Source organism: Acipenser ruthenus, chromosome 29 (genome assembly GCF_902713425.1).
Source record: "Acipenser ruthenus chromosome 29, fAciRut3.2 maternal haplotype, whole genome shotgun sequence".
Taxonomy (NCBI): domain Eukaryota; kingdom Metazoa; phylum Chordata; class Actinopteri; order Acipenseriformes; family Acipenseridae; genus Acipenser; species Acipenser ruthenus.
The window spans coordinates 5,434,437-5,497,220 of NC_081217.1; the positions used below are offsets into that span (position 1 = coordinate 5,434,437).

At 39.7% G+C, this 62,784-nt stretch overlaps 3 protein-coding genes across 4 annotated transcripts; all 3 read right to left on the minus strand.

Annotated features, from left to right (window-relative positions):
* Window positions 1-26,828: 26,828 nt before the first annotated feature.
* LOC131702116 (protein AAR2 homolog) lies at window positions 26,829-30,072 on the minus strand. The gene is made up of 4 exons (XM_059004088.1): window positions 29,954-30,072; window positions 28,520-29,284; window positions 28,125-28,354; window positions 26,829-27,722 (listed from the first exon to the last, which is right to left on the minus strand). The coding sequence occupies exons 2-4, from the start codon at window positions 29,277-29,279 to the stop codon at window positions 27,555-27,557; spliced, it is 1,158 nt and encodes a 385-aa protein (XP_058860071.1). The 5' UTR covers window positions 29,280-29,284; window positions 29,954-30,072; the 3' UTR covers window positions 26,829-27,554.
* A 1,939-nt stretch (window positions 30,073-32,011) lies between these two features.
* Window positions 32,012-37,231, minus strand: LOC131702117 (uncharacterized protein C20orf204-like). Of its 2 annotated transcripts, none has more exons than XR_009309288.1 (5): window positions 36,887-37,231; window positions 35,394-35,534; window positions 34,998-35,063; window positions 34,467-34,619; window positions 32,012-33,337 (listed from the first exon to the last, which is right to left on the minus strand). XR_009309288.1 is itself a non-coding variant. In XM_059004089.1 (5 exons), exons 1-5 carry the CDS (start codon window positions 36,891-36,893, stop codon window positions 33,188-33,190), a joined length of 513 nt encoding a protein of 170 aa, XP_058860072.1. In that variant the 5' UTR covers window positions 36,894-37,231; the 3' UTR covers window positions 32,012-33,187. The 2 variants fall into 2 exon arrangements, 1 of the variants encoding a protein (XP_058860072.1); XM_059004089.1 differs by having other exon boundaries at window positions 36,891-37,231.
* Window positions 37,232-38,783: 1,552 nt separating this feature from the next.
* On the minus strand, window positions 38,784-56,636 carry LOC117433677 (pre-mRNA-processing factor 6). The gene is made up of 21 exons (XM_059003809.1): window positions 56,287-56,636; window positions 55,158-55,317; window positions 54,588-54,706; window positions 54,291-54,369; window positions 53,768-53,944; window positions 52,888-53,040; window positions 52,612-52,706; window positions 50,781-50,937; window positions 50,245-50,407; window positions 48,374-48,492; window positions 47,568-47,786; window positions 46,436-46,558; window positions 45,951-46,072; window positions 45,327-45,465; window positions 45,008-45,127; window positions 43,618-43,794; window positions 43,286-43,419; window positions 43,059-43,150; window positions 40,222-40,336; window positions 39,762-39,888; window positions 38,784-39,391 (listed from the first exon to the last, which is right to left on the minus strand). The coding sequence occupies exons 1-21, from the start codon at window positions 56,559-56,561 to the stop codon at window positions 39,239-39,241; spliced, it is 3,018 nt and encodes a 1,005-aa protein (XP_058859792.1). The 5' UTR covers window positions 56,562-56,636; the 3' UTR covers window positions 38,784-39,238.
* Between the last annotated feature and the right edge of the window lie 6,148 nt (window positions 56,637-62,784).

Genomic DNA, 62,784 nt, shown 5'->3' on the forward strand with positions numbered 1-62,784 from the left:
AAAAAAACATGCAAATGCTTTCTCATTTTAACTTTCTAAAGGTTGTTGCATTAAGCCCATGTTGAAAATATCTGCTCTTTAGGTGTTTCTTGCAAAATATATATATTTTTAAGGTAGTAAATACACACTACACCATACAACATACCCATTTTATTTTATACTTTGCTATCTGAGTAATAAACAGGGGAGTGAACCACAGCTATATAGTCTGTTACTGAGTGCCTGGAGGCGCTATACTCACTGTTCTTAAATAGCGCTACAGAAATTGAATCATAAGAAATCGCTGAGACATGGGTAACTCTCGTGAAACCATTAAGTAAGTCCCTTTCTAAGCCTCTCGCTAATTCTCAACGCAGTCAAGTCTGGGTAATAGTAAATTAGAAAAGTCAGACTTTCACTCACTGTAGCGTCTGTTCTGAGCAGGAAAGAACTGTATAGGCATTCAGACAGAAAGTAGGCCAGTGTCTAAGCTGCTGCCCGGTGAGGCCTAGATAATATAATACAGCCTGGGGACAGATTTAACAGTTTAAGCCTGCCCCCTGTCCTGAAAGCAGATTAACCTTACAGACGTGTCTCCCCCGGACCCCTACAACTGAAAGGTAACCAGAAAATAAAGATGTTCTGGCTTAACTCCTTGTGTCACTGACTCCATTGTTATTATAATTTGTTATCTGATGCTACACCAAGTTCCTTTCTTGTGTCCTTCAATGACATCAAAGCTTTGGTGCTTTGGATGGTCAATTAGATTATTCTGCTGGCTGCACCCATCACTTTCTACAGGATAACTGTCAAAAATAGTGTCTAACTTGGCTTTGGGGCGTACTTCTCCTGTCTGTAGCAGTTAACAGGGAACTGTTCATTGCATGCACATACCTGTAATGGACATAATAGACATTATTTAAAATAAATATGGTTGTATTTCGGCATGGGACAAGAGGCATCTGTTCGATAACTTCTCAGGTTTGTCGTGATTGAGCAGCATTGTTTTGGCCCCATTAAAATTAGCAGTACCCTTTTCGGGGAGTTTATCTTCTCGTGGAGGTTGCCTTGTCATTTCCCAAGTGGAAGATGAAAGTGGAAGCTTAACATGCATTGCAGTTTCCTTGTGTTAAACCTGCTCTGTGGATAAAAGACCTCATGCCGCCCCCCATGCTCTAAATCCAGCACCAAACAAACAGGACAAAACAGAAATGTGGATGTGTGGTTTTTTTTTGTAGTTTGTGAATAACAATTTCTGATCAGTAGACTTTCAAAGCAGCCCATAATCCATTTGATTAGCTGAACTCAGGAAGCTGACAGAAACAAAAAGCTCATTGAAAAAGCAGCCCTCTGCTTAATGTGCCATGTGATTGCAAGGAATCTTTTAAAGGGCCAGCAGACACCAAAAGTTTTGGAGAAAGTTGCAGAGCTTGTACGTCCCATTGTCTACTAAAGGGATAAACGCGAGGTGAAAACAGCCAGACTGCAATGTCTCATTGAGACAGACAAACAGACCTGTTTGGGGGTAAACCCTCACATATCCGGCTAGCATCATCCAGTCGTACTCTCAGACAATACGTTTTCAAATCAAAAGGTTTGTTTGAGGTAAAACATTCCATGTCAGAAGAATTGCATGGTCACTTACTGCTCTAGAGAGGTGCAGCCCCTTCTCAACTTTCACTCGAACAGCCAACTACAGGATGTGGAGCGCAGCCTTCCATATTAATTAAAATTGCAAAAGTAAGAAATGACAGCCCCTTGAAAGAAAAACAACGTAGGTCCACCCTTTATAAATGCTGACATAGTGAAAACTTAGCAAAGTTTAATAAGGCATAGAGAAGGCATGCTAAAGCACAGGCAAGCATGGTAAACTATGGTAAATGCATAGTATAACTATGGGGAAAAAATTGTAAAACTGCAAAGATACTACGCAACAATACTGTGGTAAACTTTTATAAGGGACCCTATAAAGTACAGTCCAGGGTTTCTTTTCAGTGTGTGGTTCTGGAGGTCCAAAGACCTCCCAGTAAAATTAGGAAACCCCTTGGTTAAATGACACAAAACAATATTATATTTTAATGATTTATTGAACGCTGTTCTTAAAGCTTCGAAAATGCTAGGAAAGTCGCATTCAATTTTACTGGCCTGCTTGCTGATATAATCCATAAACAGGGTTCTCAAGACACTGGAAATGACTGAAATATAAAATAATGTTTTCTCTTTCTTCTTTTCTTGGCTAACTGAAGTTGTGTATACCGGGAGTTTGCCAGGGTCAGAGGCATGTGTGTGTGTTTACTGCCTGCAACAAACAGCACCATCAGCTGTTGTTTACAAGCAGTGGTGCCAAACCCTCATTTCAAAATCTTTTCACTTTTTATCACGTGATATCTTAAAGAGCAAGTAACTTAAATTTGCTTCTTTTTTTAATTTATCTTTTAGGGTATTTGCAATCGTTCTGATTCAATGTACTTGAATGTTTATTTGTTTCTAGACTAGTTGCCATGTTCAGAGTCGTGGAATGTTTGGTGATGAAAGGCACTGTGCTAGTCGATGCTGTATTACACTGTGATGCCACTCTCTCTGTCTCTCACAAGCTCTCAAAGCGCAGTCTTGCAGACTCACTGTATTACACTGTGATGCCACTCTCTCTGTCTCTCACAAACTCACAAACCGCAGTCTTGCAGACTCACAGCGAGCTCTGGGTCAGCTGTGGTTCTGTGGCATGAGCCACAAACATCTGGGATCAATCAGCCTGCAGAGGATAACAACTGAAATGAGTTCATAGTGAGCTGTGCAGATGTGTAGAACACTGATACAACAAATCATGCATATATATATATATATACTGTATATTAATATGCTTCTGTAGACCATCTTCTCACATGACGTGATATGAACAATGACAATGTTATGGGCCTATACAGTACATGCTGATAATCATTACAGTACCATATCAATACCAGTGTGCTTCACTTAAGGGCTCTGAGCATCTATGTCAGATTTAGGTTTTCTGCCCCTGTCAGGTAAATCAGCTGCAGTATTTGGTAGACCAGTTTCTTGGAATGCTGTCATTGCAAGGCTGTGAATTGCTGTGTTTTGTAGATTTGCAAACATTTGATACAGCTCTCAGTTTTAATGACACACAGGGTCATGCAATCAAACTCAGGAAAGGGATTAGTCAGTGAAACAGACACACAGACATGCTGGTTCCATGTACTATATTAAGGTTGACTAAGCTGATGAGTTAGCTGTCGTCTCCTATTAGAGCGGGCTCTCTCACTATGCTGGGTGCTTTGGGTTAGCTCATAGGTTCAAGTCTGTACTGGGCCCTGGAACCCAAGTGAAGGGTGGCGTGCCTAATGAAGAGAGACAGGTGTGCAAGGGGAGATCATACAGAGCCAAAGACTGCTCTAATGAGGGCAGACAAGATGAGGGTTGGGCCTGAGGGTAGGAGAGAGGCTCTAATCCACAGATTCTCACCAGAAGCTTTGTCTGCCTTATCACAGAGGCAAAACTCTCCCTGCAGGGAATAGTTGACAAGCCCAACACCCCCGAAACAAGCCATTGGAATGACCCATGTGTTAAAACAGTATAGTATCTCTCACCAACTCTGACTCAGATTCTAAAAGCCCATTTGAGAAGCGTGTCACCTGGAATCTGCATAGTTTGAGAGAGGAGACCCCAGCAGTTTTATAAAAAGTACAGAATTAGTGCACCTGGCCGTCTGTTGTTGTCTGTAGAGACTGGTCTGCTTATTTTCCCAGGTTTCTGACTGGGCTCCTGTGGTGTGGAATTCACTGAGCTATAATTTGTGTTGCAGGAGCAGTTCACATCTTTGAATTTAGGTTAAAGGCCTTTCCTCTGATGTAAGTCCTGTTGGAGATTTATGTACAATGTATTGTATTGTATTTGAAGTTGTTTGTGTAAGTCTCACTCACAGGAACTGCCTGACTTTACTGCTAAAGCATGGGCAAACAGGTAATTTGAGATATTAATACTGCAGCTAATGCCGTAATTCAAAAATTAAACATACAAATCTGAAATATTTGTGCATATGCCTCTATGTTTAGGTTCAATTTCAGTTTCGACATGGATCAGTCGTAAGCCAAAGGTTGCTGGGCACTACGTGAGATTGAAATTCAAACTGCAATTGATAATTGGTCCCAGATATAACACTGCATGATACCTCTGTTCTGAGGAATGCAAGACTTGTGGGAAGTAGGGCTGAATCTCAAGAGCCAAATAATTTACCCAGAAACTGGTGTCGATTCTTAACAGATAAGGAGCTGTTTTATAAATTGTTTTAGGTCATTACAGTATTTACAATTAAGAACAGCTGCATAATTAGCTAGAAAGTCTTTCAAAAAGTTCAACAGAGGCCCAAATCACAGAAAATCATCAACAGCACTCAAACAATGCACAGCACAGTCTTCTTTAGCTGATCACTCATATGCTTTGGCCAGTCAGCTTAGAAGCGTTAATTAGACACATCTTCATAACCTTTTCCCTCTCCAGTTTCACAGGGCATTAATCATATCACATCCTGGGGAAACACTGTGATCGGATGTACCATACTGATCCATGTTACAGAATGCTAGTCTTCAGGAAATCGCCCATTAGAACACAAACCCTCCCCAAGAGCTATACTGATTCATTTAGTCACTGGGACTATCAATCTTTCCAGTTTTACCTCCAAGGAAAAAGGACTTGCATGCTCTTGTATTGAGTGGTTACCTTAGTGACATTTGAAAATTGATTAATCTGGTTCTTTGGCATCATATCCAAATAATTCAGAGGTGACTGTCCAGGCATCCATTTCCGTTGACTCACCAAGTCTGCTATTTTGATCATTTTCGGTTGTTTAACTTCTCAAGTCTATTTATTTACCTTTTCAAAGAGCCAGATCAGATCTCATTTCACACCTACTAAGACATGAAAGATGTGTAAATGAACAACTGTGTAGGGTTGTTGTAATAGAGCAGAGAGCAGAGAATATGTTTCATTTTGATAACGGCTAGGGCATCGGTTTTCAATGTGTGGTTTAAATTGTCCTTCATTGGGCAAGCAATGTTGAATCACTGAATTTATTATGAACAGATAAGCAACATATGTCGGCAGTCCACATCTGGCTGCATAGGTGTGTTACAGATTCAAGCTGAAATTGGCTAGGCTTGCTCTTTTTTTTGTGTTTCTGAAATCACTGGTGATTGGTGACACACTGCATCAGTACAATTATTTAGTCAATTAAGCCTTGTCTTAGTAGTGGATCCAGCTGTGTGCTGAAAATCTCAGCAGTTTCATGATAGACACCAGGTGAGAATTATTTTCATGTGGTGAGTGCCTGAAATAACTGTAAAGAAATATAACATACATTTTAAAATAGCAACGGTTATAATAGAAAATATGAACATGCTAGCAAAAATGCTAGAAATTATTTTTAGACATTACTAGATCACGTAAAATGTATTCATAATAAATTGATAATTAATTGCAAGTTACAAACTGCAGTAACAATAGAACAATTTACAAAATGATTGCATGAGTATTTTTAAACTGCAATAATACAGTGCAAATGTAATATTATGGTGGGTGAAGGGCCATTCGGACACACTCTCTCTGTCAAACACCATGCTCCATTAATTCATTAACAAACATTTTATTTGGCTAATCAGGAAGCCTGGGTCTCTTTCCTTTTCCTCGCTCCCTGTCTTCCCTCTCTCTGTCCCACTTTATTCTACCTTTCCTTTCTTCAGTACAGCCTACAGCGTATCTCTCTTTCTTTCCCTCTTGGTTTCCTCTCGTCCCTCAGTAAGTCTCTATCGCTGTTGGTCTTGTAAGGAGTTCAGAGGGTCAGTTATTTGGTGCATTTCAAACTTGCGGTAATCAGGCTCAATGTTTGTTCGGAACGTCAATTTAAAAATTCCCATATGGTCTGGATGAATATACATAAACCATGCTGCTCGCTATACTGCATACACTCATTCCTAAATAGGGGTACATTTTCATCTGTGTATGCATAGGAGAGGTACACATATACATTATACACAAAACATTAAAGCATATTACCCTTATTACTTATTATTCTTATTGTTTTAATATGTATAATTATATACACAGTTCAGCCTGGGATATTTGCCAAATATGATAATGGGCGACAGGCAACTAATAGAGACAGATGTTTAAGTTTTCAAAAGTAAAAAAATCTATCAGAAAACTACTACTACTACTACTTGTCATTATTATTACGTTTTCTAAAGGCCTCATCCGCAGGGCTCTAAAGCTTAGTAAATGCATTGCTGATATTTCAGAGATATGGATTATATAGCAATGCATATCTGATATTTCAGAGATATGGATTATATAGCAATGCATATCTGATATTTCAGAGATATAGATTGCAATAATTTTTTGGTATATCTATTGTTTATTTCAGTGCCTTAAAAAGTTCAAAAACAGCTTCCTTTGTAAAACAAGTGTGAGACGACGGTCTCTATGAGTCAGATGCTGTCTCTCTCCTTCCCCTCTCTCTGTCCGACTGGCACGTGTACACAACTTCCTCACTTCACTTACAAATCACACTGACCTCCTGACCCCAACAGCCAGCTTTGAAACCAATAGTATTCTATCATCATGACCATGACAATCAACCTTTCTGTTGACACTTGATTTAGTCAAGTGTTTCCACACAATGGGGCCAGATTCAGTACGCATTGACATCCAGTGCAAGACATACACAGTTATTTGGAAAAGGAAAAACCAAACAAGTCATAAAATAATCGATGGGGCTGTTGATGTTTTGTGATATTAACTTCATGCTTCCCCTTTGACTTGCTGCCTTAAATTTAAGAGGCAAGGCCTATACTGGTCTATACTATTATTACATTACTCGTTTAACAAACTGTCTTCTATAACATATTCAAACAACGTTGAACCATTCCTCTTGTGAGCCAACTTCCTTTCTCAGAGTTATTTATATGTTACAGCTACTAAAATATATTCTGAAATCTTTTTGCATGCAGACACCCTTATCCAGGGCAACTTACAATTGTTACAAGATATCACTTTTTTTTTACATACAATTACATAAATTTTTACATACAATTACCCATTTATACAGTTGAGATTTTACTGGAACAATCTAGGTAAAGTACCTTGCACAAGGGACAAGGGTACAGCAGCAGTGTCGTGTGTGTCCCCCCCCCCCCCCCCCCGAGATTGAACCCACGACCCTCCGGTCGAGAGTCCAGAGCCCAAAACACTACTCCACACTGCTGCCATTTATGAAAGTTGCTTGGAATGAGGCTTAAGAAAAAAGTCTAAATTTCTAACTGGATGAACCATTGAAATCCAGATAATTTTTATATAGTTTTGTTGTATTTTTACTTTAGAATGTATGATATGTCTTTTTCTACTAAATGTAATTTTGTTTGACAACAGACGCAATAAAAATCCTCAGATTAAGGATCTGTTACAAACAAGCAACAATGCATCTATAAATATGTTATATTGGACAGTTATGATGAATAATAGCAAGCTATAGAAATGCAGCCAATAGAAATGTGTAACAATGGCATTTATAAGAAACCTTATACAGTAATTCCTTTATAACAAGAGATGAAACTGGCCATGTAGATAACTTTGGACAGCTAGAAGACTGCTTGTTGTAATCTTGGGTCAGGGTTTGTAGGTCTGTGCAAGCAGCTGTGATAAGACAAGCTGTTTTAAAAATACAGTTTTCAGCTAAGCACTGTTTGTGCACGGCATTACAGTCTTATGTTTCAAGTTTCAAGCGCTTGTCAGATGAGAAGAATTATTGAAAGTGGAACGAGAATGACGCCTGTAATAATAAATGCACACATATGTGCAGTAAATCTTTGCCTGGAATATATACAGTTCACCACAAAAGCATTATGTCAGGTGGCTGTTGTATACAATTCAATAGTGACTATAACTTTTCTTTTTGACGTTATAACTAAACACACATAGAGTCACACACTTTGTGACAGCAGGTATGCTTTACTGAACATTGCACCCACATGCCACCCTCTTTCTCTATCTGTGATATGAGGCATAAAGAGAGGGGCCTCGGGCCTCATCAGAATAACCATTCCGCACTCTGCCATTCCGGGGTTCTAGTTTCATTCCACATTCCACATTCCACACATTCATTCACACACTTCACAGTCTGTATGTCTATCTAGCTATCTACATACAATACAATACAATTTGTTTTTATATAGCACTCTTCATGCAGGGCATCCGAGTGCGCTTTACAATAACAACTAAAAAAAGCCATTGGTCTGTCTATCTCTCTAGTACCTACCCCTGCTCTATTTGCCACTTTTGGTCTGTCAATAAGTCTGTTTTTATGTCTACAGTTGTTTTATCTATCAGTGTTCTTTTTTAACAGATCTATCTATCTATTTATGACATTTGCCGTTCTTCTGACCTGTGTCTATAACAGCTGGCCCCCTTTTCCATCACATTCCCGCCCCAGGGTATCTTAACTTCATTACCCTGAGTCCACACGCCGTTTATTTTCCAGGCCCGATCCCCTACACATCCTCCCCCAAGTGGATTCAGGGGCCAGCTGTGCAAACACTCCGAGCTGAGCGGGCTGACACTCCCCCGGGGGAGAGAGGGGGACAGAAAGGGAGCGCAAGAGAGGGAGCGTGAGGGACGGAAGAGATGGCAGGGGGAATAAGAGAGAGAAAAGGGGGTAAGGTAGGCAGAGAAAGAGAAAGAGGAAATGTGAGGTAGAGAGTGGGAAGAGAGAGATGGAAAGTAAGGGGGGCATAGAGCAAGTGAAGCTCTGAGAGTTAGTGAAGGAACAAGGGAAATATAAAGGAGAGGAGATGGAGGAAAAGAGAAATGCAAGATTTTTCTTTAATCAGTTTTCTCAAAAGGGCAGGTAAAAACGAGGCATCATGACAGAACAGACCAAAGGCATCATAGTAACGACAAGCAATGTGAGGATAGTTGTGCAACGAATTAGCGGTCAGCAAACTGATTTCTTTTAGTGTCTCAATGGGATATACAGTAAGTCTTTTTTTTGTGAACACTTTGGGTGGGCAAGAAAAGAAACCGCAAAATGTTTTCTGGATGCAATGAAACAAAGTCTTAAATAAACTAACCTTGTTTATCCCTAGTGAAAATATTACAAAAGACTTTGAGAAAGTGTCTCTTTTAAGTTGAGTATCTTAGGGCTGGGTGTTTAATGCACTGTAAACAACTTTCTTTCTTTCTTTCTTACTTTCTGTAATGCATGCAGAATGAAGACAATTTGGAGCAGTAGATCAAGCAGTGCCACAGATTAAACGCTGAGAGGATGGAGCTGTGCTGGCATCAGTACAAAGGTGTGCAGAGGCAGCCTGGAGCTCAGTCTGGGTTTTCCATTACCCCTCAGAGACCCCCCTCCCCCTCCCAAGTATGCAGGCACTCATACAGTAGCTCCAGCCCATGGTTCTTCCAGTCCATGCCAGCCTCTGAGCTTTTTCCAGATAGGGTCTTGTTTATTTCATTTAACGCTCCTTGCAAGACCCACTCCTGGACCGGAATAGACTGGAATATACCTTCCAGGTTTGTACAGAAACGGTGTTGATTAACATGCAAGCAACTGATTTCACATTGGATCTGAGAAAGAAGCTGTAAATTAAAACAATATACAGTACAGAGACTGGGTGTGAACCGGCGACCCTGCACACTGAAAGTGAGTGTCTTAACCACTGTGCAACAGCGACTTCATATAACACTGGTCATTACATTTGTTGTACTGAAAACTCTGGCCTAAAAAAATGTGGGCCATATCAGAGACAAAGGCTAATATTGAGAAAGGAACATATTTAGAATCTACACAGATAATAAACTCATCCCAGTCTTCCTTCTGCTGTAAACATGAAACATCGGAAGATGAGAAATCCATGAAATGACATAAATACGTCACTAAGGAGAATGTAATGCGCTCAACAATTAAAGCAAACCTTCCCCTTGGCTCCAGGAGTTCTCCCTTAGCAGATCTGTAATGGCTTGAATAATACATTGTTTTAACTATGACTGACGTCTCTCGTAGTGGTTCGAATAAGAAGCCAAACTGAGTGGAGAGCAAACAAGACAGGATCGAGCATCTCTCTGGAATCCAAAAAAAGACTGTAAAAGGAACCTGACTCCGCTGCAGCTTAACTCTACTGCCTTACCAGATGTGCAAACCCAGTCATTCAGGTCAGTCAGTCGCATCCAAGTCATACAATACATCTCATTTAACATCCCGATATAATATATATGCCATTTATATATATATGGCATTTTTCTGATGACTTGATTTAAACAAAGAAAACCGAATTTAAAAAGGGTTTTCATGATTTGATGTGTTGACATATTCAATTACATTTTACTGGTGTGCATGCAAAACTACTGACTCATTCTATAATGTTGGACTTTGCAAGGCCATTGGCAAGGGTGCCCCCTGCTCTTCATGGTCGTACTCATATGGCAGTGCTGATTTATCTTTCTCTCGTTGCTATATCGCTCTTAGTGTTAAGAGGTCACCCTAAAAGTAACAGTCTCTCACACAGGCCTCCAATGCAGCCTCCCTTCTAGATGGTTCACATGCTAAGGAGGCTGTGTGGTCCAGTGGTTAAACAAAAGAGCTTGTAACCTGGAGGTCCCCGGTTCAAATCCCACCTCAGCCACTGACTCATTGTGTGACCCTGAGCAAGTCACTTAACCTCCTTGTGCTCCGTCTTTCGGGTGAGACGTAATTGTAAGTGATTCTGCAGCTGATGCATAGTTCACACACCCTAGTCTCTGTAAGTCGCCTTGGATAAAGGCGTCTGCTAAATAAACAAAATAATAATAATAATAATAATAATAATAATAATAATGGCAAAGAACAGAGAAGTGTGGTAAAGCATGGAAAACACAGTGGTAATCAACAATAAACCATGTTAATTTGGGAAAAAAAAGCCTAGGAAAAAAAACTGCAAAATTACCATTCAAATTGATCATGTATAAACATGTATATAAGTTGGCATTGTAAAATGAGTTCAATCACCCAAATTGCTATAATCAAAAAGAAATCGTAGAACACTATCAACAATTCATCCTGGTGTCAAGTCACTTGAGAAATACCATGTGCACAGAGAACTATGCACACCTGGCTTTTCTCCACTGATTTTCAGGATTTCTTGACGTGTTTTGAACTAGGGCCAAGAAACACGTTAGCAGTGTATCCACAAAGTAGAGCCTGTCATTGTTTATAGGCTTGTGGGGTTGTATTGGATTTAATTAGTTTTTTTTTTAATTGGCATGCACCAAGAGTCTTTGATCATTCTAAAGGGGCTGTCAGTCATTAGACATGCAAACCGATCCATTCTTCAGACAATAGATACCCCTCCTTGTTAGATAAAAATCATATTAGAATGAAACGTATCCAATAACACCTCAAAGGGGAGGACTGTGTTCTTTTTTTTTGTTGTTGATGTACAACTTCATGATTCTCTTTGCAAACTGCCTTCCATTTGAAGTTTGAGAAATGTCCCTCTTTAATTGTACCATCATGTAACACAATAGCTCCACTGGGAAACATTCAATGTCATTCTGGTTGAGGTTTCAGGCTCATTTTATTTGCCCATTTTATTTGGCGGCTGAATAGGCAGAGACTCGGAGACCTTCAGTTTCAATTACATTACGAGTTTGAGGGCTCGTTTAGATCATTGTATCTTAGTAGTAGCTGCTGAATTACTGAGCTTCAAACAGAATGTTGAGTACATTGAGATTAAACTTTGAAAGTCAGTCTCATGTAACAGGTCAGTAATGCCCCTGTTATCTTTCACGTATTTATTTGTCACTTGTATGTTTTATTTTGATCATTTTACACTTTGATTTCATTAGTGCATGTTTTATATATTATTGACTAACACTTTGGAATTGATGTATCACTTTCTAGTAGCTTCTCCACTCAGTTCACTTGTTATGCCTTATTGGGTACTGACTAATTGAATTATTGATAGTTTTACGCACCTGATTATAAATAGCCCACATATCTTGCATATATGTCTCTCCTGTGTTTGTGCACGAGTGGGAACACAATTTTAGTTTTTGGAACATAGAGTAACAGAGGGAAGTGAAACGAGCCTGTACATGGACTTTCCTGACGATAAGTATTCGGCTGGTGTACAGCATGCCGGTTTGAACAATGAGCGTGAGTGAATTAAGAGTTTTTACCCTGTATAGCTGATCAGATCTCATAGCATGGAAAGTAAAGTAAGAGATTGTTATACAGATTCTTCCTCTCACTGTGATGTTCCCTCCCCTACACAGAACATGTTATATGTTTTGTTTTTACAATGGTCAGTGTTGGTGTTTATTATTATCCTCATTAACACTGGTTAATGAACTATACCTTTACTATATGCACTAAGCACTTTCCAAAGTGAAATATTGCAGTTTGCACTTTGGTCATTATTAGTATTATTCTGTGCTTTATCGCACTGAGCTGGCGTAGTCGGACTACATATTAATAATAACCCCTCTGTTTGTACACCCTCTGAGCTGAGTATTTTACAGTACTGGGGAATTGCTCTGAATCACACAAACCAGCTATTCATGCTTATCCCGGGAATAGATGATGCAATTCAGGGGGATTCCTTGGTGCTGTAAAATTCTCTAATAAAATCAACATATGGGCTGAAGTCAAATGGGAGGTAAAATATAAGTGTAAAATATATATTTAAAACCCAGTCATTTGGAGTTTTTGGTTTAGAGAATTACAGTATGAACAGCTTTTTGGCATCTATAACCACCTCCAGGCAAGATTACTAGCAACCCCTCCCCAGAAATGCCTTAGGGACACCACTGTAGCAATGGATCCAGACCAATGCATATAATTTGCTCCTATTCTGTCTTCTTCTGTAATACTTTCTTCTACGCTCAGTTTCGAATGAATAGGCTGGCACATTAATAATAATTATAGTTGAAGGCATTTCTTTGTAACTTTAAGTAGAGACAAGTAAGACCTACTCGAGGTTTACATTTTCCTTTTCCCATTGTTTTTCTAACAACCAACAGATGGACTTAATCAATGTATGTAATTGGTGTAATGGTAATAATTTTTCTCCAGCCATTCAAACAGCAGTTTATGATGTCTGGTCCCCTAGAGAATAGTCCTGTTCAAAACACCCCATTCATTAGAGCTCAATAAGAACGGACCTCTGCCTAACATGGGGTGTGTCGCTTGTGCCAAGTCTGCTCACGGTGGCTGCACTAGCCCCTCGAATCTTGATGCAAGATTAATAGGTTCACGATGAATGGAACATGGCCAGATGTTTCTGCTCTCCAGCCAATGGCCTGTAAAGCTGCACTCCCCTACAACAGAGCTCACAGGCAGCCGGAAAACAAACAATAGGATGGCATGCTCTTCAAGAATTCTGTTATCCACAAAGAATTAAAAAAACATTGCTGGGAGGACTTGAAGACGAAAGTAGGATTGCATAACATTGTTCTTCCCATTTGATCTTCAAAAAGGAAAAATAATCAGATTATTTCTATTTCCCTTTCATCTTTTGTGACAATGATCTTATTTCTCAATTTTTGTTGTGCTCAGTTTTCTTTGATTTAGCTCTTGTGAATAAGCAGCATGTTCCAATGTGAACACCAAACATGTGTTACTCTTTTACTGAGAGATGTTTCGTGGCTGTACTATAATTTCAATGCTGTTTTGTGTGTTTGAGTGTGGTTTATACATGTATCATGAGTGACTACAACTGACTTGCTGAAAAACTCGTGTCAGGCCTATGCTATCATGTCACATATTGCCAAGCCTCAGGAAACAAACCACAAAGCAACACCAGCAGGAAGTGACTCCTTACGTCTGGTCAAAAAAAAAAAAAAAAAAACCCAATAAGTCTGCACTTATTTGCCACTTAATATTCTGTATTATCCTTAATTTCTTTTTATTTATTTAAACCTTTACATTTTCTTTTCCAAGTTATTTCTTTATTTAGGCTGTAAGGAATGAAAAGTATTTTCTAGCAGTTTTTTTTTTTTTTTCTTGACAGAAGTTGAGGTAGCTTAATTGAAAGACTTGTTTTACTGTTGTTTTTGTATTTTTTGTGTGTATGTATATATCATTAAACCACCATACCCGCTCCCTAGCAAAGTGAATTGGCTGTCATGTGAATGGGTTAGTGTGTTTGTAAAAGTTTGAGGCCTGGTTGGCATGGTGACATATTTGCACAGGTTGGAACACTTGCTCACTCTTTGCTGGTCATTTAAGGCATTCATAGTAGCTATGGTTCTCCATTCCATTTAGAAGTGTCATGATCATAGAATTACTGTGAGTGAAGTGCACTCTTCTGGGATGTGGCCGGTTAGCACCATATACCAATACAGAGAACAATAGGGGTCCTTCAGATACATAACACAGCGGAATAGTTTGGTCTCTTGGTGTTTTTCTGCTACTGTTGACAGCATGCCATTGTAAATGGACCCCTTACAGCTCAGCAGGCGGATCCTGTGTAAACAGTTTTAACACCAAAAACTAACAAGAAATCTCTGTGACTGCAGGCCTGGGTCTACAGGATTCTCTGGCTTGGCCAGGTTTATTAGATTATTAGATTATAAATGAGTTGTTTAGTAAACCTGTAAGGTGGAATAATAATACATGTGGGATAATAAAACAGTATGCGCTTGATGGTTTACTTTGTGCTGTCTTGTTTAATTTCCATCCTCTTACTCCACCTCTCAGCTTTCTCTTCGAAGGGTCACTTTTTCCCTGCTTGTCTCATTGGTGGTCACATGTAGACTCTGAGATATTTAGCAGCATTTGCATTCTGGAGCATTGTTCTCAAGCAGCTTTGGAAACGTTGTATCCCTTTTTATTTCCAGTCTTAAATCCTATATAAAAGGTACATACTGCGTGCCTTTCCAATATATATGGCTGTAATAAAATTTAAAAAAAGCTTCAATAAAACAGTAAAGTATGTGTAAGTGAAAAAGCAGAAAAGAGAGAGAGCAACTGGTAAACAGGTGTGCAAGTGGGTCAGAGAACAGGAATGAACAAATAACTAGAAAACTAAATGTGTTGTGCAATGATAAGCGAAATTCTCAAATGAGGAATAAAAACAACTCCAGCACATGCTATGAGACACAGAGAACAGAGTCGTTTTGGAGTCATTTCAACATTCTGTACAGTCATTTCGAGTCCAGATGCAAGTCCAGATAATTTGCTTGGCAACGCATTGCTGGCTACACTGAGGGTCATGATGCTGACAACAAAATAATTACTGGTTAGTGAGACAAAGAGCATCCTTGTGTGGGAAAGTGTGTTCAGCACAGTGACAGTGCAGTGAATTCTGCCATTAAGTAATTAAAAGAGAGATCAGAAAACAGCCTGTTTTGGATCATACTTTGGAAACTCTTTTCCTCTATCACAAAAAAGTACTTGGAAAGATTATTATACTACGTTTATTTTAGTGAGCCCAAATAAATGCTAAATAAAAAAAAATGTAATCATCAATTTTTTAATTTGTCATTATTTTAACAGCCCTGTCAACATTTCTATGATGTAATCCTTCAAATCACCAGTTAATTGCTATCAAAATGAAGTAAAGACAGAGGATTGGTGAAAAAAACCACAACAGACAATACCACAGCAGCCAACTTTTATTTTCTGTTGAGAAAAAAAAAATCATGTTTAGTTATATAAGCAATGCTTTATTCTGAGTGGAAACATTTCTTTGGTTGGGGAAAAAAATGTTATGATTCACAGCTTAATTGGATAAACTACAGAGATAAATAATTGTATATGATTGAAACAATTATCAAACAGGAATTCAGCCATCTATTTTGAATGCCAAAAGAATGCATTTCAAATCCAAAAGATAACCTTGATTAAATGCTTTTTGAATGTAACGGTTTTTGACTGGAGCAGCTGACCCAGCGTAGAATGAAACCTGCCTCAAGGCTGTCCAGGACCTTTCTGTGGCCACTCCTATGCATACAGTGTCTGGTTCTGTTTAGCTGTTGTGGAGAATGTGTTGATTTTCCAAAGGTTGCCCTGTGTAATCCTACACTGTTTAATTACAGGCAGCGAGGTAAGGTCAGGGTAGCCAGAGGCTGCTGAACTTGAGAGTAATTGTCACACTCCATTTACTGGCTTGCAAAAACAGTGAGGTCCCCTTGAGAGATTGCCTCTACAATTCAATTAAGACTTCAGCTCAGTTTAGGCTGTGAACTGAAAAACCAGCTACAGTATTGCTCTGAAATTGTTTCTCTGTTGACTTGAACCCTAGAACACTCCATTCCCAGCCTTCCAGCACTATGTCTTGAGAGGCTGGTCTCACAGACCCTGATTAGCGCTAATACTGTACAGCTAAGATGTGTGAAACCAGCCAATAGGCCCCTTCTACTTTTAACTGATCTCCTGGGACACAAAATGTATTGAAGAAAATTAAGAAATGAAACCAGTGATCACCATTTATAGCTTCTAATGTGGTGTCTTTCTCTGACCTGCAATATTTCCCACATTAGTATGAAACATTTGACTTATTTAGCTATATAGTTACCTGTGTGCTAAATGTGATTGGATATCACTGTGGAGGGTAGGCACTAACTCACTCTTGAGCTAATATCTGAAGGACAGACTGCTGCAGATTTCCAATCAAAATTGTCTTGAAGGCACACGCAGCATTCTTAAAGAAATAGGCGTATCCCCCTCAGGACAGATTTAACACCTCAGTTGTCCTGGCAGATGATGGTGGCCCTGCACTATATTGACAGCACTACAGTTTGAATTTGTTGGCCCAGCCCTAGATAAATGGGTCAGAATCATGGGTTTTAATGACTGCAATTTGTATGTTATGTAACCTAACTGAAATACATTTAGATAATATATATAAACACAGACAAGCAGCCATGTGCACAGATGTATCTGATTAAATAAATGTAATTGTATCTTCCCCCGGAGCAAGAAAAGTGCTCCCCATGAATCACAGGAGGAAACGCAGAGACCTGCAGTAAAGTTCCTCCACTTGCTTCATAAAACATGAGCCATTCTGAAAGAGCCTCAATTCCAATAGCTTTTCATAGGCAACAGCAAGCCAATACTAGGACTTAACGGGTACCCTTGGGATTCATTCCTTGGAAAAGAGAATTTGTTTTCTCATTATATTTTATATGGCTTTTATAATACTTAATCTTGTCTTACCTTATTACAGAACGCAGCAGTCATGCCTTTAGGAGGTCACAGGACTCATGGGATAAAGAAGGGGATCAAATATAACCTTTTTCGACCATTTAACAATCAAAATATGGTCAAACTGTAACAGTTATTGTACTGTCTGAGATCAATTATATAACAAATAATGAAATGTAACTACTCCAGTACAGTAAAATGCCAGTGCTTTATTATTATTTATTTATCATTTGCTTTATGACGTGCTGAATTTCACAGCAAGGCAAATTGCATTGAATGGGCAACAATTACACATTATCACACAAGGGTTCCAAACATGAACATGAAACCTGCTACAGAATTCCTTTAGGGTGTGCTCACTTGTTAGCATGTAGATGTGTTCCAGTAGCTAGTCAGGAACCAAGTAGCTTGTGTGGAAATAGTCATCCCCTGCTGCACATACTGTATCACTCCAGCCACCTCGTGTTTATGTATAGATTTCTTCACCTCCTTTCAGGGCAGGCCCCCTCTCCCTCTGGATGAGTCAACCCAGCACCATGGCTTATGTGAGGCAGGTCTGCCGGGCTGGAAGCTCCTCAGCCAGCGCAGGGATTTGAGAACGCAGTTGGGCTTGTTGTTGAGTCTGACCCCTGGATCCTGGGTTTTATTGTGTTGATTCAGTTGGCAGGAAAATAAAACCTTCAGGAAATTCTTGAGCTGAATGATTTAAATGTCATACACTCATCCGAGCACAAAACCATACCAACCAGTGGGATGTATCCTGAAAGCAATTGGACAACCGGAAAACAAATGAATCTGTTTATTTTTTAAATACAAAATTGAACCCGCTGCTCTACCATGAAAACTGTGTACAAAATAAGCAAACTCTGATATGCTGCCCCTAGTAGTGAAATGGAGTTATAAGGTACAGGCTCTGTAGCTAGTCATGAATAGGAACTTGATCCTTTTGTTCAATGGTTTAGATGCTCACTTTGGGACGGTGACGGCTCCAGTGTGTGGCTACTCCCTGCCAGATGACTTGGAAGCTCATAAATTGGATCAGCTAGTGGATAGTAAAAATGTAATACACTTTTTGGATCAGCCTGCTGTCTATTTATCTCTGCCCTGTTGATGGGTATGCACAGCACATGCAGCCAGTAGGTGGTGTATTCCTATCTGAGATCATGAATCCTTCCTCTCTCCAGTACAGTGCTAGCTCTCCTGTTGGTTGTGACTTGCCTCTGGCCCCACAACCCTGGGTGTAAACTGTAATTGAAGCTGGGATTTATTGGGCTGATAGGAAACCTGTCACTGAGCAGACACTGTTTGTTGGGCTGATTTATATTTGGCAGGTACGCAGTGCAGTAAATTTGGGAAGGCTGAAAATCAAGTGGGGATGAATCTTCTCATAAACCTTGCTTGGCAGCTATCGAATATCTGTGACTGAAATTATGACAGGCAAAACATTCGAGCAGGTGGACCCCTAGATAAAGGGCTTCAGTCTCCTGTCTTGTAAATCTCTGATCTGTAACAGAGTCTAAACCCTTCTGTGCTACCGTACCTTTTGAGGGCACCAAATCCATCTCTAGGTAAAATGTATAACCCTGATTTCTCACAGACCTCATTTCGCTGTATTGTTATTCTATGTAATAATGCTGTAAGTAGTTCAAGAAGTCGCCTAGGGAGAAAACTTCAGCTAGCTCAATACAGAGTTAAAGAGCAGCAGGATTTGCATCTGTCATTATTTAAATTGTTCAAACAGACCAGAGAATAATGTATGTGAATAGGAAAGTTTAATAAGCTGCCAACATACAAAAAATGTTAAACTGGTGAAATGTGCCGCCTCAATTTTATCCCAGAGTATTGAAGTGATAACCTCAGGGTGTACAGTATACAAGGAAATAGCCTTCTCCTGGGTGGATAAACTACTGAGACACAAGAAGCTGATGGCTAAGCTCTTCATACTAGACAGAGGGAGAGACATCCCGTGAGGTCCTCTGTGCAGTGTGTGTCTTAGGTTTGAATTAAGTCAATGTGTTTTTATTTCTTTTCAACCCTGACATGTATAGAAAAAAAGTTTGCCACCATGTGTTTTCCAAATCTCATATTTATACAGTTCAGTACATTGAATCCTCAATGTTTAAGTCATGGAACAATTCAGAAGCTGTATGAATACATTATACCCCTTTAGGAAAAATAAGTCCTGTAGATTGACTGTGCACAGCAGAAATGTGTGTGTGATTTTATCTTGGCTACCCTTCCCCTGGGCCTGACAGACCTGTTCTTGATCAGCACCAGGAAACACAGACCTCTGTGGCAAGGGCCAGCAGCACATCTGGACCTATACAAGCACAACAGCCAGCCTCCGAGACCTGCAAACTAAATGCCTCTACTGTACTGAATGAGGTCTAATGCTAAAGTGGTGGACTGAATGACTCTCTCCTCGCTCTTGTGGACCAGAGCTCCTTGATGGAATTACAGCCTTTTTATGTACAGTTGGGTTTACATTATTTTTATTTATTTATTTATTTATTTATTTATTATTCAGTGTATGTGTGAACATGTGTGATGGAAAAAATTGAGCAATAACTGGAACAGAAGTATGCAATAATATTGGCCCCAGGCATGTTTTCACTGCCAGAATAGACGTCCTCAAATGAGATCACCATGATTTCACGGATAATCAGAATTATACAGCACACATCAGATAAAACATTTGCAATTCATTTCTCACACTGTCATTGGACCTAAAATCAAAACAAAAACAACAAAGCAGCTGGCGGGAACCCTGGAGAGTTTTCATTAGGACAGCTTTCAGTTGTGGTTGTGTTGGTACAAAAACCTCACTTGGAAAAAACTTGACCCCACAAAATCTATAACCTTTTTTAGAGCGTCTGTGAATGCTCTTACTACCGTGTAATGCTCACTCTACGAGTTATTATTACAAATCTGTTATAACATCCCTTTTTTTAGGGTATAACATGGGTCATCACCATTACTCCCATGAAGCCCCTTTAATGGTTTTGAAAGTTATTGGGAAAAGGTATATCTTTTTGAAAGGACAGGGATCCAGGAATAAATCAATACTGTTTAAAAGAAACCACACCTCTTTAGTTTAAAGTTGGTGGTATGCGTTGAATGGAGCTGAACCATTTGAAGAAGAGAGGAGGTTCTATACATACCATGCTTTACCATCCTTAAACCTGCACTAATATTCCCACGCTTCATATCATGCCCACATGAAGCGTGCCACCAATTCTCAGGTGCTGCTTGGGTGGCTGCTGGTTTTCTAGCAGCACACCGACCTCAATAAATGAGGATGATGACAGTGCGGCTACAGGGAAACCCAGCCAGGAGCATTCCATCTTCTAACCGCTGGGCTACTAGGCAGCCAAGATTACTAGCAGGAGGAGATATAACTCACAGACTGATCAACTCCAGCCCAAACGGGATTTGGACTATGCTTTTAAGAATAATTGACATTTTTAAAAAAATCTATTTATTTAAGTATAATACCGCCTATAAATTTTGTTTTTAGAGCAGATGTTACAGGAGTGGCGTGCAGCAATAGTCTGGTAGAAATGAGCAGCTCTCGCAAACTACATTCGAAAACATTTAAGGCACAATAGACCACTTGTATTCATTGTAAATTACAGCACTAGCCATTTTCTGTACCTTCTAAAAATAATTCTATTTACGCTTTATCTTAACCACCGCAATAAATACCAGTACTGTAAGTTGTCATGTAACTGGAATAATGGGAGTTAGATGATTATCTGGATAAATTACTTCCTGAAAGCAACAATGATGCACTGTAAGAATAAAAAAGTACTGCTAACTTTGATTGCTTTAAAAGTAAAAGCTGCCAGTTTTGAACTTTTGCAGCATGCAAAACCAAATTAAAGACTATCTTAAATAGAAACGGTAGTGGTCCAGTTAATGGACAACCTGGTTAATAGACTTGACAAGCCTGAACTGTAATTACACCTGATATCGGATATAACCAAGTATTCTTTATTTTGATTGCCCCAACCCTTACCTCAACCCTACCCTTCAATCAATCTTAACAGTTATTACTGGGGAACCGAGGAAATGCAAGCCTGAGTGACTACTGAAAACACGAAAAGATTCATCAACACTGGGCTTACTGAAAAAGAATGCAAAAAGAAACTACTCTGAATCTAAAACATTCTGGCAAAAGGATTAGGTTTGAATCTAAAATGAATTCAGACTCAGAATTGAACAGTATTTTTCGTATTTGATGAAGACTGTGCCCTGCTCCCCTGGGCTTGATGGACTTGTAGCTCAGGGGACAGCCTGGCTCCCTCACTGCAGACACTCAGCACGGTCCTGGAGGTCTGCCATCAATAAGTGATTCTGCAATCAGCAGGCACGCAGGACTCACATTCATCAGAGGAAGAAAACAGCCAGACTGCCGTCATGAAAGAATCCACTTCCAGTTGTCATGGAAGCCCCCCCCCATAAAATTACATGCTATCAGTGGGCTGCAGGATGTGCTGAAATTTGCTGTTATATTTAAAGATAAATAATGGAAAACTCCCACTGGCGTGTGGTTATGATAAGTCAGAGCTGTCCTGAACTGGGACACGGGGCACACCTGCCACGGGATCAGCAGCCGGTAAGCATTTCCATGGCAACGCCTCAAGCTCTCTTCACACTTCATGCAGTGTACTCAGTGTTAAGAGGTTTAATGGGTAAGGTCAGTAAACCTACGTGAAACGAGCTGGAAGAAACAAATGAGAACAGTTTTTACAGTTTTACAATTCTAAAATTCTAGGTGATGCAAAACTTTTGGCCATAGCTGTACATGCCTGAAAATTGCTGTTTTTCTTACTTTCCATCCTTCCACTCCCAACAGGCATCACTATGCACTGAGTCAAGGATCTACCAGAGATTATTCACGGCTGGGAAGATTTCATTTAATGTAAATGTAATAAAAAAAAAAGTACCTGGATCCATCTCACACTCACACACGGGATGCGCTTTGTGGTTTTTGAAGAAAGGGGAGTAAATTCCTGCGCTCCATCTCTCAGATCTTTAGCACATGTCAGGGTCTGCCAGAGTTTACTACGCTGTGCCAAGGAAAACAGCAGCAGGCATGGCAAGCACATGGGCCTTACCTATTTGAGAGGGAGAGAAAGAGGGTGAGAGAAGAAAGAGCACGAGGGAGAGAATGAGATGGGAAATGGGTGCCATTGAAGCCTGGTTCTGTAACAACAGTGGAAAGAGAGAAGAAAAAATAAATCTCCTTTTTTAAAAAATAAAAAGATTAGTCTCAGAATTGGTTTCACATTCTCGTCAACTTGCAGAACCACTTTATTTTATTACATTATCTAAAATACTTACCTGAGTTTATTCCGTTCTATACTTAATAACTACATTTAATTAAACATACCTGTACTTATGTACACTTCTGCCTCCAGCTGTGACATGGAATGCATCACCGAAATGAATACAAAATAACAGCAATATACAAAACAAAGGTTTCGCAACAGATTTTTTTGGATGAGTAAACGTTCAGTCAGATCCCATTTCGTTCTGCAACACAGTACTGGCCCCACACAGAACTGCTGTGTTGAAAGAGGCTTAATGTATCTGCCATGATGTAATAAAGTGCTTCAGCCAGCAGTCATATACCATTACCATTTGGTGGTCAGGCAAAATTGTGGGTTAAAGGTTAATCAGAATAGATTCTGCCGATCATTAAATGTGCTTCAAAATTGTCATCTACACAGCAATGAACCTTGTTAATTAGTCAATGAAAGTTGTGGATTCAATAAAGTAGCTGTTTCTCCTCTCTGGAGCCTGCCACGTCTCTACTCCGCCCCGGCTCTCACTCTCATCAGCAAGAAGTGGAAACATTTGCTCATACTGTATCTCTAGCTATTCCAAAAAAAAAAGAAAAAGTGTGTGAGTCCCACGTGGAATTACACCGTGTAACAAATTTTTTATTTTTTTTTGGTTCCTGGGTAGTAAGTGTTATTTCCTAATTGCTTATGCCTCAAAAGTATAGAAAATGGCTATTATTCCCCACAAACTTTGCTTTTGTGACCAGGACAGTGATATTTTGAAATTTACCTATTTCCAATGAGAAAACAGGCGAATTTGTGTCTTTTCGTTCACAGTCAGAAAAAAACAACATATGAATCCAAATTAACATGTATTTATACTAAAGTAATACAAAAATGACTACAAAAGATTTAGAAGCGAGTAGTTTTTCGAGATTTACGATTATACTGTAAATCACTTTCACGAATCAGACCCCAAATGTAGTCTCCCATCATGTTCTCGTTATACTGTCCTTGGTAGCGGCGTTCAAAGTCCAGTATATCCTGGTGGAAGCGCTCGCCTTGCTCCTCCGAGTACGCTCCCATGTTCTCCTTGAATTTATCAAGATGAGCATCAAGGATATGGACTTTGAGGGACATCCTACAGCCCATTGTGCCGTAGTTCTTCACCAGAGTCTCAACCAGCTCCACATAGTTTTCGGCCTTGTGATTGCCCAGGAAGCCCCGAACCACTGCGACAAAGCTGTTCCAAGCCGCTTTCTCCTTACTAGTGAGCTTCTTGGGGAATTCATTGCACTCCAGGATCTTCTTTATCTGTGGTCCGACGAAGACACCGGCTTTGACCTTTGCCTCAGACAGCTTAGGGAAGAAGTCTTGAAGGTACTTGAAGGCTGCCGACTCCTTATCTAGAGCTCTGACAAATTGTTTCATAAGGCCCAATTTCATGTGCAGTGGTGGCATCAGCACCTTCCGGGGGTCCCAGCCGTACTCATCATACTTCAAGGCGTCCAGCAAGGTCTTGATGCTGTTGTAATCCTCTTTGAGGTGCACCGAGTGAGCCAGGGGAAGAGACGGGTACTTGATGAGCTGTCAATGAAGGACAGTATAACGAGAACATGATGGGAGACTACATTTGGGGGCTGATTCGTGAAAGTGATTTACAGTATAATCGTAAATCTCGAAAAACTACTCACTTCTAAATCTTTTGTAGTCATTTTTGTATTACTTTAGTATAAATACATGTTAATTTGGATTCATATGTTGTTTTTTTCTGACTTTATGTGAACGAAAAGACACAAATTCGCCCGTTTTCTCATTGGAAATAGGTAAATTTCAAAATATCACTGTCCTGGTCACAAAAGCAAAGTTTGTGGGGAATAATAGCCATTTTCTATACTTATGAGGCATAAGCAATTAGGAAATAACACTTCCTACCCAGGAACAAAAATTGTGTTACAAAGTGTTATCAAACCCAAACAAACCCCCTGCACTGCCCCCCACTCGCTAAGGCACACAATGCAACTCTCCCGGTTGAGTCCATAGCAAAGAGGACAGTATTTATCTGACTCAACCCTCATTAAAGACAGAGGGGAGTCGGGTTCCGTGCCAAAGGCTTTTAAACCTGCCAGCTGTTTTATAAACTATACTTCCCTTTTCAAGTGCTAATTTATACAAAACCATAGGACTCGTGTTCCTGTTTTTTATTTTCATTCAGATTAAGCAGGTTTCCTGCAAAAGAGAGCTTCTAGAGTTGTAGTGGTCTTTATTACGATAGTAATGACAGTGCTCGTGAGCTGAGAATGGAGTGTCTTATCTGTTATACCTTGAAAGTTTTCACCTTACCATATCTTTTTCCATGCAAAGATCAGCACCTGGTAATGACAGAAACAACAGGGTTGTAGAACCCAACAGAGATCTCAGATATGAACCAGAAGCTTGTGATCTTGTAGCCCAGCAGTGTGTATGCTGCCTTAGCCCAAAGATCTAATCATCCTTCATCTTGAGTCCTGTAATGGGTACTTAGAGACTTGATAATGAGGGAGTCTGTTGTTATCAGATCACAGGGTCAGACCAGATCCTCCAGAGATGAGGCAGAGTTGGGAAAGCGGTCGATGTGCGAAGGGTAGCGCTCGCTGAAACCTGAGCTGACTCAGCAGCTGTGAATGGAAAGACAAAGCTCTGTGTGTTTTGATATATTCTGCACTCCCCTGGGTCTCGTTGCTTCAGTAAACAGGACAGCCTCATACTCACAGCTGTAAGAGGCAGCACACATGCACTCAGGGCCTTTAGCAAACTGATTAAAATATGCACCTCAATATGGACCAGATTTGATGTTCTGTCTTATACTGACCTATGCTTATATTTGTTTAGGTCATATACACCAATGCCACCTACTGGCCATTACAAACAGCAGTCTGTGAAATACATTTTCCCAATCCATATCTCAGAAGCAGACAGGCAAGTGACTGGCAGAAAACTGTGCAAGTGGCTGATATTTGTCCACAACCCAAATTATGGCAGGTTGACACATCAAACACATACCATTATGAGATCTTGCATATAGATGCATATTCAAACCCCTTCCTGATGTGCTTGTTCGCCTAAGTCTGCCTTTCCCAGCCTGACGGGACAGTTGTTTCCCAGACTCTTTATTTGTTTAAATCACCCCTCGATTTGCAATGCTGCTTTGTTGAGATTGAAAAGCTGTTTGTTTTGGCAGGGGAATTGCCCTGTGGCCGCCGATTACATCTAACTGATGAAAACAAGAATGCACGATAACACCGCCATCAAACATGATCGAGTTGCTCAAATTAAACAGAAAAGAAGCAATTAGAGGAAAACATTCAGAACTGGAACCAAAGGCAGATGATGGTATAAAAACACATTCTATAGAGGGACTTGGGAAAGAATACAGTAGGGTGAGTGACTGCAGCAGAACAGTACGAGTGCTGCAATACAACAAGCACGGTATCAAGAGATCTCAGAACGAAACGTTTTAGTGCTCATGATTAAGATGCAGGTTGGCTGTGCTGGAGAGCAGAGAATAGATTGCTTCCATGCTCATTGAGATGAAAGCAGCGGATAGCTGAGAAAACAGTGCTTTACCAGTTCCCATTGCTGGGCAACGACAGAGGCTGTTTTCCTTTCTGGCGATGCATGCCCCACTTGTTTATGAAGAGAAGACCTTTTGTATTTCTTTTTGAAGGACGTGTTTATTAGCTGGCCTGTCACAAGGTCCCAGCAGCAGCTCCTCACTTCAAAGCAGCCAGGGACGGAGCTCTTTACCAGAGGATTACGCTCCACGAGCAGAGAAGACACGAGCCGAGCCTGGGCAGGTCAGCCTCTCAGCTGTGGAGTCACATCCAACCCGACACTGTTGAATGAACGGTCTTACGCAGACGTCTCGAAATACAATGGGGGGTAAGGAGAGCGTCCTATTGGCTGACGGTCTAATTTCAAAGACTAAATGAATGACCCCCCCAGTGATTAAAGCAAGACTTCAATTGCATAGCAGTTTGAGCCATGCCAGGTATTAGCTTAATTGTATAACCACATGCACTTTTCTTCTCTGTGGTTTTCCAAAATAAGCTCACAGTAAACGCTGAAATAGGGGTCTTCTTGCTATCCATCCATATTAGTCTTCTGATCCAAACTTTGGGGGGGGGGCATGCCTCCAGTTTGGATAAAAAGGGTCCCACAGAACCTGACAACTTGGTTCACCTTTACATGTCTTTCCATAGACTCAGTGGATTCTGGCTTACACTAGGCTAAATCACACTTAAGCACGTATTATACACAACAGCAGCAAAATGTCAAATGCAAACTGCTTTGTGGACAGGGGAAACATGGACCTGGGGAACTGACCAAGATGTTGTCATAGTCTTTTAATACAAAAAAAACAAGGTCCCTTTTTATTAAAAATGTTTACTGCAGTGAGTGTTTTCCAAGACTGGAAAATTCAAAGTTAATGTTTACAAAACATGTAAGTCGTTATAGTAACCTGAAGAGTTGTTTCTCACAAGTATGCCTAAAATGGGCAGCTTTATTATTCTTTCACAAATCATAAGCACGACTAAAAAAAAAGGGGGCCTGATTAATTCAAACAAGTAAATCCTGGCTGAAGTCTGCCACCCAGTGGATAATTTTAAAACTGAAAGGACTTCAGCATCATGTACTTACACAAGGGCACAAACAATGCAATGTAGCATTATATTTACTAAATACATGAGCCACAGAGAAAATATTTATGCCATGCATAAAAAGTTACTGTCACCTTGGTGTGGTTTAACCGCATAAGACACTTCATACAGACTTAATTTTAACACTCAAAGCAGAAAAAAAAACATTATTAAAAGGATGTCATACCCCTGATAGCATATTTTATTTACACTGTTTCTGGGCTTGGTACTGCCATTACAAAATATTAGTTTGCCTCTAAAAAGCTCATTTTGTGATAGCTATCAGCTGGTTTGACTGTACTCCACAGACAACGGAATATGGGAAGCTGACCCAATTATAAAATATCAATCCGGTGTTGTTCAGAAGGTCACTCCGTGGTGTGTGTGGGGTGCAAGAGGCTGGTAAGGGGGTGAGGTTCAGTCCAGCGTCACACCCTCCGGCAGCTCCACCACTACAGGGGCACACTCCTCAGGATCTGGCTCGAAATCCCAGCGGAACTTCTTGGTCAGGTGGGACTTGAACTTCTCTGCCCGTTTCCGCAGAGTGGCGTCAACATCGGGGCCAGCAGCAAACGAGAAGAACTCCTGCAATAGTGAGAGAAAGAGACACTTTGAGTGAAGGCAATCATATTCAGGACGTTATTCAAGCAATTTGAGTTTTTCTGCATGCACCAAACAGTCATGGATTGCCTAATTCAAGATTGCAGTCTTCCAATTAAGCACACACTAACAGCTGAAATGACTCAAACCACTGTGCAATGGGAAGGCAATAAGGAAAAAAAAAAAAAAAAAAAAAAAAAAATAGTGATAGTAAGTAGCGCAGTGGATTATTTTACAGATGTCTCATATCATTCGCTTATGGAGGCCTTGGTTCAAATGCAGATCAGACCACAAATAAAATGTTGTGATTGCATCTCGCCTTTCATGAACACTGCCTTGTACAAATGAAAGGCAGAGCCTCAGGCCTGGATGCATGGAGGGTTGTACCTGTAACGTGGAGGTGAGGAAATTGTCCTTAGAGACAATGTCTACGAAGAAGTCCGGTGGGATCTCCCCAAGCTGGTGGTACAGGACAGAGATGAGGTTCAGGTAGAGGCTGAGGTGCCTCTGCATGGCCTCCTCCGAGCGGCACAGCAGGTTCACAAGCTTCTGCCAGTGCTCGAAGCTCTCGTACACGTTCCCAATCAGGAAAGAGACAAAGGCAAACTGCAGCTCCCCTGCACAGACACACAGATAGAAAGGGAGAGGAGATCACTTCAACACAAACAGACATTTCAATTCGACCCAGTTGGAATGAACATTTAAACTTTTGAACAATATACACACACACTGACTAAAAATGTCAATAATTGCTGGGCTATGCCTCCCAGTTCTCCACTCACCCAGTATCTGCTGCGGATCTTGCTTGTAATAGCGGTCAATCACGCTCTGCAGGGCGTAGGTAAGGTCCATGCTGCACCGAGTGATCTGGGCAGGGGTGGCCCCTTCAGGGTAGTTCTGCTTGGGGATCTCAGAGAAGCGCATCTCTGTGCCGGGTCTCTGCTTCATCTTTGGCAGCCGCTCCAGCCCCTCCTGCATGCTGTGGCACTCGCTGTCGTAGGATGGCAGGTTCTGCTCCAGTCGGTCCTGGGTGTGCCTCAGGGCGAGCTCGGGTAGCACCTGGGCGAAGGCGCAGATCTTGCCACTCAGGGGCTGCAGACTGCGCACACCTTCTTCGGTCATGCGGTCAGTCAGCGAGACCCACTTGCGCAGCGTGCCGTAGGGATACGGCCCCAGGAAACGATCCAGGTCTCGCAGCCCGGCTCGGATGCGCTCCACTTCCTCCTCCTGAGAGTTGGAGAAGTCCAAGTCTTCCTCGGCCCCGTCCCACCGAGCCAGGCGGATGTCTCGGGGCTTGAGGTTGAGGAAGACCCCGGTGCGAGGCCCTACCTCCCCACCACAGTCAGGCCTGTTGGAAGCACTGTAGTGCAGAAAGTGGAGCCCCGGTGGGATCATCTTGACGCCACGGAAGCGTGGCCCCACTTGCCAGGTGTTGTAGTCGATGCCCAGCTCTGTGCCCTCAGGCACTCCCAGCAACACCAGCGTGGCCCCCTCCTCAAACAGCCCGAGGGCCAGCTCAGGGTCCATCTCCACCTCAGCCATGCCTCCTGATGCAAGACACACACACAACTGAAACACGGATGGAGGGCATATACTGTGCATCTAGGTTATTTCAGAAATTAAACAAAACTGAGACTTGGATCTGACAACCCAGTCTCTTAATTTAGGTCTCAAAACCTAAGATTTAAAAAAACAGTACTTTCAAAATGTTATAACCGTTAATCACTTAAAATAAAATGTATGAACATTGAGCAGGTTTCTCATCCCCCTCCAAGTTTAGCTGCAATACGTAACTCCATACCACGGTCTCAAATGTTTCCAGGACACACTCAAAATAATAAGCTTGACCTAACTAAGTAAAATCTATGCGGGAGTTCAAGGCATAAGGAAAGATTGGTGAATGCTTAGTGAATCCTGTGTTTAGTACGGTATGTGGGTAATATCTGTATCTATTTATTACACTTCCATTATTATGTGTAATAACTCGTTGTTGTTGTTATTTAATAATAATAATAATAACCTCGTAAACTGTACTCTAAATAAAATGAACAAGATTTAAATCAGATTTCCAAAATGATGCAGACCTAACACCAATAAATTACTCAAGACTCGAGTTTTACGTTTACTTTCACAGCCTTCTTTCATATTTTAAAATATATTCGTCAAACATTTGAAAAATGCTACGGTACTGTTCTGTAAGCCATAACACGCGTTACCTTCACTTCGCGATCTATGCAGACTCTTTCCCGTTCAAACGCTTCCCTGTTGCTTTCCTTTCTCCATGCCGAAGATAACGTCCTGTGCATCATTTCTGCCTGGTCCTTTGTTAGGGAAACAAAACTGCCGTACAAAGGTTCCCATTTACAATATTGCTGTTCTATCATATGAAATGATTTTGGCGCCACCTACTGCCCACAGTTTTTTATGACATTTTTATATAACAAGCAATCTATAATGCAAACATTTTCTCATATATAATTTTAACATTCATACATGTATAACTCTAAATCCCACAACCCACACACCTTCAGTGATCATTAATACATAATACTGTTAACTGTAAATCTGGAGAGAAGGAGGTTTAAGGTACAGTAACCATAACAACATGTTGTTAAATGTACCTGCATTTTGAAGTATATCTGTGTTTGATGTTGTCTTTATTTAAAATGTCTAACCCCCAAAACAATATCCCAATGTAGTCTATGCTATTATCACCCATTCTGTTCCTTAGAATTAATTAAATGAGAACTGATTTAAGTTAATCAATAATTATTGTAATTATTCTGTATTGGCAGGATTACAGAGTCACGTTTAGAAAGTAGGTTTCTAGCATTAGTAGGGTTGCCCAAAGTGAAACACCAGGACATTTTTCATTTCTTCATAACCCCCTCAATACAGTTTTAGTCCCACCTCCGTAAAGAGATAGGTCCCTTTTATTAACCGTCTCATTTCACTACATCTCCCTCCTTTATTTTTCCAAACATTGCAACAAATGCCACAAACATTGCCTAACTGGACCTTGGGGTAGATTGCCCTTGGTCTGGCAGCAACGACACCTCTGCCCCTGCAGTAGTTTGCTGTCTCTACTCTAACACCCTTCTCTGTAGTGCAGAGGTACCCTCACGATTCTTCCACTTGATGTTGTTCTTACTTCCAGCCTTGGTGTTTCAGGTGGTGGTGGTGAAGCTTTGGGAGAAGGTGGTTGGTTGGGGACTGTTATTGCTGGATCCTCAGGTTCAAGTATGTTATGTGGCTGTGAAGTTTCCTTTGGGATAAGTTGAAGGTGTCTCCGGTTTCTGCTGAAAAGTAACACCATCTTGTGTCTCCACTATGTATGACCCTGGTGTTGCATACTCCTTACAACAGCTGTTCTCCATCCCACTTCTCACACTGTGCCATATCATGGAGCCAAGAATTGTTTAACTTCTTTTATTCAAAACACAACATACAGAACACGTTTTCAGGCAGGCAGTGTATCACATGACTTCCGTCGCGATCATTATTACATTCCGGGTCATGACCCCCTCAATACAATTTTAGTCCCGCCTCCACAAAGAGATAGGTTCCTTTTATTAATAGTCTCATTTCACTACAGGGACTGACTTAAAAGACTCAATTGGGTGGTGGCACTTCCAAGATAACATATTTAAAAAAATAGCCATGGTCCAACAAGTTAAGCATAATCACAATTATTAAACACATATGGCTAGTTTCACAGACCCAGATTAGCACTAATCTTGGTTTACCTTACTTAAATTAACATTGGGTAGTCCAAGACTAGTGCTAGTCAGGGTCTGTGAAACCAGCCATTTATCAGAATTATTAAAAAAGTAATCCATAATTTTCTTTATATTATCTTTGTATAATACATTACTGTGCTATCAATCTGCTGAGCACACTGCTACAGTTTTGTACACATTTGTACTGTTTCTGACTGGGACAAAAATGAAGGCAGAAAACTGGCACAATCCCAGTTTTCCCAGGACACCGGGTAACCCTAAGCATCAGCTAGTAGAATTAAATTAATATCTTTTTTTTATTATTATTATTAACTAATATTGGTTTGGATAATTTTAAAATGAACCAATTATGGACTTTCACACTAATCATAACATACCAGTGTTCTGGTGTCAAGGTACATACCCAAGGCATTTGAATACATTTAGTTAATCTTATACAAAATAATAATAATAATAATAATAATAATAATAATAATAATAATAATAATAATACATTTTCACTCAACAGTATAAAAAAGAACCATGACACAAAGATAAGATTGTATTAGCTTATTTACTGTAGTGGCAAGGTGAAATATACAATACATTGGGTATGATCAGGATCATTATTGTACAATGTTGCATATAAATGACCATGGTCAAGTTAAAGCAACACACGAGAGCCCAGGAGAGATACCTGAAGGCTAGCTTAGCCCTAAAAGCTATTACAAACGGTATGTTATTCAACCGGCTATGTCCAGAGGGGTGAAGAACATGTTATTGCACTCCAACAAAGCACCGATGAAAAGAAATATCTTACAAATTTAGCAACATAAAATGTTTTAAAAATGAAAAACAACTCACATCTTACCAAGATCTGTGTGCCAGTTTTTTGTTGTCAGATATGAAACAGGCATGTCACTATATACGTGAACTCTGTTAAAAAAAATACCCTAGTGACAGACTGCCACATCATTGACTCACTGAATACTGAAACTAATAGAAAACAATGTTAAAAAAAGTATAAAACGGTTTCCAGTAGAATACCCTTCATTAGGTGGGTCAGTCTCACACTAAGGTGCAATGTTTATTCATGTTTTATTTGGTCGCACCGTCACAATTATTTACTGTACGATTCCCCCTTCTCTTGAACAGGGCAGGTTCGACAAGTAAATTACACAGTACTCATAAAGAATTAAGTGACCGCTTTATTGGGATCTATTGGAATACTTATCAGGCCCATTAGGAAAGATTTAAAAGTGCAGTCTGACTGAGCATTTGTCAGGCACCTTTAAAGAACGATAACTGTCCCAGTCAGGAACTACTCAACATGCAGTCAAACCCGACCTGTAAGGGAAGAAGAGAGCTGCAGAGGATTTTGACATCTCGAAGGTAAGCATAGCAAAGTACAGTACAGCATACTAAATCACAGATACGCACTGTTAAGCTTGCTATAAACTGTGGATAACCATGATAAACGCGCACAATGAGCAAGGGAAATGCACGAAGAACAACCGGCAATTTTGCAGTGCAATTCATCATGGGATGTCTGCATTTAATAGGCCTAAATCAAGCATGTGCACAGATTACAAACACAGATTATAAAAAGATAAAGACACGCTATTGTACACAGTTTCTAATACCTCCCCTTCTGCTGTTCACTCGGTCTAGCCAGTGCTGACACCTCAGTACCTCAGATATACCAAGTCCAATCCCAGGTCTCGCTTCTTCTTAGCGTTGGGGATGCATAGTGTCTAATTTTGCCCAACAGAGCACCAGAGTCTCAATGGTTTTTGACAAGTCCTTCTTAAATCTCCTTATGCTTCTCTGACTCTTCAAGTTTCTCTGTGTACATCTGGAGTCCTTTTGTTGTCTCTTTTTCTGTTTGTAAAGATAAACAAGGTACTTTTGATTATGTAAAAATAAGACCAGTTTTACAAAGGACCAGTGCACAGTTCTAAAGGGAATAAAAAGCTACTGCAAAAGACTAGGTGTTTAATCAAGGTTGTGTAAACCACAATGCTATTTGTACCATAGTTTGTAAAAACTGTTAATGTTACAAGTAACGTGGACAGCAGGGCTCAAAGGTGTTCCTTACTAGTTTTGTAACATTATGGGCTAGATCTTTACCATTACAATTCTAAAATGAGTAAAAGACAACATAAGACTACTTGCAAAGACCTAAGTTACAAGTCTTGGTGGTTTATATCTGGTTTGGGGAAAAAATATGCTAATGCCGATTTGGAGTAAATAGCTTTGAGACTTGAATCCTACCAGTTATATTAGTTAAAGATCTTGATAACTCTGACCATAGCTGTCTGTGTGAGACAGTGATTGACTTTTCCACCAGATCTACACTATACTAAATACACAATACTATACTATAGTAGGCTTTACAACAGTACACTATACTATAAGGTATTAGGACGGCAAACGACTGTGTGTGTGGGTTACACTGGCACGAGTAGAGGCTGAAAGCTGAGGTCTGTTTACAGAGTGCAGCTATAACCCACACACAGATGCCCGCAGTCCTATATATATCTATTTTGAATTGCTTTATTATTAATATACAAGTTAAATACCCAGCTATGTTTATTTAGTCCATCGTCATTGAAAAAGAGGGAAAAGGTTGATGAAGAGAATACTGTTAAGTAGGCTGAGGTTCTCGGACGATTGTGATGTCACCGTTTTGAATGGACTTTCTAATTCAATGAAATAGGTAGGATTATTTTTTTATTTTTTTATTTTTTTTAGCAGGGCACGTCAACCTTGCGCACACAGAGAACACGGCACTGCTGATGTCATGAATAGGGGGTCTCCGTGGTGTGGCATGGAATACAGAAGGAACAGCGTGCTCTCTGATTGGCTGAAAGCTCCTGAGCAGTCCACGGTGTACAACTTACAGAATATCTCATTTACACCTTGCCTAGTCCGAGTCATTTTTTAACTGAAGCACATACTGTATAACATGACACTGAAATCTGGCATCAAACTGCCTAATGCAACTTACCTTATTCATTTTCTTGCAGTGCTGGTTGATAGCAGATTCAATCTGCATTGTTGTTTTACGCACAGCTTCTTTGATGCCATTCATTTTATTTACTCTGACCTGACACTTGAGTAAAAGGGTCATTTTGTATATTGATTGCAGAATCTTGTATTCCTAAAAAAATATAGGGAACATGACAAAAAGAAAGTTTACAGACATCTAGGACAGATAACTCCATGGCAGACCAAACCAGTTTCGCTATGCCCATTTATTATATTTGTATGACCACCTGTGATATAATCTACCTTAGTGAATGTTCCGGTGCAGTATGGGAGCAACAAACATCACTTAAGTTTGTTGCTAGTGTTCTTGCTTTAAATTGTTCTTCTGAAAATGTGACTCTGCCTCATGTTTTCAAAACAAATATTAAACAACCCAATTGTTTTATTTTTCTTGTTTTCGAAACATTACATTAATCTTTCCACATGGAGGAAAAGTTAAGTGGCACGCTTGAAATAGGCACATATATAAAGGAAACAGAAACATCATTACCTTATCAGACTGGCAAGAATTTCCCAGATTCCTGTTTTTGTTTGAATATTCAAGTCCTGTGAGATTCTGAAAAAAAGGTCACAAATTTAAATAGCAGTATTCTATGAACAAACTGTTCCACACCGCTAACTCTACACATGCTCACTGCACAGAAACAGGAAACAGTCTGTATGTACGGTAGGAGAACAATTGGCATTTTGCCATTAAAATGGATGTCACAACAACCTAGATCTTTTTTTAATTGTAATGACAAATGTAAAAAAAAAAAGGCCACAGAACTTTTGTTTCAGTATATCATCTGGAAACATTCTACCCTCCTGCATGTAACAGTAAAATGCTTTTGTATTTGGACAGTCTGTCAGTAGCTTTGTTTCAATGAGATTGGGTTGTACCTACCAGGCTCTTGATGTCCTGGAAGATGACCACTTTATAATCTTTGAGGATCTCTGAAATGTTGCACTTGCTTTTGCTGTCAGAGCTTTGCGGATACAACGCTGTTACCAATAAGAAGATACAGATCGCAGGCCTGGGGACAAACTAGAAGACGACACTGGGATAACTAACAAGAACGTATCAACAGTACTTATGTCACTGCACAAGACTTATATCACTGACCATCAAGCCTGATTCGCACCAGCCAGCAAAGTGATAGAGGCTGAATCCTCATTAAACTGAGGCAGCAAGACTGTCGCTTTTCACCACAGTAGATTACAATAATTCGGCACTTTGCCATGCTTTTCCTTTGCATTTGTTCTTACCAGTAATACCACGATACCATGACTGTTTCAAACAGGGCAAAGACACTATTAAATGTATTGTACTACCGCAACAGGCGCATTGGCTGGAAACGCATTTATTTTCATTTGATTCTAGGTTCATTCAAACACGCAGCCCTGCAAGTTTGAGACTACATGTATTCGTCCCCTCAAATTTACAGCACTGACTGCACGCGCAATGCACATTCAAGGACTAAAGCCAGATAAGGTTTTAAAAACTGTGAATGTGAACTTTGTGTGTCAAAATTAGTTCATTTTTAAATGTCTTACATATTTGTGCTAGGTGAGATCGACATATCAAGAAAATGTTTTTATTTTTATTTATTTTTTTATTTTAACGAAATGATTTGCGTTAAAGTGTACTGTTAAATTAAAACCTATAAATAATATATTTACACATATAAGTGCTCTGAAATAACATTGAAAACAACTTCCTTTTAAAATCCTGGTATACAGTGACGTAAGGGTTAAATAAAAGTCAGATGCCATCTACAGCGTTCTGTTAATGAATCTGCTAATACGTACTTTGTAGCATTGGGATGGCAAATTCAAATGGTTAATGTAATGTAATGGGGTTTAATGACGCGGTGTACTGTGCAGGCTATATAGGCATATTGGGACTGTAGCACTCAATTACAGGTTAAAGAAACGCCGTGAAAGACGCAACGCCCTACAATAATTAGGTGCAGACTTGAGGTGACTATAAGTTGTTTTTTTTTTATTTATTTTGTTTTATAGTAACTAAGCCACAGGGGCCTCATGCAATTGCATGCGCTAGTGAGTGGACGAGCCTACCACTGTGCTGTCTAACGCCACATCTCGTGAACCCATTCGCAGAAACTCTGAAATCAGCTAAACTAAAACATAACGCTTTTATCATAATACTTTCCATGAGTAGAACAGAAATAAACTCTTCATGACTAAGATAATGCACTTTTAACTTCCCATTTAGAAAACCTACACATGTTGCAAATGCGCACAAACACGCCATGTAAAAGTACAATCTTACTCCACGTAAAGCATTTAGCAAATACGTCATACTATTTAATATATCATTTCCATAAACATTAGCAATTTTAAAAGGAAGGAGCATAGTGACCGAGGCGTTCTTACCTACCATTTATCATTGCCTATCGGATGATCCTCAGATTTGTGAATCCCATTTGTTACGCAGCCACAGCAGCAGTGGTCGCTCATGGTCAAACGTTTCTTTCAGATGCCGACAGTCTGCATCAAACCACTTACACATAGGCTACATATCCCTTCTTTTAAGAAAGCACCGAGTTTTCTCTGGGTAAGGTGTGGAGTATTCCCACAGATTTACCAAAAGCCTGAATGTGTGCAGTAGGATCTCCAATGCGCTGAAACTTGTGCCATACTGCTGGAATTCAAAGCGGGGTCTCAGCTTTCTCACTTCGCCCCTTGGTGGTGGGCTTCTCTTCGCGCAGTTCCAGTCTGATCAAGTTATGCAAACTTCCGCGATCAATCAGCATGCTTTCGGTTTCGTTAAAAAAAAAAAAAAAAGAAGTTCTTTGTTTTTAATAAATATGACATCTGTCAATGCAGCTAGACCTTGGCAAACTGCCTGCCATCTCCACGATTATCAGCTTTCCCGTTTAAGACTTTACATAAACTCTTAAGAGCTCTAGGACTGTCATATACAACATTGCTTTGACAAAAGTATATCAGTAGTATTTTATGGTGCTTTTAGAAGGCATGCATGTGTACACACGAACACTGTGTTTAATATTTGATCTGGTAGAGCACATTTTATTGCAGTGTTTAGCCACTTCAAGTGACCTTCTAAACGGTATAGACAATGTCAACCCAGGGGACTTTAAAAAGACCTGAAAAATGAAACAAGGACCAAGGATCACAAATGGAGATTAGAAAAAGGGGCATTCAGAACAGAAAATAGGAGGCACTTTTTTACACAGAGAATTGTGAGGGTCTGGAACCAACTCCCCAGTAATGTTGTTGAAGCCGACACCCTTGGACCCTTCAAGAAGCTGCTTGATGAGATTCAGGGATCAATAAGCTACTAAAAACCAAACAACCAAGATGGACTGAATGGCCTCCTCTCGTTTGTAAACTTTCTTATATTCTTAAATGAACCACCGAGATATACATGCTCCATAAAGACAGGTTTGGCAAGTTACCCCTGAGAAATATGTATCCTGACCAAACTATTCTTCTTCAACTTGGAAACCAGAACCAAGTAATGTACTGTGGGATCTAATAGACATTTTAACTGCATCGTAAAATTAAGTTGCCTTTTAAATGCTTCCTTTGCATTTGACACAATGCATTCATAACAACTGAATACATGCTTAATTAAAGTCTTGTAACACACTATGACCTTTGGGATGCTGATAGGATTAATGGCAGGTTTCACAAACCCTGATGAGCACAGGGTTTTGAACCATCCTAGCCTAAGGTAATATGGCACACCAACCTCCTTTACATTAAAGGTCCCAATGTCTCGTTTTATTTAACAGGATGTTCTTATCCCTTATCCCCCAACAAACATATTTTGTTTCATATCCATGTAAAACATCAAGGAATTTATATCCTTTGGCATTTGAGATCAATTTGAAGACAAACAACTTTAAGAAACTCTGCCCAGAAAATAATTAAAGGCAGGCGTTTTTATTTATTTGTCATTATTGTTATACCAAAGTGTACCAACTCTCAGACAATAGTTTGATGAACTGCAGTTTGTAAATATTGTATTTATGCACATACGAGGAAAAGCAACCTTCACCTGTACGTTAATGTATTATTTTACACCAGTAAGCAGTTTCTGACCTTAAAGCTGCAGTGTCCAGAAATCATGTCCAATTTTACACTCCACTGAACTTCAGATTACTACTCTTTTTCTATAGCCATATAAAAGCAGAACATGTTGACAGCCCAGTTTGTTAACATTTACCATTAAGTTGGACACAACTGAAACTTACAGGTTAGCAATATCTTAAAAAAAAACAAAAAACAAAAAAACACCATGAGATAAGTAACAAGCTTCTTTATGTAAAAAGATACTCATACGGCACACAATTAAGAATTTAATACATCTTTAGTTCCAAACAGAATACTGTAGCAATGAATTTGTATATTTTAAATTTTACAAGAATCTTAACTATACAGAACAAACCTAAAAATGTACGTCCTTTTTAAATCACATTTCTGTTCGTGGCCACCAGTAAGTGAACTGACCTTAAATCTAAAGCAGAAAAAGCAATATGCTGGACTACACACAAAAAAAAGGCACACATTTTAAAATTACATTTTTTTTTTAATCCAAAATGAATTGCCACTTGTATTTAGGGTGGGGGGGTTGACTTGAAAACATCGCTTTAAAAAACACACACACAACGCTCATTACCTTTAAAGCCTGAGCATGCTCTATCTTAGCTGTGCAAGGGGTAAATAAATTATAAAAATAATGTATGTTTAGCGTGCTGTTCAGAATGTGTTTTTGATTTTTGCAGCGACGAGGACGAGGATCTCTCCGATCTTCTTCTGCCAGTTGAGGATGTGCTTGGACTGCTCACACCAGAGCTCCCCGTGCCGCGGCTCCACGTTCTCACAGCGCTTCATCACCTCGCCCTGCTGCTCCTGTGGAGACAGGATCCACACGCACACAGATCACAATTCACAGTCCACATGTACACTTAAAAAGATTTAACGCACAAGAGGAAATGTACAATTAAAGCAATACTAGACACTGCTGACTTCGCCATCTCCTGCAGTGTTTCAATACTGCAATTTTTAAACATATATATTTTTTTAAATAATCAATACATGTATGTATGATCGAATCGCCAATATCCATAACGTATATACATTGGCGACCCCAGTCTCGCGTAGATTAATATTAAACAATGATTTTGGTTTTCATCACGCATACAGACTGCACTGCATTTTGGGTATATGCCATTAAGCATTATTTTTGTTCAGCTCCTGTTCCCGGTAAAAGACCCCATACCTCCGTTCCATGTTGCAATTCAAACTTGTAAAAGAAAGCCCAGGCATCTCCCAAATCAGGTTCAATTTTAACTGTCCTGTGAAACCACTCTCTGGCTTTGGTTATCTTTCGTTCACTCCAGAACAACCTGTAACAGAAATCAAGATCATCTTTATCATCCTCATTATCATTTCTGGGCAGCTAATCGATTCAACATTCACATACAAAAGAAAAAGGAGCTTGCTGAAAAACAGCAGATCCAATTGAAGTAACATGGGAGTTGTCAGTATAGACAGAGGTTCATTTCAGGTTTTTGCTACACAGTGCAGCTTGTTAGAATGTGTCATTAAATTGGCTTGGTTTGTTGAGGACACAATCAAGCTTAAACCTGCTAATTTCAGTAAATCCTGATGTAATCTATTTACATCAAACTTATTATACAGACATTTTCATAAGCACACTGCTCAACCATTCACGTTACTTTGCAACTGCCAGTAAGACATGGGGATCATGTTCACATTTCTTTAAAGCATCTACACTCTTCGTCTTTCTTTGTGGTCTAGCTTCAAGGAAAACTGCTTCAGCCCAAAGAATTCCTAAAAAAAAACAAAAAAAAAACACAGGTTAGTTACTTTCTATCACCACAAAGATTTGATCTGTTACTGCAATTTTCAATTAGAGAACAACAAATTACATTCTCCCCATTCATACAGTGTTTAATACATGCATATTTATCCTTTTATACCACAGTGAATATGAACATTTTCTTCCAATGATTTACAGTAATAATTCGGTATATATTTGAACACGACAGCAGTGTTCGGACCGTTCAGACAACAAGAGTTTGGATGAGCCAGACCCTATTGTAAACGCAGCTCAATCTCCTATAAGACTTGCCAGGATGACCTTGTTAGCTTTTGAGAATAGTATTCCATTAAAGCTGCCAAAATTCAACCACTGGATTACCAATGGATTAAATATCACTACAAAGAATAGTCAAGGGCTTAAAATGCAGCTCATCCCCCAGAAGAAATTTGCTCTTCTACCAATGCTGCAAGTCTTCTGTTCAGAACTGCACCATACCCAAAAAAGAAAGAAAAACCAAACACACACACACACACGCCTTACCCTTTATTCCCTTGCCAACACACTACTGTGCAAGCCTTTTGGAACCTCAAAAGACAGGTGAAAAGTATGGAAATGGCCAAGCCTACAGAACAGCATCTAACACCCAGACCAGTCACCAATTCAATTGTAAACATCCTTCGACAAGTTTACGGATTTTTATAAATTCCAGCAAAAGCAGACACTCACAATGATCTAATCACGGAAGAATTTTACAAACCACTAACTCCGCCTTTCTTTAGCATCATTAATTGAAACCATTGCGAGTTTTGCAGAAAAAACGAGTTGTTCATTTTCTTTACTCTGTGTGCAGAAAACTTCAGGATTAATGTTAGATCATTATCAGGGAGTTTGGTGGTACTCCCCCCCAAGCGCTATGATGGCATCATTATATTTTATTTTTTTATTCTCAAATCCTACACCACTGAATTTTATGGTCCTGAACCCCAGTATGCATTAATGCACGTCCAAGTTAAAATCCATTTTAACACTAAATAGTTTTGCAAATGAATACATCTCTTTGTTTCATCACTTTGAATGAAACATTTTTGTTTTTAAATCAACAGTGCAATATTTGTATCTGTGTAACTGATTGACACCTATATGGAACAGTTAATTAATTAATTGGGAGTACGTTTATATAATGCTGCGTATCACTTTGTCCACCAGTTAGTGAATCATTACAAAAACCCACAAAGAATAAAACATGCTCCTCACTGACCTGGCTAACACCTAACTCAGAAGCACAATCTTTATGGTTTGGTGAGAACATTGGCATAAACTGCTTGGGGAGTACAGGAAATACAGCCTGCCAGTGATTACAAGCTCACACCTGGTGTACTGGTCCTGTAGCAGGAGTTCAAGAGCAACTCAACAGCCTGTTCAGGCCCTCAAGTCATGACAAGTTTGACTTCTCAGACAAAGCATCATATTTATTCATATTCCTTTAGAAAAACCAAATCTGCTTGAACAACTGTTCAAAATGTTTGTATAGATAGTAAACTTAGGGGAGGCTTGTTTTTGGCATGGTTTGACATTTAAAATCAAATGATTATTTAATTAGTCCCGTTCAGGAACATTGTGAAACTATGAAGGTTCTTTATAAGACAATTCCAGTTAAAATAAACAAACACCCTAGATTTAACCCACACGTTCAATATCTGAAAGATGGTGTTAAAACTTTCTCTTAAAGCATTTGTCACGGCAGACTACACACGAAGCACTGTAAAGCCGCAACATTTCTCAACTGTACACAAACTCAATGTTATAACAATTTAATCTCAATGAACCATGGGATGCCAAGGCTGGAATTCTGTTACTGCTTTCCAAGGCATGAATCAGCTTGCTGTCTGTCTGGCTTTAGCGGTTCCATTTCTCATAACAACTGGGCAGCAGTCTATTACACAACTTTTTGCATGCAAGTTCTACATTTAAAAGAGACACATACTGGTATTTACATTAACAAAACAGTAATCTTTGTGAATCAGTCATATAGTATACTAGTTATACATTTTACAGCATTCACATACAGACTTTACAGACCAACTGGATTCTCCTCATTACAGAAGTTAATCTACAGGCTATGCATTTAACCAGCATGTGTGTTGAGGGTTTGCCTCAATTATAATGGGAAGCAAGTTAATAAGCTTAAATAGCATTTTTACTTCTGTAATCTTTGGAAAACACCCATGCGGGTACAGCATTATAGTACAAAGCATGCACAAAGTGGAATTCTAGCCAGAAAAGGGACTGTCTGCACCTGTAGCACATCACCCTATACAGAAGTGAAGGGAGCTGGTATAGATTCACATTTTCTCAAGGGTTCAACTACACATTGTCAGGGGCTGCTTCAAAAAGGGATGCATTCAGGTTTAGATTTTGTTTACATGGGTGTAAACCCCTGGTCGTTTCTTCTTCTAGATGAGGAAGGTACAGCAGACACATCCTGCTTCCATTGAACCACAGCAGACACTCCTGCCCTGCACAGTGTGATCTATTTGTCTCTTCAGCCCAATTAGTTTGCAAGACATTTTGCATTTATTGAAATGAAGGAGACAATGCAAATGTCATCTTCTGCAGCAGACTTGGTGCCATAAATTCATGCAAGAATTTATGGCACCCCAGATACATTTGTATGACATTTAGCTCCACAGCCTACGCAGTTAACCTCTGCTTAATGTAAATGGTGCTTACCAGAGTTGGGACATTCTTGGAGTGCCTTGGCCATCAGTGTGTTCGCAATGTTCTTGAGACCAGCTTTGTATTCCAGCCTTACAGACTCCAGCCTGAAACAGTCATGACAGTTAACCGAGGACAGTAATAACATGGTAGGCAATCAAATAAATAAATAATTGAAATTCCCACCAAGTGGGATTCACAATAGGCAGATTTAAATAGTAAATTATTTCACAGCCACAAACCAGAGCTCTGGGTTCTGGGGGTTTTTCAGACGGGATTTCTCCAGGATGGCTCTGGCTCTGGTAAGCTGCCCGGCTTTCTCTTCCAGGCTGGACAGCAGCAGCCAGAGAGGCATGGACTGCGGGCACTTCTTCAGCTGGAACAGCAATAAGGAACCAAGAGTTAGGTTATGAGCATTCACAGACTTGGCCAATAAAAATACGTTTTAGACATTCAGTGGAAGTGTGAACGGTGCGAATTGTATAGAGAATGGAACTATACAAGACTATAGATTAGGTAGAGTCAGGATTGCATGGTGCAATTGGTGCACTAGCAGGTTGAGAGAGACCCTTACCCCCTGGTTGTAAGCCTCTCGAGCCTTGTCCATGTTTTCAGTCTGCTCCTCGATCTGCCCCTTCATCATCCACAGCTTAGGGAAGTCTTCATAATGTTTCAAAGCCTCACAGCAAAGCTCCTGGGCTGCAGCAATATTTCCCAACACCCACTCTAGCTTCACAGACTTCATAAACACCTGGAAACACACCAGCCACAGAGAGGCATCAGAGACGATACAAAGAGTGCCCTGTACATAGACTGATTTAAGAGCACCGCGTTTACAAGCAACAGGGACAAGGGCAAGGATTTGCAAAGACACACAAAAACAAACAGGACGGTACTGAGATTCTGGGGTACACAGGCTTGCAATCTATGTTTCAAGGATGGAGACAAGCGCTTAGTCAAGTACACAATTACACGTGTCCCATACAGCTCAAATTATTGAACACAGCATTGCAATAACAGGAATTCTCACCTAAAACATTAACATTTGAAAAGGAATCTTGCCAACATGTAAACCAAGTGAGAAGAGTTAATTTCATACTGTAAACCTCTGGAGCGTGAAACCACAACAGGACTACAAGCCATTTCAATTTCACTGCGATCAGTAATCCATGTTTTTCCATTGTACAGGTTTCACTTACACTGCTGGCAACAGAGGAAGTTTTAGCCACTGATGCACAAGATACAGCTGGAACCTTGGAGATAAGGTGAGGTATGAAAGCAACAGTGCAAAATGCTTTCCCTCTTTGTGAAGTATCAGGTTTACAAGCCTTGATGCACCATTAACTTAAGTAAACACAGCTGTATACCCAGCGCGGAAGTGGAGAGAAATATATATATATATTATATATATATATATATATTTAAATAGGCAACTCACACTTATGCATTTAAAGAAATAATAATACATTGAACAATGTTAACCTAAAAAAAAAAAATGTATCAACTGCTGAAAACTGTGCATTATGTCTTCTCTAGAGACCTGACTGTAGTACTGCTCCATAGGAGTCCATACCCCATATATTTTTGTTTATTCAAAGATTTAAAAGTTGTCTTAACCCTACACATGCACAAATCAACTTCCTTTGAAGAGCAGGCTGTGCTCTCACTGTAGTTCGCCGTGAGGTCAAACCCCTTTCACAAGAGATTTACGTTTCAAGAACTGCTCTAAGAATGTGATTCAGCTTAGATGTTCTTAGAAGTTCCCTCAGGGCAAGTCAAAGGTTGTATAAAATTGAGACGAATTACTTTATAATTCAATTGCCAAGTGCGTACTGTGCGTTCTTTTCTTAAATTAAAAGGTTATCAAAAGTGCATGTAGCAATTAATCTTTGTGAAACCCAAATACATGTCCGGGACAGACGAGCTCTCTGCAGCATGATCGACACCCTGGTTGCTTTGCTTACCCTTGCAGTGGGGGCGCTGCTCCTGGCTTTTGCCAAAAGCCTTCTTGCTCTTTCATATTCATTGTTTTCAGACTCGAGCTTCACAGCAGCCAACCAAATTTCCTCGCTGTTCGGATTTGCCTACAAGAGAACATGCATTGCACTGTCACCGATATCAATGGTATTGTGCAATTACAACAATTGCACCAAAGGACCCCCTTGGAAGTCAATGGGTTCTCAAAGTGGGTCTTGGTGAGATCTACTTAGTTAAAAAAAGGGAAACAAACTATCTACAACAGATTTCTTGTCCACATATGCATGGTGCATTCATCACCCTTACCTGAAAAGCCAGTGCCAAAATGCTTCTGGCTGCGGGGACATCACCTGCTTGCCACTTTGACTTTGCACCCATCAGCCACAGGACCTCAGCCTTCGGGCAGTGAGCCACAGCCCTCTGTAACAGTGCCTCCAAAGACTCCCTGCAACAAGACAGCCAGACAGTTACACACACCCCTCATAGTAAACCAGACGCCATAAAACCATTTACCTGGTGTTATCACTATATTCACACATTATGTACCAGTGTTATATCTACAGACAACTAAAGGCAGCTGTTCTTGTTAATTGATGCTTTTATAACATTTCGATGAAGGTCAAAGAAATTAGCACATGCTTTATTACCGTTGACTGTAAATGTTGGGAGGGCTGACAATTAGCCTATTGCTTAGCTGCAGCAGTTGCATATGAAAGTCAAAAGGATTAAACTCCCATTCAAAATGTAACCACATCCAATGGTGAGCCAATGGCCAATACCAACAACTGAATGTAAAAACCAAACAGCATAACACATTGAACCTGGTGTTCATTACAAATTAATAAGATCCTGTACAGCTACCCATTATCAACATAAGTCAATACTTCTACAAGGTGTGGTCTTTAGTCAGGCCATTGTAACTCTGAGTACCGGGTTCCGTGGTTCTTCTCAAAGTACGCTGCTCTCAGCCACACACTCTTTTTGCTGGGGAAGACCTGAAGAGCGTGGGCATAAATGGCTCTTGCGCATTCCAGGGCACCATGGGAAATGCACTGAGGAAAGGGAAGGACAGCAAGACAATGAACATGCTGATCAAGAATGTTGTCACCAATTGTCAGTCAGTTTACAGCCACTGGCGACTGATGTCTGAAAATTATTTAACTTATTAAACAAGTATACCCATGTTTTAAAAATAAACTTGAAGCGTACCAGGTAAAACGAGTAAATACTGAGTTTATCTAGATTTAGTTGAACACCTAAAAAGGCAGGATTTGTCCGGCAGGATTATAAAATACAAAAAATATCCTTTAAAATGGATTTTGCAAAGTATATATTAAATAGAAAGGCAACATGTTTTTTTTTTATGCACGTAATTCCTGGTAATGTTTGATTGCACGCAAAACAAGAATGCATACACTTTCTGCGTCTTCCATCCAGGTGTGCTTACAGTCCTCCTCTTCAATCCCGATGCCGATCACGGCTCTGATGACAGCCTGACAAGTTGCCACGCTGCCAGCCTTATCGCACTCCTCTGCATCCTGAAAACCAACAGCAGGGTGTTGTGCTTAAATACATTTCAAATGTAAAAATACATCCAAGAAACAGCAGAGTAAAGTCACGTCAAGCTGACCAAAATTCATAAACCTGGTGGCTTATCTAGTTAGTTTTTTGGACTCTCAAGCATGAAAAATGGTTGTGCTAGTTTATTCTGTTAAAATGCCCGTCCTCTAAAAGCTTTCTTCTCATTTTAGTGACCCACTTTTAATATCTAAACAGGAGCCAAACTCAAAATGGAAAGTGTCACCTATATTTACAGGCGTCATCACAGCAAGAAAAATATGTATTTAATTAAAAGGCAACTTGGCATTCTTTCACGTCTTGTTCTTAATGGTGTATTAAATTCCAAGTGACAAGCCAAGTCCTATTATTCTCATGGGTGCTTGGCAGTTTTAGAGGGAAAGTCACTAGAGAAAAAAAAAACTGCTACAATAGTTGGCCTTATGATAAATAAATCATTGTTAAAAAGATTAGAAGATTGTATCCTGTGAACAGTGAATCAATGTTCATTAGTGCAGTCATGTTTACCAGAAATTACCTGAAATCATAAAACCCTGCTCCTTGTTTTTTTTTATATAAGCAAGCGTGTCACTCATTCATTTTATAAATACAGACATACATGACAACTATACTTGTTGACATACCAGCACATCTTAACATGTATACAACACATTAAAATAAAAAAAAATCAAAGCAAAGTCTTACTTTTTTAAAAGCAGTTGCAGAGTACGATCGTTTTTGTGACTTATAGTAAGCCAATATGAGTGTGTGTAAAGAATCTCTTATTATGAGAGACATTACTTGACACTGTTTGTGCCGCCAGAACCAAACTGCGAAAAGACAGCCAGAGACAGACAACCTATAACTCGGATGAAATTGTTCATAAACAGTTATAACAGTCTCAGTTTATTGTCTTCGTTTATTGCCACAAATATGATCACTTGTGTACAAGATGCTGTTTATTGTTGTAAACCTCCAAAGAGCCTTCACCTGAATCCACTGCTCCCTGTTGATCTCGACTCCATTGGCCCGGAGAGAGGTGATAGCTCTGTCAATGATCTTCTCCACCATCTGAGTGTTGCCATTGGCTTCCTCCAGCTTGGCGGCAGTGATCCAGATGTGACGGTCAGTGGGAATGTTTTCACGAGCTTTGTTCAACACCCTCCTGGCGTTCTCATAGGTCTCCAGTCTGGCGAGGGCCAGCCAAAGCTAAAGAGCGAACAAGAAAAAGAAAAACTGGGTTAAATGAAGCAATAAAGGAGGCCACTGTGAACACAAGTAAATACCGAGAACTCCACTTGGCATAAACAAGACAAACATGTTTCAAATTGCCCAGAAGAGCACAAGACGTGGAGTTTTTTTGTTTTCTAAATGCAAACAAATACACTGGGATGTTTCCACTCTCCTATGATTTGGTGACTGGAAAAACAAAAAGCTGCTGTCTGGCACAGTGACAAAGTGCACTGCTGAGACGACACTTTTAAAAGGTCATTAATTCCTTGTACTGTCTAGCAAGATGACAGTAAAGTAATTAAGAGATTTGACTTTGAATTCTAATCACGCTTGTCTGAAGAGTGCTTTGTTCGCCGACAGGAACAACAGTTGCACTCAGAAGTAGCGATAACAGTTTACAGATAATAGACACCTGTGAATGAGAGACATTATTGAGCAATAATATATTCTGACTAAAATGTTACTATTGATCTATCTATCTATCTATCTATCTATCTACACACCAAGGTCTTCAGAGTAAGTCTGAGGTATGAGAGAAAGTCACTTCTCATCAGTATGGTTACCTCAACACTGGTTGGACAGCACTCTACAGCCCTGCTGAGCATAATCCTGGCATCTTCGGGCTCCTCCAGTTCAACAGCCGCTTTCCAGAGAAGCACTGACTTAGAAACATTCTCGAGGGCTGCAGTGAGAACACACACACACACACACACACGTACGTTTTCAGTTTAAAAGTTCTTGTTTACATTGGCTGTAAACTATTTACAGAGGACAAGACAACAGAGTTCATAGCTAATTCAAAAGAGCTTTCTGTTGGCAGCTGCATCAGGTATTGTATTAAAAGATTATAAGGAAAGGCACTGAATATTCAAATGATATATTCAAGGAGACAGTGCCATGCAACACATTATAGGTACAGGGTGTAGGAATGAGACACTGGAGCCCATGTGAGTAAGCTTTAGATAATACCAGGTCCTCCTTTTAATCTCTTGCTATTGACCGCATCAAATACAACTGTGCCTGTGAACAGATTCCATTAAGAAATATGGGTTTTCGCTTCCACTTGCATAAAGGATTAGAAATGTTGAAAGAACAGCTGTTCATGAGGCATCAATTACTTTTCTAAGGAGTGACATTAAGTCTTAGAAGCGGTGCCAGGAGCTGCAAATCCACACTGGGTGCCAAGAAATCTCTGCCTTTGCCATGCAGACGGTTATTCTTTTTACAGTAAACAGGCAGGAAAAGGCTGTTTTTCTAGAACACAACTACTGCACTCCATTAACGTGTTCGCTCTCAAACAATATGCCGCTAGAATATACTATGACGAGTCTTCCAAATTGTTTTTCATAGAATCCACATGCGGGGTGTGTATGGGTTTGCGTGAGTGCATCTGCTCACCCGTTTAAAACCTCTTAATGCAACTGCAAATAGTTTATCTATAGTAATCAGTGTATCATGCCCACGAAGGGAGGCTGACCCAGTCTAGTCTTGCAAAATGCTGTGCAAAGAAAAAAAAAATGTAATAAAAACAAAAAAGCTTAAAGCAAGTAGGTGCAGATAAAATTGAGAGGCACAGATCGCCTGCGACAGCAGAAATGAAAGCTTTTAAAAAGAGGAAACAGCCCATTAATCTTTGTCATCAAAGTATGCTTCTTGAAACTTATATGGAAATATACTGGGCCAAGGGAAACAAGAAATACCAGTAGCTCACGGACGACAGACTAAGGATTGACTATAACTAAGTTTCATCAGATTGGTAGTTTTTCATCTTTACTTTATTCCCAGCCCAGCAATTCAGATTGTATCAGGTTTTTTTTTTTTTGTCCACACAAAAAAAAAAAAAAAAAAAAAAAAACAACAACAACAGCAGCTTGTCAGGGAGCATCTCCCAGCTGCGATTTTGAAATATTAAACCTTAATAAAACCGCTTATTCTAAACAACTTCTCATATAGCCAGCTATGACATCAAGACTATTTAAACTACCATCTGGAGTCCCAAACTTGCCTGCAAATCACTTACATATTCTCAGTTGTTCTTTCATCAAAGTGACAAAACGGGTCTGACTGATTGCCAACACTTTCCCAAGCAGAAAGTTTCACTCAATTTAAGATTGAAGTCTCACATATGGCTGTACAGAACTAAATACTAGTGCTCTAGTCCAAAGTAACGAATACGTAGAAGTTACAGTGAAAGTCCCTATATAAACTGTGTTTACTGTCTTAAGAACTTATTTCCGGAGACCTCGTTAAAATCGTCTTTGTAACCTACTTGACCATGTAGGGTGTGTTATCGATAGCAAATCAACCCTTTGCTGCCCAGTGTCCAATATATTTGACATCATGTTTAAACAGTAATTAAACAGGTATGGGAACGCACCCAGGGCAGTGAATGGTTAACGTTCATGTAAACGTAGTGACTCTGCTTGGCGCTCACCTTTCCGGAGGACACGTTTCTTGGCCCGGATGTCTGTCTCGAGCTCGGCTGCTCGGATGTAAATCCGGACAGACTGAGGAAGGTGCCGGACAGCCTGGGCCACCACAGCCTTCGCCGTGTCCCCGGGCTGCAAACGGGCTGCTTCCAGCCAGACGTCTTCACTCTGAAACACATTCAAACACATCACACACCTATACAGTCTACAACACCAGCTAGCAGAAAATCGGTTTCTGCTGTTGTGAGCAGTCTTTACATGCATTCCTGGAATACTGGGAAGTTATATCCAACGGCTGTGCGTTTACGTTTCCCATTGTATGGGTTTATTGTAAATGTTTATAAAACTTGTGGAAATTAGATTTCCATACTTCTCATCTACCCTGATCAAATACATTCATTGAAGTAAAATTAAAATATCACGTGTTTAAGGTACCTATACATACACATACCCTGAAGCCAGGAGGCTGTCTCATATTTATGACATGGTAACACCAGAGCCTGCAGAGCTAATGTCCTGTAGAGTTGTTTCCAGCCCTCACCTTTGGGCACATCTCCGTGCCCTTCATTATGAGGTTCCTGGCGACCTGCAGTTTGCCCGTGACCTCCTCCAGTCGAGCCGAGGCGATCCAGGCCGGGGGGTGGTGTGGGTTCGTTTCACGCACAGACTTCAGCAGCAGTCTGGCCTTCTTAATATCACTGGTTTAAAAGGTAATTATTAATAATAATAATAATAATAATAATAATAATAATAATAATAATAATAACACCGTGTGACAATTTTTTTTTTTTTTTGGTTCCTGGGTAGTAAGTGTTATTTCCTAATTGCTTATGCCTCAAAAGTATAGAAAATGGCTATTATTCCCCACAAACTTTGCTTTTGTGACCAGGACAGTGATATTTTGAAATTTACCTATTTTCCAGAACATTCCAGATAGATTCAGTGCTGAGTAAACTTGGAATAACTTCTAGAACTTTCCAGTAATATAAATAGTAGTATAGATACAGGGGCCTTAAGCCCACCAGTTCAGTTTAGTTCCAGCTGCCTAAGTGGATACATATCTGCATTTTTCTGAGATGGCATCAAGGTCATAGGAGACTTCAAAATGGTGGCATTCCTGATGGGTCTCCAAGGCGGTTTTACCAAGTTTCCCTGCTATCTTTGCCTTTGGGACAGCAGGGACACCAAGGCGCACTACCACAGGCGGGACTGGCCACAGCGGACCGAGTTCTCTGTGGGGAGGAACAACGTCAAGTGGGAGCTACTGGTGGACCCCCGGAAGGTGCTGATGCCACCACTGCACATGAAATTGGGCCTTATGAAACAATTTGTCAGAGCTCTAGATAAGGAGTCGGCAGCCTTCAAGTACCTTCAAGACTTCTTCCCTAAGCTGTCTGAGGCAAAGGTCAAAGCCGGTGTCTTCGTCGGACCACAGATAAAGAAGATCCTGGAGTGCAATGAATTCCCCAAGAAGCTCACTAGTAAGGAGAAAGCGGCTTGGAACAGCTTTGTCGCAGTGGTTCGGGGCTTCCTGGGCAATCACAAGGCCGAACACTATGTGGAGCTGGTTGAGACTCTGGTGAAGAACTACGGCACAATGGGCTGTAGGATGTCCCTCAAAGTCCATATCCTTGATGCTCATCCTGATAAATTCAAGGAGAACATGGGAGCGTACTCGGAGGAGCAAGGCGAGCGCTTCCACCAGGATATACTGGACTTTGAACGCCGCTACAGTATAAGGACAGTATAACGAGAACATGATGGGAGACTACATTTGGAGGCTGATTCGTGAAAGTGATTTACAGTATAATCGTAAATCTCGAAAAACTACTCACTTCTAAATCTTTTGTAGTCATTTTTGTATTACTTTAGTATAAATACATGTTAATTTGAATTCATATGTTGTTTTTTTCTGACTTTATGTGAACGAAAAGACACAAATTCGCCCGTTTTCTCATTGGAAATAGGTAAATTTCAAAATATCACTGTCGTGGTCACAAAAGCAAAGTTTGTGGGGAATAATAGCCATTTTCTATACTTTTGAGGCATAAGCAATTAGGAAATAACACTTACTACCCAGGAACAAAAAATGTATTACATAGTGTAATAATAATAATAGCCATTGCATAAGATGTCATCTTGCGCAGTTTGGTTTATTTCCGATGTGATTTATTATAATAATAATAATAATAATAATAATAATAATAATAATAATAATAATGGGCTGGGGTCAATTGTAATTCCCATGTCAAGTCCTTGAATTGGAATCTGATAATCATAATTATATTATATTTTCAGATTTTCCAATTTTAGTTCATTTTAAAAATTTACAGAATTTAATTTAAGAAGGGAAAAACTGATTGTCAGCTTACTTAATATCCCCTCCGTGAGTTGGGATCATAGAGTTCAGATCAGTCAAGTAACCCTTGGGGTCCACAACTGTCTGCCCGCTCACCGAATCAGACACCTGTAGAAAAAAAACAGATCGTAACAATCAGACCAAGCAAAGCACAAGTGAACAAATGCTTGAAATTCTAAGCCATACAAGCAGGTGTCTAGCACTGGTTTCCTTTTTGTTGTTAAACTTTATTAATTCAATGTTCACATGTTCATAATTACCCAGCAGGTAATTAAGAGTAGTCACTCACCTGACTGAGCCGCATGTCCATCAAGGTATTCCTGGCCTGGCCGATCTTCCTCATGTCCAGCTCCCCTGTCCCTGGGGTCATCAGTCCAGGGGTCATTCCCCCCGGAAAAGGAGAATTCAAACCACCAGGGAAAGCGCTCAAACTATCAAATTGCTACGATTCAACAGATAGACAATCATGTTTATATGGTATATTTTAGTAAAAACAAAAAAACAAAACAAAAAAAAACATTTACATTTACATATATATATATATATATACACTACTAGAGCCTTCCAAGAAACAGGGGATTTCTATGATGGCCTGGGGCTGGATTCAGAACTGGAACTCCTGGGAACCAGACAGCACCCAAAATCAGATGTAAAATGTTGTAAATATTTTATGACCTCTAATCTTCTTAACATTACGTGCTAGAATCAGAGCTTTGCAACGCTTACCAAAATACTATGTGAAACACTGACATCTACTGGAGGGTTTTAAACTGTCAATGCACAGATTACAGCAAAACAGAAGCATTTTACCTGATGTTCTAATACATTCAAGTGGTCAATGCTGACTTTGTTCCACCAAGGACACTGTCCCATTTTATTATGCCATCCTGGGGGCGAGTAGGCTTTGCTATATATAGCAAAAGCAGGGATGGAAACATGCCTCCTATTGCATAGCAGTTTCACCCACTCCAGGTTTTAAAATGTGCCTGATTAGCCACAGTGTATAGGTAATAAGCTCAGGTGGGTCTTATTAAACCACAACAAAACCAGGAATGGATCAAACTGCTATGTTATGGGAGTCTTACTTCCATCCCTGCAAAAGATACAGATCCAACATCATATGCAGCTTTTTGCTGGGACTTGAAATGTTTTCATATTCGAATACTAACCGCTTGCCTCGGATCTACAGATGTGTTTTTTTCTCCAGACTGCAAGTGTTTGGCGAAGAAGCTGTCTGGTACAGGAGTCAGTTTTTCATGGCGTGGGTTCCTCTGCCGCTTGTTTCGGGCATCGCCAACTTCAGGAATACTGAGCCACTCTTCATCGGTGACCTCGGCCAGCTTCCTCTACATCAGAAACATTACAAAATTAACTTTTCTGAGCAATCCTCTGTGTGTTAACCTAAATCTTACCGGTAACACCACCTGAAAAACCTCCATCACTATTGTAATGAATGAATGCAACGTACGTGTATCTGCAAGACAATGTGCACAGCATATAAAAGGCAATATTCCAAATGTTTCATGTTAAAATTCATAACACTTAACACCCCTATATATTTCATTCCCAAAGCAATCCTGCAAAACACAGATGCAGCATTTACACAAAAGACACAATACTTTAAGTTTTCTGCATTCAGTTCAGCGTTTATAAGCACAGCCCAGCAAAGCGTGCAATTCTGGAACTACATGCCTTCAGATCGGAAAACTGCTGTTGAATTTTGGGACGCTCCATACGGTACTTCTCGATTTCCTCCTTCTCTCTCAGTTCCCTGGACAAGGATGAAAAAAAACATGTATTTAAAAGGGAAACACAAAGCAGCGCTACCTGATAACCTTTTCACATAGCAGTTCTCCATTTTAAAAACCAACTCAAGAACGCACAACTGAATTTGTTTTATTGTTGTATATAAAGTGCTTTCTTGTATTTATTGAATGCATTTATTTTCCACATCAAGGACTTGACCGCTTATTTAAAGACAGCACTTACCTTCTTTCTTTTCTCCTTTCATCCATTCTCTTATCAAGCGCTGAATAAATAGCATCTGCCTCTTCGTCATCTTTCTCATACGGACCGCTTGAAAACAAGCTGCCAGCGTAGCCGTTAAACTGAATTAAAAAAAATTAAAAAAAAGTTTAAAAGGAGTGCGAACCCAAAGGCTTTTTAGATCAACTTCATTCTCTTTGCACCAACTATACAGTTATTGATCCCCTTTAAGATATTTTGCTTGTATTTTATACTTCAATTAGGAATATGCCGATATTTCAACGATGTTTAGTGCTTACTGCATCCTAGTTCTGTAGACCAATGGTCCACCTGTAATCAGACGATGTGAACAAAGGTGCTAGGGTTAAGAAGATTAACGTGTTTGAAATACTGAGACAATCAGCAGATATGTGTGACAAACTGTTTCTGGTGCTTGGTGGAAAAGATACGACATGTTTTGAGAGCCATCTATGCCAGGTATACTACATGCATTTTTATTTATTTTTTTATTTCTAGCCTCCTTCATAATCAAGACACCGTGGATATGTACAGCCGCTGTGTACTGTCCCACACCTCATCATAGTTGGTGTCATTGAGATCCTCCTCTTCGTCCTCCACCTTCTTCATCTGATCCCCCACGGTCCTCTTCCCTGGAGGAGCATGGCGATCATCCACCGGGTCGTTGGCATCTCGGGCAGGACCGATATCAGAACGCGTGGTGAAACCAGTAGCACTGAAAAAAAGGAAAAATGGGTCACCACTGCTAAATCTCTGCTCAGATATTCCTGGTACCAGGACATAGCGCCGAGCTGAACCCTCGACCAATAACAACAATATTCTTTTTTTGGACTTTTGTCACTGCGTATTTCCAACCAGAAATAAGATATTTATTTTAATAAATTAGTCAACACTCTGACAGTGTTAGTCAGCTACAGGTCATTAGAAAGAATACCAATAAGATCTATAGATGTTATTGAAGACTGAAATTCAAAACAGCGATGTGCAGTAGAGCAATGCCGATTCTGGATTTTTACACTGTGTTCTATATGTCTTTAGTGTGACAGGTTACTGAACACTGTAAAAACAGGCGCCTGCAGCATTCACTTTCATACAGAAGACTTTCAAGATGATGTATACTGTTCCAGATGTATTGCTAATGGTCGTTTAACGGTGTATCACACACACTATACCACTGTATTTACAGTTCTGCTACTGACAGCCCGCCGCAGTAGTTTGTTTTTTCATCAGCACACATTTCCTTCACGTACCACTTTGTGTTTACGGCACTCGTGACGTGCGTAGTACGTACAGAAACAAAACAGACACACAGTAAATCTGCCACACGAAGTTGCAAACACCCACCGGTTTGGGTTAGCTAGACTCCAGAAAACATTTTACAGCCTATAAAAGGGTTCAATGTAAAATGCAGCCGTGCCAAATGGCTTCAAATGTGTTCTGTTATTACATTTATAGCTTGTTCTAGTCGCGTCTGAATGAAGTGCTCAAACACACACCCCTGCACATACTGCAGCCTGTGCGTTTTATTTTTACTGCAGACATACTGCAGCCTGTGCGTTTTATTTTTTACTGCACATATTTCTTTATTTCTGAACCGAGCGCGACACTCACATTGGTTATACACTGGTTCATATGGAGTTGGTTAGTACTAGAGGGCCTACCGCAGCCAAGTGAATGCACTTACCCTCTGCCGAGCCCAGGCACATATCCCAGCGGTGCTGGCATGCCCAGAAAGGGCTTCTTCTTTTTTTTGAGCGTCCCGGTCAGGGCTGACGCCGCCCCAGCCGCGGACAGGCTCGACGTTAAACTTCCCCCACCACCGCTTCCACCAGCACCGCCGCCGCCGCCTCCGCCTCTGCCTCCTCCACCAGCAGCACCGCCGCCTCCTCCTCCTCTTCCTCTACCTCCTCCACCGCCGCCTCTGCCTCCGCCAGGCGGTCCTGTTGATTTCGATGCCATCTTTGCATTCGTTTCTCCTGCAGCTTTCCGGAAACGATCGCCTTTAGGTCCCAGTAATGCTTCACGTTGGAAGGGGTTCAGATCCGGTTTTGATGTCTCTGTTTAGGAAGATCAATATTAAGTTAGCGCCCCCCAGCGGCGGAGGTTTTGAAATAAAATGTGTTTCCCAACCCTTGAGCCTATCGTCATCAGTAGGAATTGTTAGCTAGCAAGCTATCTGTTTTAGTCTCACAAAACAACATTTTAGATTTCAGGACAGAATGGTTTCGTTTTGTAGAAAGCAGATCATTTAGTTTAAATGATTGTAACGGTTCTTTTTATTTCTTTTTCAGTTTATCTTCTTCGACTGAATTAAATTGGATTTAGCAGATTGATACCAAGAAACGTTTTATGAAACTGTCAAAGAGTTTTGGATTAGCATATCGAAACAAATTAAATAAAATGACCCCCCCAAAATAAATAAATAAATAAATGAATGAGATGAAATGTCATATATTGTCATTAAAAAGTAAACAAATTAAAAACATTATCACTTGTAACAATGAGTTTAATTTACAAATTGAATTATGGTCGATGTAATATATGCAGGAAACACCAGAGGGCAGCAGAGTAATCTAAAACAGACTGCACTCAGGTGGGATGATTCACTACACCTCCAAAATTAGGTGAGCTTTCACCCAAGCTTGCGTGAAGGACTAGGGAGTGTTTTTACTCTGCTTAGGCTTAAATATTTGACTAAATGCATAACCAGTTCTCTCACTTTTGGTATGCTGGCCTCTAGTTCTCGTCCTTTAGTCCAGATTCACAATCATTTGAGAACAAATTTGATTCAACCCATAACTTTAAAATGAAGCCAATCCATAACCGACTGATTACCAAGAAGACAAACTTTTCGGCTACTGCCTTTAATCTGTTTTTACCCCAACAAAAAGCGATGACATTAAAAAAAAAAAAAAAAGATTGCAATTGTTTATTCATTAGTAATGTGTTAATTTAATTCAATTTAAGAGATGTTTAAATCTTTGGTGAGTTGTCAATGTCCACACGCTATTGAGCGTTTACTTTAACAAAACCATAACATATATTTATTATTTATTTCTTAGCAGACGCCCTTATCCAGGGCGATTTACAATTGTTACAAGATATCACATTATTTTTACATACAATAACATTATTTTTTACATACAATTGCCCATTTATACAGTTGGGTTTTTACTGGAGCAATCTAGGTAAAGTACCTTGCTCAAGGGTACAGCAGTAGTGTCCCCCCACCTGGGATTGAACCCGCGACCCTCCGGTCAAGAGTCCTAACCACTACTCCACACATTTATAGAAATGTTATTCAATTAGGTCATGCGTCACCTATTTACTATTGATTATGTTACGATTATTCCACACCAAAACAAACACCATTTAGAATGTAGACGTCTCCTCTTTGAGGCTGTTCATCGAAGCACTCATTATTTTACAGTCAGAAAAATCAGTCAACACCCCTATTCGCTTCTAAAAGTTTCCCATAGTAATAAAGCATAGTGAAAACATGGCTAAGCATAGCTAAGCAATGAAGCTCTGAGAGGTATGTCAAAGCGTATTAAAAAAAATGATTTCGAAGGAACACGATTAAATTCTTAGCACATTAAAATAGCGTTCTAAAGTATTGCCACGCCTACATCAAAGATGTATAGGACCACCTGATTGTTGCGACCACTCTGAGGAATCCAAAACAGCCTTCCTAAATACGCAAGCAGTATTTTTGTAATAGTTTTGGGGCACTACACCTTAGCAGTGTTTTAAAGCGTTGAAGAAACTGTTGAGGTACAGTCTGAAGGAGTCGTGGGGAGAACCCTTTTAGTATGGGTGCCAATAAAAACAAAGGAGTGGAACAAAATGAGAATAAAACAAAGGAATACGAGTGAATAGAAGCTCCAGATTCTTCTTGGCAAGGGCTCAGTTTGAGCTCTATTTTAAAGATCTGAAACAGAAATGTATACTGAAAAATATATAGAAATGTAAACATTATAGTCATTTCAATGTAAAAAATATTTTTTTTGATATTTTTTTTTCTCTGAACCTTAAAATGAGTTCTAACAGTATGTCAGTTTATTTTTATTTTTCATACTAATTTATGTGAAATGTGTTACCATCAACCTTGTTGTCTGAACAACCTGGTATTAATATTCTTCAGCAGCTTCTTTGAAATTAAATGAAGGCACCACAGTGCTGAGGGGGAAAGATAGATGATGCATCAAATAAATAAAACCCTGTGAAAGAAATGAAATGCTAACCCAAAGATCTTGTGGTCCCCTTTGATGTGTTCCACAAGAATACTTAGCCTTTGCAATTTGCCTCAGTCCCTCCCAGGGCACTGCACCTGTTTGGTCAATGTGCCTTTTGTGCTCCAGGACATTACATAAGTGACCTTACACTGAGGAAAGCAGTGACTGGAATAATGTAGATGCTCCACTTTAACACTTAAGCCTTTATACAACAGGAAATAAAGCATTAAAACTTTGTAGGTAAAATGGAAAGAGCACTCAGCTTACATAGATTGTATTAAAATAGATTTCTTATAGCATGAACAGGACCGTGATATATATCACATGATTTCCAGTCTACTTTAATACAAAGTCACTAATCTTGGTTCTTGGAATCTAGTGTCATTTTCTATCTTTTAAAATTAGACAACACAACATTTATCTCTCTGACGATGTTTATTTTTCTTTTGCAAATGTGAAATGCTAATTGGATGTGTTTCATCGCTGTTGCTGGTTCTATAAATGTTAGCACTGATAAGTACAATAATGAGGGGACTTACAGAAGAAGCTCTCTGTAACAGAGATACACTACCAGAGACCAGGGCCAGGCAACCCCTACTCCTCCAGTCCATTCCATTGCAACACTTCCATCCAGGTCCTGCAGTATTTCATTAATCTACACCAGGGTCATTTCAGTTATAAAGGGAGTGGTTGGAACAAAGCTGTGCAATGCATTGAACTGGAAGAGCCCAGGTTTCCTACCCGTGTCATAGGCGTTGACCCAGATGTCAAGGCAATGACGCTAACGTATATGCAGCCCAGTACGAAAGATCAAACTGGGACAAACTGAAACAGAACATTGTCAATAAGGTCCATAACGCTTAGTCAAAAGGAATAAAACCTTCACCCTGTCAACTTCAATCTGTGATTACATTTTATTCACATTGATTCAAATTGGCCTGATATGGGCTGCAGTTACTGGGTGGGGATGAATTAAATGTTCTATTGAGCAAATACAAAATAATAATAGAGTATGGGTTTTCATTGATTACACTGAAGTTTCAAGCCTCTGGGCATTTTGTTACATTATTTAATACATGCAACAAAACCATATGATAGGAATGAAAATGGTGTTCAATTACTATGTGAATCTCACCTTGGATAACTGTTCTCTGTTTTTAACACCCTTTCTGTTCTAGAAAAGCAAAAACACCAAATGGTATCCTCCATCTGTAGCAGATGGGGATTGTGAAGTGACAAACATAGTTTAGTCCTGGAAGGGAGACAAATGTGACATCAAGAGCAGAGTATTCATCAAAGAGGCTTGAATACAGTTTGCATTGATCTTGGAAGAGAAGCTCATTGACAGAAATGCCAAATAAACAGCAGTGTTTCCCACGAAAGAGGCGTCAAGGTTTGAGCCAGGCAATTAATGTCAGATCTATCAGTGCCTCTGTGCAATGAATAATATTGTCTGTGCTTTTCCTTTAAATGTCGCCCATCCAGCCCTTCATTATCCCAGAGGCAGTTTCTCACACTGTTGAATGATAGAAAAAACTGAACACGAAGTAAAATGCAAAAAAAGATTTTAAAAAATCACATTTGTTCTTACTGTATTTGAGTTATTATACTGATCCCCTACCGTCTCTATATTTAAAAACAAAAAAACTGTTTCTTACAGCACATTTGCACAATAGCTTTCCCATGCTGTTCCCATGGGTATACTATATACTTACCATGGTTTGCAGTGTTTTTAATATGCCTTGCCATACCTCTCTGGTTTTATATGCTTTTATGACCTATTATAACATTTTTATCATGGTACACTTTTATAAGTGCAGTGCGATATCTATGTCATATTAATGGCTATTTGTTTCTTTAACATAGTATTTATTTAACATGCAACAAACCTAACTAATAGCCTCCATATCTAACATTAATGCATTAATATGAGCCACTTATATTCCAGAAGCTTTTAGCATTTAACAACGTTGACCCAAGTAATTGTTTTTAATATGCACTTACCATAACAAAATACAATCTTACCCAAGAGGGAAATCAATTTAACTTCACACAAAGGATTCTGTTCTGTAGTATTTTACCAACTGACGTTGAAAAAACTTTTTTTTTTTTAAACTCATCATAGACTTTTCACAACTTACTGCTGTTGTATGTCTTTCTATTCCTTCTTCAGTTGGCGGGTTTGAATGGAAATGCATCACTGCATAGTAGTTTGTGCTGTGAAGCTAATGTGTGGAACACTTAAAGCCAGCATCCTGAGAGCTGCTGTGCGGGATTGCAAGGGCAGTGATTGTAAATATGAAATCCCTCTGTTAATCTGTTCCATCACATGCACAGCGCAGGCTGAGTCTTCCACTTGAAAACCACTTTTCAATCAAAGACTTGTTAAGAACAGAAGTGAGGCTGATTCTTTCTGGGAAGTGGATAACCAGCAGAGTAAATTTCATATGCATAGGAAAGGAAGCTTACAAGAGTCTGTTTTGAGATGCCTCTTTGTTTTCAAAGACTGAAGAGTTGAGAATCGTACAGGTTTTGTTTTTTAAAGGAATACTAAAGGCAACTTAACAAGCAGTTTGACTGAAAGGCTTTTTCAATGTATTCAGTGTTGAAATGAGTTTCTTTTAATATCCTTATCTCACGGGTGATGTGCCCCCGCTGCACTCCCCTCCAAAGTGATAAAGTGTGGAGGATCTGTAATGGTCCTGTGAAGAGAAATGTGTCAATGCTGATTTTTCACAACGCATTAAACAGTAAACTTACATAGGTGTGAATTATATATATATAATATATTATTATTTTTACAACCAGTGCTAAAAAAATACAATCTAGAATTTTTTTTTTTGTAGTGACAAAAAGACTATTATAAAGTATTTTTGCCAATAATAATAATAATAATAATAATAATAATAATAATAATAATAATAATAAATAACAGTTCTGTAGTCCTTGTATTTTATTTAGGCCTGGGGCACTACTGTTATTTTTCCTATTTGTCTCAGCCCTGCAATTCCTATTTTCGCATTACCACACTTAGTATTAGTAGTCATCAGAGTCTGCAACTCTGAATGGATAGAATGTTTGGTGGCCCTGAAGGTTTCAAGGCTTTCATATTGCACATTGACAGGATGTGTACTTCACATGAAAAGTGGGAACAGCAGGTGGGGGAGAAAGTGTGTCAGCTTGTACGCAATCTTGCTAACGAGTATCCGACACTGTCTTTTTTTGCATTGCATTTTTGCAATCAGTAAAAAGTCAGCACTCTTTTCACACTCATTTATTTAACATGTGTAGCAATAATAAGTACACTCCAGCTTAACTTTAAGGCTCTAGATTTGATCTTCCCCAATGGCCTCCACCGCACTAATTATCAGGGTAATGATCTGTTTGGGCAGAATAGGAACTGCAATCATTGCTAATGCTACTGCACCACTGTGGTAGAAATGACTGCACGCTAATTTTAAACTCTTTGGATTCACATACAAGAACAGCTTTAAGCTGTGAACTGTAAGTCAGAAAAAAAGGCTAAAATGATTTGGCATCCTTCAGATTGAGCACATTTTCAACCAGTCCAGAGACAGACATTAACCTCAAAACAAACCACACAGCAAGCCATGCTATGTTCTTTGAAATTAGTGTGGGAGATAAACAGCATTTGAAATGGGAGTGAATCTTGGTCATTAAATGAACTCATTTGCACAAGACTAACAGGGTCTAATGTGTGATTGGAATAGTAAAGACACTTCTTTCTATGTAACTGACACACGGGGTGTAAAGAACGTTACTTAAATCCGCTAAAGCATCAAAATATAAGCCTGAATTGTTTATTTGGGGTTTGTTAACTTTATTGATGCCTTTTTGAAAAATAAAATGCTAATGGAAAACTTGTCCTGGTAAATTGAATATTGGACATAAAACTATTTCCGGCTTACTGTGCAATTCCTTTTAAC

Excerpts from the sequence above, each read along its gene's own strand:
- LOC131702116 (XM_059004088.1), bottom strand. The coding sequence starts at position 29,279 with ATGGCTGAGGTGGAGATGGACCCTGAGCTGGCCCTCGGGCTGTTTGAG. Across the intron at positions 28,355-28,519 it reads AGATCCGCAGCAGATACTGG|GGGAGCTGCAGTTTGCCTTT; the intron begins GTGAGTGGAGAA and ends GTGTCTGTGCAG. Across the intron at positions 27,723-28,124 it reads TCCTCACCTCCACGTTACAG|GAGTTCTTCTCGTTTGCTGC; the intron begins GTACAACCCTCC and ends TCACTATTGCAG.
- LOC131702117 (XM_059004089.1), bottom strand. Across the intron at positions 35,064-35,393 it reads TCCAGGACATCAAGAGCCTG|AATCTCACAGGACTTGAATA; the intron begins GTAGGTACAACC and ends CCTTTTTTTCAG. Across the intron at positions 33,338-34,466 it reads ACTGCAAGAAAATGAATAAG|AAAAAGAGACAACAAAAGGA; the intron begins GTAAGTTGCATT and ends CTTTACAAACAG.
- LOC117433677 (XM_059003809.1), bottom strand. The coding sequence starts at position 56,561 with ATGGCATCGAAATCAACAGGACCGCCTGGCGGAGGCAGAGGCGGCGGT. Across the intron at positions 52,707-52,887 it reads TGGACATGCGGCTCAGTCAG|GTGTCTGATTCGGTGAGCGG; the intron begins GTGAGTGACTAC and ends TTTTTTCTACAG. Across the intron at positions 50,408-50,780 it reads GCACGGAGATGTGCCCAAAG|AGTGAAGACGTCTGGCTGGA; the intron begins GTGAGGGCTGGA and ends AATGTGTTTCAG.